This window comes from Gavia stellata, chromosome 7, assembly GCF_030936135.1.
Source record: "Gavia stellata isolate bGavSte3 chromosome 7, bGavSte3.hap2, whole genome shotgun sequence".
Classification (NCBI taxonomy): Eukaryota; Metazoa; Chordata; class Aves; order Gaviiformes; family Gaviidae; genus Gavia; species Gavia stellata.
In genome coordinates, this window is record NC_082600.1 from 5,077,623 (window position 1) to 5,139,781 (window position 62,159).

Consider the following 62,159-nt stretch of genomic DNA (forward strand, 5'->3'; position numbering starts at 1 on the left):
GTTGGTTTTAATCTAGCTATTTTGGGTATCAAACGCAGAGGGATCACAGCAGGACTGGCTGGTATAGGTATGGGGTGGGCTTGTGTGACTCCCATCAATGGTACTCGCTTGGACAGCCAGTTTGTGGTAAAACCTCGGTGTCTGCAGCGTCATTGCAATGGGTGTCAGAGGCAGATGGATTAAATATAGCTCAGGTACGCTTGAACGTGTTGCAGTTGCACCTCCTGTTACAGTGCAGAGGTGATACGAATGTTTACATAGACCACCCTCCTACACGTCGGAGGTTCAACTACATCTGACAGTGAGTTCTGCTGGGCAGCCGCGTGACTACTTGATACTGTTTTGAGAGTAAAAATATACTACAGGGGGATGCATAAATGGCTGTTAAGAGAACGTCAGCTTTTTTAAAAAATAAATATATCACGAAGAAATGGCTGACTGGTAGCTTGGGGTGCAGAAAGTGGTGTTATTTTCCATGTGATTAAAAAAAAAAAAATCCCTGCTATGTCTGCAGATCATAGCAAAGTAATGGTATTTAGGTAGCACAGAGGCTGAATTTCTGCCAGTTAAAATTTTGCTGTCCTAATGTGCCATTCTGTACCGCACTTGGAAGCGAATATACAATGTTCTTCTGCCTTGCAGCAAAACAACTAGTGATTAAAAATTCAGCAGATGTTGTGGTTCACTTAACTACTTGTTCTTGCATCATTCAGGTCATATCACACAATTAATGTTGCTAATGTTCAATCTAGCTTTTTTTGTTCTAAGAATGGAAATTATCTGAACTACCATGGGATTTACGGAACTGTTTTGGCAGGAACTGGGCTATGCAAAGTAAATTATTCAGAAATGTTTTCATCCTTCCCCTAACTTGGAGAATCTTCTTTTGATTTCTCAAATATTATTTGTTCGTGCCAGACAGGGCTTTAATTTCTGCAGCTTTTCTCACTTTAAAAATCGAAGTGTTTTCTTTTGATTGCTTTGAGATAAATGAGACTCCCTAGTTGAGAAGGGGCGGGGGGGAAGAGCACGATAGGTTTAAGTGCTTGCTTTCTTACTTAAACTCAGTATTTCCTTTGGCCACAGAAGTATTTTTCTATGAGAATTCTCGTTTTGTTTCGGGCAGGGTTTCTACTGCTTTCAGTACATCTACTTTTAATTTGCATAGTTTTGGTTAATAGTATTCAATCCAGTATGTCACTTACTTGACTTCTAAATTAGACTTAAACTTTACTTTCCCCTCCCCAATTATGTAGGTTTTGCGTTCTTTTTGTAGTGCACACACAGGTTCTGGAAACCTTTTCTGGGCTACCTGGAGCTACAAAGCAATGTTCATGTAGGAAGACTTGTGCCTTGTTTTCACTTCCTTCACCGCCTTTCGGTTCGGAAGCTGGTGCCTGTACGGCACAAGAAGAAGCCTATCCTCCCTCTTCATGTTGAGTGCCGTAGCTGTGGTTTTGGTTGACATCCCTGCACTTTCTCAAGACCTGTCTGTTGATGCTCGCAGGAGGAGGTTGGATGCTCCTAGGTGGGTGCCACCTAATCTAGATGCATGCATTGACATACATCTTTATGGATCGTGCTGCTATAAGCACGATATAAATACCAAGGTTAAGGCAGGCAAACAACTGAGAAAAGTTGCTGGGTCTTTCAACGTCTTTGAGAGTAACTTGCTATACTGGGGCAGCTCTTGGTTTGAGTGCTTACGAGAAACTAAATTCAGAATGTGGAACGCAGGTGGAGTATTTTGGTCAAGGGCACGCGCGCGGTTCAGCCATCGCTCGGCACGTTGCTGCAGGTAGCTTGAGAATAACAGGGTTTAGGAGAAGGCTGTATCTTTTTAAGAGTGAAGTGGCAAATCAGTAATAGGAATGGAAAAGGTGGATTTGCGCATTACGGTATATGATATACAGTGTATAATAGACGGCTGTAAACCAGGTTTTGGAGGAGTAATGGGCAAAAACTGGAGGCTTTCAGTTTATGCACGTTGTTTGAACTTGCAATTTGGATGACTTTTTGTGATCTGTCAATTAGCACATCAAGAAGATGGTGTCTTAGTTATAGGCAGACATTTTTCTTCGGAAAAACCTGTTTGGACTATTAACGCTAATGTACTTTGAGAGGACTTGTTTCAACTAAATTGTCGGCAAATAGTCAATCAGTTTGAAAAATGAAGTATTAAATATGTAAACCCTCCCCCAGCCTCTTCAGTGTCCTGTTTAAATGATGCAAAAAAAAAAAGGATTCAGATTGGTTTTTGCATATTCCCGGTGCTATGTATGCATGTATCCAATATGCTGTACTTACAGACTTGATGTTCAGGATAAAATCTTTAATCTCCGATTGCAAAAAAAATAACTTCATGCGCAGCTAATTCCATCTGCTGGAAAAATAAGAGCGAGGCTAACTTCATCACTTATTTGGGACCCGCTTTTTGCTGTGCTAATTACTATGTATGAACTTTGGAAATTTCCATAATTTTTTGGCAAACCTAAGCGGCAGCCATTTAATTTAGAATTTTATTAACTTTAAACATCCCTAGCAACTCCTAAGCTACTTCTAGCTCATTTTATATTTTTGGTGTTTTACAAGCTTTGATTTAGTAAGCTTCAGTAATGTTTTTTTCCTCCTTGAAATGACTTTATATATAACAGCAGCTTGCTGCCATTTCCAGTAACTTTCAGCCTGCAATCTAAAGCAAAATGCCTTGGTTCATTCACACACAAAAAAAATGTTGAAATTAAATTCTCATGAAACAAATGCTAAACCAGTAAAATTAGAAGCTAGGTTTCAGCTGCTCTCCTGCAGTGTGAGAAGAGCACTTGAAATATTTTAGGTGTAGATGGTTTTCAAAAAGTAACCTTGGGGAAACTGGGGCATGTCAAGTCTGGTCCTGATTCTGCTAAAAGCTGGTCTCATGATGTGAATTCTTATATCCGAACTCTTTAGAGCTTAAAATCATCATTGCAGATAGCTACTAAATGTTCTTACTAAAAGGCTGGATTTTGACACATTTTCAGCTTCTCAAGGTGTCTAGCAAGGCCTTTTCCACTTGGTTTACTTCTGTTCGTGTGACCTCCTCCTTTTATTGGTTTTGCTGATTGGTAGTCAGGGAGGCATATAATCTGTAAACTATTAAAATGGTTGGAATTTTATAGTAGAAAATACTGTCTGCTTTATTGGAATGCTGTTATTTACTGGCTAATTTTCTTTTGGATGCAATAGACTGGATTAATTTTAAAATTTGAACTATTCTTTCTGTCTTATGGTCTGTCTCAGTACCGTAAGAAACTTACTATTTTGCTATGTGAAGCGGCAGTCCTGTGTCTTTGTCCCTCTTTCCTCCTCCCTCTTATTCCGTTGATCACTTAAGAATGCAGTTTCTTCCTTGGGATGAACGAGGTTATATTGCTAGGCTCTTTAATTCCTCTCTAATTGGCAGAAAGCCAAGCATAAAATCTTGTTCGTAAGTCACTCTAGAGATTTCTTTGTACATGCTATTATTTTCTTTGCATGCTAACATCGCTGAAAAGACTTTTATTTTTTTTTTCCAAGTCTAGACCAGGCATAATTATGTTCGTGTGTATGTGTAGGCTTGGGTGTTGCCGCTCTGCAGCCCAGCAAGCAATTTGAAGTCCTTGGGCAGTTTAAGACCAAGATTTCTTGTAGCATCAAAGGCAGCAGCTATCCCTCTGCATCTAGGTGGGTGAAATAATTTTCTGTTGTATCTTAACTTCAAAGACTAACTCATGGCTTGTGCCTGTGGTTTGGCTTTCTGCAATGTGTCATACTGGAGGCTACATTTTAAAAAAGAGTTTGGACACTGCATTCAGACAGGACTTGTTTTGTGTTGAGTGATAGTAGATGGTGTTGAATTAGGGTTTGTGTTCCCTGGCTCACGTACTTCCAGAGGCAACCCAGTTCCCTTTTGATTTATAAAGGTCTTCATTGCGGTCTTTGTCCTGAACATCACCTCACCTATGTCTTTATTGCAAAGCGTAAAAATCCTTTCCATCATGAAGCATCCACTCCTGGCCTTGAAACTATGGTCTTAATGTATTTATATCTTCAAACCTTTTGTGCTTCCTCCTGTTCTGACTCCTGAGGTTGAGAGAAGCTCCCTGTAAACATGTACGCAGAGCTGCCGCTTATCCTCCTGCTGTTAGGCTTCTCTGGCTTTGGTATCGCTGCCTATCGCGCTGAATGAGAAAAATCACAGTCATTTGCCTTCCTGACCGCATGCACGTGTCCCCATCCTGCGGATGCTTGTGTCCTGGGCAATCCCCTGCTGAACAGTCAGGGCATGCAAGGTATGGTAGCTTGAGACAAGTATCAGGGACTTGGTAGGTAAACTCTAAAAAAAAAAACCACCTCAAAACAACAACAACAAAAAACCCCTCTAAGGAAAGCCTGTCCTCTGGAAATGGGTTTCTAGACCTTGGTTTAACCATCAGGGCATCAGAGCGTGCTGTCAAGTGTGGGACAGACTGTTGGTTTCTCACTTTTTTTTTTCTCCCCATTTAATTTCCTTTCTAAAGAAGGATGGCACTCCACCGTCGCTTTTTTAATGAGGTAGCTTTATCGTAATAAACACATGAATGAAGTGATGCAAAGAGTGCTTGTTTACGCGTCTGAAATCTAAGTAAATCTACCGCTTGTGAAATTTGGGCTGTGGGAGGATTACTGATAGCAACAAACCCATCTTCCATGGCGTTAAGAAAAAAAGTCCCTGTGTTTCTCTTAGAATGCTTATGGATTTTTTTTCAGATGCAGTAGGACTGCAGATGTAGTCATATTAAAATGTATAATAACTTTCTTTGAATTGGTCTCGCAGCAGAAGCAGTTGGAGATATGGCTTTGGTACAAGTTACTGGGAATTCTCTTTTAACGCAGCTTTATGGCCTGTGCTGCGAAAGGGAGCTCGGAGCAGTTTGAGTCACGCTCCCTCCACGGATGGTGCATGGAATGCCACGACAGTGGACTAAACCAGTTTTCCTAATGATTGCTTTGTTAGGCTTTAACAGTTTATGGGATTGTTAAAATGGTGTCCGCTGATGTGTCAGCTGTAGGCTTCGGGGTAAATTACAGGATAAATAGTAGTAGTTTACATACCTTTGTAGCAAATGTCTCTGCAGCATTCTGCATACTCTTCTTGCCTTGAAAGGGTTTTTTTTTGCCTTTTTCCTCTTTTGGATTAGTAGATGTAGCCATCGAGGAAAGGGTTGTGTGTGGGTTTTGTGAAGTTAACACAGCTTCATTCCTGGCCTGGCTGAATACAAGACAGCGAAGACACCAGTATGTCCTGTGGGGATGGCCCATTTGTCTTTGGGAAAACATTTTTAAGAAGTTGGGAAGAACTTAACTTGGAAAAAAGGCAAGGAACTTAATCTGAGTGTAAAATTGTTTCATCTGTAGTGGAGCTATACAGAGCAAGTTCACTGATGTTGCTAGCTGCATGAATATTGGTTGTAAGGTTATTGTGGGTTTTTTTTCTTGTAATTTTTAGGGCTGGGGGAATCCCCCCTGTCTCCCAGCCCTCCATTGTGTTAGTTGGCTCACAACATACCAGCAAGGAATTGCTTTTCGTCAGGTGGCTGTCCAGGTAGAACAAAGGCAGTTAAGGACCCAGGAGTCTGTCAGGCTGCTTTCCATTTGAAGAAGCCTAGAGATTTTAAAAAAAAAAAAAGTAAATGTAGAAGTCAGCGATCACAGAGAAATTTTACTGGGGTATATATGAGGCGGAGGCTGTTGGGAGAAGACAAGTCTTTAATTAGACCAACTGGTATCGCTGGGGTGGAGGGGAGGATGGCTCAGCTTTTGAGCATGAATAAATGTCAACCAATATTTTATCAGAATTGCAGTTTGGAAGCAGGGATTTACTGTGAGTTGCCATTTGCCTTTGGGGTGTTTGGGGCCTTTCTGCGTCTTCCATATATTAGCCATAGTTATGGAAGAAGCTGCGTATACCGCTTTACAAACTTAAAGCGTAACTCTTTAAGGGAAGGCAGGGTGCAAATTGCTCAGGTAAAATGAGTCAGGGTTTTCAGGCTGGAGTCGGTAAAGTTAGACCGAGTGCCAGCAAGCGATACCTGTGTCCTGAGTTTAATATATTCACGTCACAGTGGTTGTGCCCAGGAGGATTAGTCAGAGATGCTTTAACTTAAAGCTAGTAGGAACAGCAGTGCTTTTTCCTCTGAAAAGCGGTATACTTCTACTGGAACAGCTAAATGCAGGCATGTGAAGCTTAATGTATGCAAGTGTGTGGGTACTTGAGAAAACATCCCATTAAGTAAACCAGTAACTTTCTTCTGGGGAGATGCTGAGAATATCACCTTTGCTGCCAGTCTGGGCCAAGCCAGGCTTGTTAGCAGCTTGTAAGCGACAGCCCTGCTTTGCTTTGTAGGTATTTTAAGTGATGAGGGTAGCAGAGCTAGAGGGAAAGTTGATAACGTCTGTGCTGGGTTTTTTTCTTTTTGGGGGGGGAGGAGGAAGAGGAGATGGGACTAATTGCATACCTTCCAACTCCAGTTACTTCATTACTGAATAATCATTGGAGCAGCCCTGCAATCTGCTCTGATAGCAGATAAGTGGCGTGGCTTGCAGCACTTTAATCTAAACAAAACTTAAGTGCTTTTTCCTTTTTCCCTGGAGTGAAACTGTAATTTCGTTATGTGAGTGTTAGCCAGGACAAAGGTGGGTTTTTTTTTTTTTTGCAGCTGGTGTGATGCTTCCCTGGGCTTTGTGCATGTTAGAGGTGTGTGTCCCCAGTGTATGTACCAAAACCACCCTAAAATACGGCATTCCCTTACCTGGCAGCTTCAGTTGAAGGCTCTCCAAGTACTTTGCCAGTTGAAGATCTGTTGAGCTTTGATGTTAGATGTCTCAAAGGGTTTCGATATAAACCAATGAGTGTTTAGATTATATTTCCTTTCCATAATGATATCTGTTAATAAGTTTCTCTCTCTGCATTAGGCCTTGAATAGTCAAGTAGAACAGCCTGAGCATACCTCCGCTACCAAGTCTGCTGCTTCAGAAGACAAGTCCCTGCGGGGAGAGTGGTCACATTGACGAGTTTGGAGCAGAATTGCGTAGTTTTGGTTCCCTAGACATGGCCTTAGATGCAACCCATATGATGCAAAAGAGAATTATTGGGCAGAGCTTCAGAGAGGGTTTTTGTCTGTCTTTGAAAGAGGATAAAAGTGCATTTGTGCATCGGGTTGAATCCTGATAAAATACCTTCCTGGAATTGATGTTTCTGAAATACGATTTTGAGGTAACGGCTTAAGGCTGTGAGAGCACCGGAGACAAATGCCTGGATTTTGCATAGCATAGTACTGGGCAAAGCTTAAACTCTTGTCATGCTAACTTTTTCTGGACTGCCATAGAACTGTTAAATCTGACCTATTCCTAAAAAGACAGCTGACTGTGCAGTCTGAGCCACATACAATTCTTTGTCTCTGCTTTTGACTTGAATGGAAAAGTAGTTTGTTTTTGCATTAAATCGAACTCAGCTGTCGCTGCCCCAAAGGGGGTCTGTTCTTGCAGGCTCTGCTTGGACTCTAGGCTCTCGCTGCATATTGCTGCAAGCCCAGTAACTCGAATCAGGAAGATGGGAGGATGGTAACACACTAAAACAGATATTTCCTGACAGGTAAAATGTCTTGGGAAAGAAAATGTAATACACTTTTTTAATGTTGATAGTTTTTGTAAGTTTGGGCTTGGTTGTGTTGGTTGTGACTGGGCCGATGGGATTGATTGTGTAGAGCGGCTCGGTATGGATCCAACTGCAGCATTAAGCTCTTGGAATAACTTAAGGTGAAGTGATGGTGAATTTCAAAGAATTAAAGAGTACGAGGCCCCGTAGTTGGGGGGGAGTAGGGGAGTTGCCTCAGAGGGAAAGACCCAAACATGCTTTGCAAACTGGCCTGTGCATCGTGCACTGGAGCAGATCCACGCTTTGATAAGAACAATATGGGTTCTTCTAATGAGATGAACTGCATCACCTTTTTTTAAGGAGGTATTTATTCGTACGGGGGGGGGGGAAATGTTTTATTCCTGTGAAAATCTGTAGCTGATCAGAGTCTGGGTCTGCAAAGCACGGATCCTTTCTACGAGTGGGCGAAGCTCTTCCACCTGTATGCTTATGGTGAAGGTAAGCACTCTTGCTTAGAGCAAGAGCTGGGCATCTTTTCTGCTAAGGTGGACTGCTGGCTGATAAAATGGAGTCTCTCACAGCTGTCTCAAACCCACAGTGCTGGATTCTGCTGTGAGTTGTTGAACGGTTATATGCAGTTGTGTTCCCATTCTCCAGTAAAAAAGCTAATCCTGCATCTCAGAATGGTCTGTTTGCCTTCCTAGCGCTGTGCTTAGTATTTTGAAATTGCTCTTGGGTCTGTGCAAGTTGACAAGGCTCCTGTGGCCATGTGCGATGATGAAGTTGCCTCTCCCGTGCTCCGCTTCTCATCTTGAAGTTTGTTAACCAAGCTTCCACAGCAGCCACCCAGCCTTGGCTCTTCTCCGGCCTTTATTTACCTCTTAATGGTTGAAATGTGTCTCAGTACTTCCTTCCTCTTTCTTGTGTTTGGCTTGGGGGTTTGATCGCTCCTCTGAAGCAACGTATGGTTGCTTGAAACAACACACGTGACTGGGAGGGTAGATGATGAGTGTCTGCAGGTCTTTGCATTGGTGTGTTCATGAGCTGGGATGGGTGCACTGGGGCTACTTGAGTGTTTCAGTATTCAGTACTTAGTTATGATCCATCTTGACTGTATAAAATGAATTGAAGGCAAATTATCCAGTATTGGAGACTTTTCTGGGGAAAAAGTTTAATGAGCACCTGAAGGGCCACTATCCTGTAGATTGTGTGTGGAGTCATGTAGCTGTGAGCAAGTTTTCCTTATTGCAGAAGCTGGATTGATTCCTCAGGGCTGGATAGCATCTGATCTTTATGCAAGGGAGGGGAAAAAGCTGTCCGACTTTAATTTGGATTTAATGGGTAGTTAATAAGAAAGACCTCTGCCCTGAGTAGCTTGTTCAGCCTATGTTATGCTGCAGGAGCTCCATGGAGATGAAGCCCGCTGGCTTTATTTTGCTCTGAAATCCATTTGGCTTCGAGTTGCCTCTAGAATCTCAGCCCCCACAGTACTTCAGACTTGCAGCTGGGTAACCTGCTGGGTGTTTAAGGGCTGTGGTTGGGGCAAAGCCTGGATGCCTTGGTGGCTGAGAGGTGACATTGGCAAGTGGAACTTGTCATTCAGGTGTCCTCATGCTGAGAGCAGCGTGCCTCTTGCCTGTCTCTTCTTCCCTTTATAATTTGCAATTTTAATTTAAAAGTAGAGGGATTTAACTTTTGTTTTCTCTGCAGTTGTTGTGGTCCGCAGGAGCAATTAGCTGTTGTGATGTTTGGCACTGGAGCTGCCTATGGTGGCTGATTGCGTAAGCTGGTATTGCTAAAGCGAGCAGGGAGCAAGTGAAGGTATTTGCACCAGTCATTTAGAAACTGGTATAATTCAGGTCTGAATCAAGCTCAGGCTCAAACAGGTTGTGGAATTTATTTATACAACACCACTGGGGTGTGTGGCATTGCAGAGACAAACAATGGTTCCCAGCCCCGAGGCTTGTGTTTGGTATTAGATAATGCGGCATGGGGTAATTATAGCCAGGGACCTGGGTGGAGGGGTTAGGAGAGGGTGAGGGTTACATCCGTGTAGAGAACATGAAATGTTCCTTGTTGTGCCTGCAGCTTGGTAATGGCACTGTTAAGAAATTGTGGGTGCGCCTGAGGTTATGGGAAGGATGGAGGTCAGCTTTGCAGAAGGAAGTGTTGAGTGAGTTATAGGAGACGCGTGGATTAATAAGAGAAAGCGGAAGGAGGTGAACTGAAACTAGTCAAGCGTATGGGGAGTGGCTGAGTTTACACGAAGGCTGAACACACAGAAGTAGTGGCACTCAAGGGTCTTGAGGATTTTGGGTGTTAGAGCAGTGACTGGGAAATCCGCACCCAGACCCCTAAACACATGTGCTTGATGTGAATGGAGGAACAGGTAAAGAAAGGGGGTCCAGTGTGGCTGCTGAGAGCTTTGTGGTCTCTTCTCTTTGCTGTCCCTGCAGCCTGGGCTCCCACAATGCCAAAGCAGCTTCTGCCCAGCCACCCGGTGGGACTTATCCTTGTGGTAGGGCAGCCGCCTTCGACTGTAGTTGCTGGACTCTTTTTGTACTTGGTCAGTCGGCACTGAAGACCTCTTCGAATTGGTGGCGTTCCGTATGTCAGCAATGCATCGATCGTTGTTCCTGCGTGCCCTTTGCATTGGGCAAAGTGGATCTTGTGGGTTTTAAGAGCTGGTTAGTAGTTGTAACGTCGTTAACGTGTAACTAATTTCCTTTTTCCTTCCCTTTTGCTCTTCAGAAATGCCATTCTCGTGAGTGTGCAAGAAACCTACAGAACTGTAATGTCTAACCCTACATGGAATAACAACTCTTTGAAGGTACCACCCTTTTTTAACTACATGGCTTTGTTACAGGTTGGGTTAATGATGCACTGATCTTTGCTTCAAAGCTCAAAATTAAAGAACCATGTCTTATGTAATGCTCTCCCTTCTAAAAGGGTGACAGTGCTGTGACACTCTGGTCTCCTGATTTCCAGAAAAACTGCGTGCAACCCGGCACTTGATCCGGGGTGCCAAGGGGCCAGCCCTGTTTCTCTGTGAACGATCTCTTTAGGCAGGCCTGGTGTTGCCTTAGGAACAGATGGTGGTTTCTATTCAGAGAGCTGAGCTAAGCTTTCTTCATACTTGGTGGCCATCCTTGGAAACATATTGCCCTTCTTCTTAGTGACGCATGATGGCTTGCCTGTTTGTCTTCAACTTAATGACCTTCTGGATCGTCTTTCTTAACGAGAGGCTTCTAGCCATATTTATGAAGAATATCGTGATAAAGCACAGTTACAGTTTAACGTTTAGATTGAAATGTCTTAGCTGTTTGTGCTGCATTAACCAGCTCTCAGGCGTTGGCTTGCTCTGCTGTCTGATCCCGCAGTGATGCCATAATACTGAATTTTGGACTGCCCTGTACATTACCATGGCAACAGACTGATGTCACAGACTCAAGGACATGACTTCAGTGTATGATCATGCAGAGGCACGATCAGATTTGTGAAGGAGAAAGCTGACTAATGCACATCTCAAAAGCAAACAAGGGGAATGCAGGTTACAGCTGACCAAGCAAGGTGCTTCAGTATGAAAATTCCCCTCTTAGGCAGAGGAGGGGCTGATGATGTCTTTAAGACAGGAACAGTCGGCGTGATGAGCTTCTCTTTACCGTGGATAAGCAGACATCTTGCAGGTATCCTGTATCTTTTAAACAGGTGGTGTTCTGGGGTGGGGAAACTTGCTTTCTGGTTTCAGAACTTTGAAAGGGCACGTTCTTGTTTCAATTTTAAAGAACTTCTCAGTGGTCTTGTAAGCACACTGAGAACACTTTGACTTGCTTAATGTTGTTCAAACAGTTTAATTGGTTTTCCAAAGCTTTTATTTTATCCATAACATTGGAAGGTGAAAGGGGAACTCTGCATCTGCATTATGGTCACATTTTCCTATATCCTATTAGCAGATTCCAAGATTGTTTAATGTGATCTCCACCCATTTCATTTGGCTGCAACCTTTGCTCCCATGAAAACAAGGCTGATTGTTCGGAATTGCTGTGTGTATGTGCTTTGGCATGGCATGAAGGTACCTATAATAACACAACCATTGTCTGGAAAAAAAAAAAGCAGTTTGCAGTAATAACTACAAATAAAAGGGTGCAGTACTGGGGCAAGACAGATAATGTTCATTTTCCCACCCATTATGTACAGCAGATTCTCACCATAGTCACCCCTCGGCATGACAGGGAGGTGGGCTTTAGTGTAGTATGTGAATATCGGGAATAAGGGACTGAAATATTTGCATGTTGTTCCAAGTTTCTCTTTCCTGGACGCGGTTCCATTGCTCATATCTACGGATGGGGAGACTGAATGACTTTTGCACAATGCGGTATTTTATTTGCATGCTGTGAGCAGTTTAACAAGTGTGTGTGCTAAATGAAGCATTCCCCCTTTCAGTTAGCAGCTGATGCACCCTTAATATATTAAAAAAGTGCCTTTAGGTTGAACAGTGGGGTTTTGAGGGGTGACATTGTGCTGTGTGTTTTAGCGGACGGTCGGTCGTGCCAAGCCTGAATGTTAACTTGAAATGCTGTGGGATTCAGCAAATAACGAACTAAAACTCCTTCGTGCTGAAGTAATTTTTGCTCATCTCTGCACTTTGTGGAATAAGCTGTTACAGTGCAAGATTTGGAAGTAATGTAATTGTTTTAAACGTTCAGTGTCACAGGAATTGAGGATATTTAACAGAAACTGGCATTTCTTGTAGCAGTTTGGTTGCCTCCCAGGACAGGAAGCTGTAGAGTGTTAAAAAAGAGGCAGGGAAGGAGTTTAACAACCCTCTCTCTAAATCAGGATGCTTGAATTCGCTGCCGGGCCTTGAGCTGAAAGGGCTGGAAGCTCTGCAAGATTCAGTGATTCACACTGCTCTGCAGCGAACAAGAAGATAATGGTGATGGACTATCAAGGAGGCAGCCTTGCTAAAAAGAGAGGCTTTGTGATACGGTGAAGGGGAAGGAAGTCTGGAGAACTTAGAAAAGGAACAGATGTTTTTGGAGGTGGGGAAAAACTTAACTATCCATGTAGTTTGCTCTTGCAGCGGAGCCAGCAGAAGGAACTTGATACCAAACAAAAGTAGGCACACCCAGTGTTTAGCACAGGGATCCTGGAAAGCTGCTCTTCGGTGCCGCGACGCTTTTCTGTTTGACAAATACCTTGTACGGTGACATCTCGCAAAGGCAGAAGGGAATCATATAAGCACCTGTGAGTTTGTACAAAGGTGTGTGTAAAAGAGTTTGGAGGTGTTTGATGCCTCTCTTTAACGACAATAAAAAAAATTGTAATGGATGTATAAAATGATACTTAAAGCAGGAAGCCAAGAGGGATGCTGTTCCCTGAGAAGGAAATAATGACAGAAGATGCATTAAAAAAGAGGGAGAGGTTGCTTGTAGGGTGTGTTTATGGACTGTGATGACTGGAAGTGTGATAAAACAGATTGCTGATCCTGTGTATCAAAGTACTAGTGGCAATGATTTCTCAAGTTGTTGAAACTTGCATTCAAAAAAAAATATTTTGCTCTTACTAATAGGTTAATCCACTGTAATTGACTGTGAAATAAACCTGGGGGAATTTTCCCATCTGTATGTGATGCATAGCCTCTTTGCTGTCTACTTGGCAACTGTACCTTCAGATAATTAAAAGCTCTTTTTTAAATCCACTGTTCTTTCAACTGTTATTTTTTTGCGTCTTGCTACTTCTCTGAGAGCAGTCAGTCACTCTTCTGGCTAATGTTTAAAAACCAAGATACTGTAGTATTAGGAAAGGAAAGCTATGAGTGAATCTTTTTACTTTAAAAAAAACACAGATACAAAACTGGGTGAATGTGTGAAGCTTTTTAACATGCACCTCACTGCTACACTTCTAAAAATTTAGCTTTCCCAGTCCAGTATGGAAAACTGTAAGTTCCCTATGACTTTCTAAGTTCTCGTGCCACTTGCCCCTCTAAAATCGATAACCAAACCTCCGTGGCTCCCTTTGCTTAGGAAGCAGTTGTAATTACCCAGAAATTACAGGAGTTGTTCAGCACAGGGATCCTCTGGTTTCAGCACATAGTTTCATCGCTCTGTAGTGTTTTGAGAGGCTGAAGGGTGGGATGCGGCTACAATGAGTTTCCAGATTCCTAACAGTGTGAGGGACTGTTTTTAATAGTGATGATAAAAACAGCTATTCCCAGTTGGGGGTTAGTCAGTGGTACAATTATCAGAGCTATGAAATAGTGCAGGGATGGCTCAGAATGGAAAAACTAAGGCTTGAAACTTATTTTCTTGAGGGAGCTGTTTGAAAGTATTTCCTGCACGCTCATAGAGAATTAGTAAGAGATGTTAAATGGTGAGAGATCAGGCTGATGGGGTTTGGTGATTACTTCGGTAATTTATTTTGCAGGCTAGCAAACTTCAGCTGGCTTTCGGGAGAGGGATTTGGTAGTAATTTCTTGACGAAAGCCAGCGTGGTGAGTAGGAGCTCTGGAGCTGGCATGTTCGATTTGTAAGGTTATGGTCTTCTGTATGGTATGCTCACACCAGCTGCTCCGCTGGGGAGCCTAAAAATGTGCTGAGTATTTTCACAGTAAAGTAACAATCCCCAGCTCAAAATCTAGTTCACCTAAACCATCTATTTTAAAACACAGTTCTGGGCACCTTTATTTTCTGCTTAGTTTCCGGCTGATTCGGTTCTTCTCATTCATATTTTCCCTGTTTTGTCCAAGAGGAGGAAACCCTGAAAAGAAAAGGTGGGGAGCAGTGGGGAATGCTGAATTAGAAAGCAATACATGTATTTTTCCTTGTCTGTCTTGCTTATAAAGCTGTTTTTGCATTAATAAGCCTAAAAGTAGTGTGAAACAAACACTGATGTTTTCAGATGAACTGTTTAGGAAAGCTAATACTTCTAAAACGGTCATTAACCTGGAAAGAATTGCCCCAGAACTATTTCTGATGTCCTGTTGTAGGTCTGTGCTACTGAATTTTGAAGATGAAACATGGAAAGGGAAAGACTTGCAGCAGAAGTTCCCACAGTTAACGAGGCACGTGAGCGTGCAGAAGCTATCCTTTACTGAAATTTAGGTGCTATTTGGGGGCCTTTCTTTTTTCTTTAAAGAATGAATTACAGCAGAATTCGTGCTATGCTTAGAATTTATGAAAATTTAATTGTGTTAGTTGCTAGGCATATCAACTACAAAGCTCTGAAAATATAAAACTATTTTTTACTTTAAGTAATGCTGAGTTATTAATGGAAAAAAAACCTTTAAAAATGTAGCCAAAAAAAGATTAAAGAGCCACAGAATTGGTAGGTTTCAAAATTAGCTTAGATTTTGAACAGTCTTTTGAAACAATCATGCAAAAAGATACCGTATTTAATGCTGGTCTCTACTGCAGTTTACCTGCCAAAAACCTAAGCTTATCTGTAGCTGAGTTAGTTCAGCAGAAGACATTCTGTGTATGTTTTTCTTTTAAGAATTTGTATAAAACCAAGCAGATACTTTGGCTGGGAAAGATTTTTAGTGCGTACTATTGCCTGCCTTCTGTCTTCCATCTTCAGCAATTCAGCCCTAGCATGTCACTGGTCACACGCCTGTGCTTTTGCGTGTTCAAAAGCCTTTCTGGTCTCTTTGAGCAGGTTCTGTGTTTTGCAAGCTGCAAAGCCGTTCAGTGGTGAGAAGCATCCTCCGCATCCAGGTGCTGTTTGCAGGATCTTTCACCTGGATTTGGGTGGCCCCAGCTACACTTACCGGTGCACTGTCTTCTCCCTGTGCCTGCCCCTCCTGAGCTGTATCCGTGTGGACGAGCTCTGCCGTGTGATTGCTGCAAGTGCCTAGTTTTGTATGACGGATAACTAGGGGGTCCGCTTTGATTGTGGTGGTGTGCCAAGTGCTGTTGTGAGTCTCATCTGCATTGCTGTGTTATTCCTTCTGTCAGTGGTTTGGATTACATCTTTATTTTGCTGGCTTTGACACCCTGCTGTCCCGTTTCCTTGCCACGCACGTGTATGACTTCATGCTGCAGGCCTGGAGCTGTTGGAGAGATGCTAGCACAATGCACGACGGTAGGCAAAAAAATATGCTGCTGGATTGAAATGATGGGGCTTCATCCTGCCTGTAGTGATCAAATGTCTCCGGCACCGTGACAGATTAATCTTCTAATGAAGAGTGAAGATTGGCAGCCTTTGACGTGCAGTTTAATTGAAAATGTATGATTCTTGCTTGTGGTGTAAGTTAAACAGCACCAGCACTTAATGGCAGAGTCAGAATAACTTTAATTTCTTTAGATTTTGTGAAAAGTTGAGTGGTGTGTTGGCCATGGCCAACAGCCAAATGCCCACCCAGCTGCTCGCTCACTCCCCCTCCTCAGTGGCACAGGGTGGCCATAGGCTTAGAAAGCTTCTAGGTCGAGATAAAGTGAGGCTGAAACAGAAAAATTAATTTATCACCAGTTAAAGTAGATTTAGGTAGTGAGAAACAAGAAGATAAACATGAAACCAACACCTTTGCTCTCCCCTTTCGCTGCGGGGGAATACCTGCCCTGCCACGGAGCACCTCCTCTCTTTCCTTCTCTGACCTTGGCGGGTTTTTTTCCCCCTTCCTCTCTCTCTTGGGTGTTTTTTGCCCTTTTTTAAATACTTTTCCCCAGTGGTGCCAGTTGCTTGGCTGATGGGCTCAGCTGGGTCCTGTGATGGGTTGTGGTGGAACCAGCTGGAAAGGGCTGGGGCAGCCATGACCTCCTCCTGCAGAGGCCACGTTAGAACCTGACACTAATTAGTGATTATGTTGGTCTTTGATTGGAGCCTGTTCTTTGGGAGCTTTTTGATTTGTTTTATAAGATACCACTGGAAAGACCAGTGAATTCAAAGCTTCTTGAGAGGCTGTGGGGGGTGGTGTGTCTTGTTTGTTGGCGGGTGGGTTGGTTTTTGGATGCTCCTAATGAATCTGTTCTGTTGGAAGTTTTCTGTCCTCAGCAGATGTAATGATGCACTTTGTTATAAAATGTTCTGTGAAAAATAGCTTGAGCTGCCTTTTTTACATGAAATCTGTCCTGAAGTTGGGTATACTTAGTATAACTTAGGTTGCAGAGCTTAATTTTTTAGTAAACTGCTGACTTGTAAAAACGCTGTACTTGGAAATTTCAAATTTACATCGTCCTTGCAAGGTGAAAAGATTGTTTTCTGTGAAAGCATGATGTTGGGGCATCAGCAGAGTCCTAGTTCAAAAATTTGAAAGGATTTAAGATTTCGTGACAAATCATGAGACATTGTGCAAAAACTTGTGGAAGATGCCAGTATGTGAAAACAGGGTGGATTCAGGAGTATGATAGAAAAATTTGGGCATTTTGAATTACAGAAATACTTGCAACTAATGGCATAGTTACTTCTACAACTTTTTTTGAGTACTGTTATATTTAATCTAGTGTTTGTGTCGCTGAGCAAGGTTTCTGTTTGTTGAATTTGGTTTTGGAGACCCTTAGGAAAAATTTGGATGCTTTAGAGTTGCCTAGTGAATACTGTAACCTCTCAACTCTGCAATGGATTGGCGGAATGAATGCAGGTGGACAAAATAATGTTGTTCTGCTTTGAATCCTTTTTTTTTTGGGTGTGTGTTGTTTTCGTTTGGTTGTTTTTTGTTTTTTTGTTTTGTGCCTGTGTTTTGTTGAGAAGGTATCCACTGTGGTGTAGGACAGAGAAATCCACAACGTAAGCTTTTAGTTAAAGGGTAAGATTCCACAGAAGTAAACAAAAATGAATTACCCCTTATTCTGCTAAACTATTTAGGGCTGGACCTGCAGTCAGGGTATATGGGGCGGTCTCTGTGAAAGGAGGACTATCGGTCCAAAGGCTGGTCCAAACCAGTTAGAGCCATATAAACCAGTTAAAGCCATATTTAATTCAGTGAATTAAATTTCAAAGCTGATAAATTCAGTGTTTAACACTGGGTCACCTGCTGTGGGGTTTTCCTTATTGGCAAAGTTCTAAAGAAGGAACTGTATTTATTTATTTACTGGATATGTAGAAGTTAGCCGTAGGTTTGCTCTTCTACTTTAGAAGCCATTTAATACCCCATGGAGAGATGTACAGAAGCAATTATTACTGTGCGTTGTATGCCATGGTGCAGGGGGACTTCTTGCCTATATAGTGTCAGGTGTGAGCTTTTTGGTTTCCTGCTGACATTTTACTTTGTCAATATATGCCAGTAAAATAGCCAGTCCTATGCTGGAGTACGTAGTTTCAAAGATACGCTTGTCATCGGGGAGTATTGCAAACGGGTTTACTTTCACTGTGTTATGAGAGCTGCCACAGAAGAGGCAAAGGGAACTTCAGGAATTAGAGTGGGTCGTTATGCCGTGCTGTTGAATCACTAACAAACTATTACGGGCTAACTAGTGAGTAATTACTGTCAGGCAGGCCACGGGATGGTCAATTTATTAGCTGTTGCAGCAAAACCAAATCTACTGAATGTGTGCCAAAATGAGTCAAGTGGACCGCTCCAGCCAGGATCCCGAACATCCACAGGCGAAACAGGGTGATGAAATTATTGTTGACAATCCTAATCTGCCACGTCAGTGTTGTAATAATAAACAGGATCTTCTTTAGCGAGCTAACGTTGCATTCTTGAAAAAGATGGGATTCTTCTTGCTGGTTTTAACTGGCTTTCTCCAAAGTGGGACAGGTTGGCTCTCTTTTGGCATTCAAGCTGATCTCTTTCGTGTAGGCTGCCTGCATTTCTGTCTCTGGTGTTTGTCCTAAAACTCCCCTTTAACATTGATTCTGCATCTTGCAGTCGTTTCTACCGTTCTTTGCATGTACGGGAGGAATCCAGCGAGACCTCAGCCTTACAAAACGAGGGCACAACATCTCCAGAGCTCTGGGAGTGCTTCTCTACTATTTTTGGAACCAGCTCTATTGCTTCTATAATAGGAAGGCTTCTGGAAGCTTTCTCCTTCCCCTCACCCCAAGAAAGTAGCCTTTCAGCCGAGCTTTCATTAATTCAGAATCTGCATGCAAAACAAATCTAGTTTTATATGCTGAATAATTCAGACGTGCCTCGTGGATCACGTGGCCTCGAATGCGCAGCGTTACAGTGAGTATCTTTACCCATACCCCATAACCTGAGGATGCAGCAGCTGTAGCCCCGCTCAGGGGTGTTCAGCTACCCCCCGTTTGTCATTCAGGGCACACCGTAGATTATGCGGTGACAGGGAGTGCCAAAGGAGGTGGTAGCTTTCTAGAAAGTGGAGTAATGTGTGATCTGGGTGCATTTGTCACCAGCGCTGCAGCAGCATTGGCAAGTAAGGGATTTACAGTTTTTGTTTTCCTTTTGGATCAAGCAGAACAAATCTAATGAGCCAGTTCTTAACTTCTGCCCAGTTGAGCGACAGATTATGTCCTTACCCAAATCTTGCAAGACAGCTGAAACCTTTCAGGAATAGTTGAACAAGGGAAACACTGGTGATATTATTTTTTTTCCAATATTAAAATCCAGGCGTAACAAGGTGCAGCGGAGCTTTTCGTTTTCCCTTTTGAGATTTTCTTTTCGAGGGGAGAGGGCACGACTTAGTCCTTCCGACACTACCCACACCTAGAGGAGAGAAACTATGACAGCTACAAATTTGAAACTTTTCATTCTTTATTGATGTGATCTTGGAAGGAAGACAGGTCTTCCCTGTAGTGCTTCATTAGACTAAGCATTTTGTATGCTTATGGGTACAGCACGTAGCACTGTTTGATGGCAGTGAAGAGTCAAACGTTGCCTTGGAGCTCTACATGCTTGTTTCCCTGCTTCCGAAACACTTTGTGTTTTGCACACTGTGCATTCAAAAAGCGTTCCTTTCCACTGACTTGAAAGAAGCTAAAAACCGCTTTGTGGCAGACACCTTTCCTGGCACGATTCAAGGTGCGGATTTGAGATGGCTGAGTCCAGTCGGAGTTGCTGAGAACCTCATCCCGCTGGGCTTTGCTAGTGCCTGCCAGGTCCAGGGGTGAGGGGGTTCAGGGAGCCGACCTCTCCTGGGTTAGTTGTCTCCTAGTTCAGCTCCTTGAGCTGCTTCAGGTGAGAAATCAGTGCGGATACAGGGGAAGGGCTGGGAGGAAGAGAGGGATGAGACCCCGGCACGTCAGGAATCACAGTGACTGAAACAGCCGTGGGGCTGCGCAGTGTTTCAGAGCATCCGTGTGCTCCCTGCTGACGTGGGTGCCCAAGCTCAAATTTACATGGGAATCTTCAGATTTCAGTTACCTAACTGCTCCGTCTGGTGTTATCCGGGGTACAGAGTATGGATGGGAGCTTGGTGGAGCTTTGAGAAGGGCTGGAGTGAATTTGGTGGGGAAATGAGCCAAGGGCCATGGTAACAAGGTCCTGCTTCTTGGCCAGGTCTGATTCCCGGTGCCTAGAAGAAGTGGTAGCAGCAGGTTTTGGTGTGTAGTAGACCGAGGAAGTTCCCCCCCCGCCCCTTTTATTCCAGCTGGAGCTCCTGTGTCAGCTTTCTTGCTCTTTGCATAGATCTGATGTTATCTAATCTAAGTTATACCTCTTGACCATCAAACAGAGGGGAAGCTGAGCACACGAGGTTTCACAAGGCAAGCGATGTCTGTGGTGGCTCCCGTAGCCTCCTGCTGCAGGCGAAAAGGCCAGTCTGCAGTTCAGCAGGACTCGGACAATCTCCTCTCATTGTAGGTATTAATCTTTCCATCTTTTAATGCTCATAAGTTGGATACACTGTCTTTACTAAATACCTAGTTTCATGTGAGGGGTTTGTTGCCAGCTGCAGGAGGATGGAAGCACAAAGGTGAGGTCACTCTGAAACTCTTTGCAAGATAGGTTTAGTTAGAACATGCTTGTTTCCTCTTACTTTGCCTAAGACTATTCTATTAAATAAAGAAGTAAAACCTAGCTGGTGAATTTAGTGTTAAAAGGTAGTTCTTTAAGGTGTTTAAAATAGGTTGATATTACATGAAGAACAGTTAAAGACAGGGTTGTATTCCTATAGGTGTCTAAGAGGCTGACTGTGAGGACCAGGTGTATCATCTCACTGTCCAACCTGGTCTGGGAGCTGCTGCGGATCACTGGTTCTTACCATGAAATGTCAATGTTGGGACTAGGGGAAGCTTTCTGTGAAAGCCTCTCGCTCAGGAGAGCCTGGTGCTGTTATAGGTGTCCTGGGGGGGCTGTTAGGGGAGGGAGGGCTGGAGGGAAGGTGAGGCTGGGAAATAGCAGAACTGCATGTTCAGTGGAATATGCTTTTAGAGACAAGTATCGTGTAACAACCTAAACTTGAGCTGGGGGCAGGGGAATGGACAGGCAACTCTGTTCTTCCAAGAAAACAACAAAAACCCACATGGATGTCTCTATTACAAGGCCTCAGCACTGGCATTTTTTTCGTAAAAGATTGCCTGTCCTTCATAATGACTGTGTTTTGGCATTAACTCTTCTGAGTTCCCCTCTGAAATCCTTACTGTTGCTTTCTTCTGCATCCTGAGTGTGCTGCTGCTCTTTGCCCAGCTCATCCAGTGCTACAGCCGTACGGAGCGTCCTAAAGCTAGCCCTGCGTGGAGGTGGGGTGGTCAGATGTGTTTTTACCAACAGTGTGACTGCTGCTCAGGACCAGCCCTGCGGCCACGGCCTCCTTCCTAGGAAGCAAGTTTTCTGAAAGGATGCGCCCATTCTTTGAACTTGTTTGTTTATCAGTTGCTGCTGTTTAAAACACACTTGCTCTTGCAGTGAAGCTTTAGCTATCAGAATATCAAAAGCTGTAGTGTATTGCTGCACAGATGAAGAGAACTTGACCTCCCCTCCATCCACACTAGCTGAGTTAATACATTTGTTTTCCTAAACTGCAGCAGCGTTCAAAACTGATGATAAGACGGGGAGTTTTGTGGGACCATTCAGCGAACTGCTGTCCATTGCTGAGAGGACGTGATGCTTACCGCTGCCAAAATCTGAGTCCTTCCCACATCATATGCATAAAGGCATATGTTTGGGGGTGGTTTCAGAAAGGGAGAACAACAAGACTAGGTTTTTAATGTCCTCTTATGTTTTCTTTCTCTGTGCATCTGTATTCCAGTTTTGGGGCTGTACCCAACTCTCTGCAAAACTAACAAATCAGCTGAAGCATCTACTGATAAGGATCAGCCTTGGTAAAGAAACACACTGTGGTAGTTAAAAGGCAGTAAGTATCTCTGCGCTAGCTTGGATGCTGATTTTTTTTTTTCTTTTAATTCACAAGCACAGCTTTTTCCTACTTACACAGTAGGAATTTGTCAGTAGCTTGCTGGCATTAATAGTCTATTTCAGCTCTTTTCTATAGCCCAGCAGCTAGAGGAAGGGAAGAAGCATGCTTTGTATGGAGCTGTGTTTGGATCTGTGCTGCAGTGCGCATTTGAACTTGTCTGTGTCTATTCTGTCAGCTTTTGCTTTCCTCTAGTAGGTGCTAGTCCCTTCTTAAACGCATGACATCCCACCATACGATGCCTGTGCTTGGATCAGGGTTGTGGCTGCCCCCTGACCTGAATGAGTTCGCTTGATGGGTTTGCTTCTTAGGGTCTTTACTGCAAACAAGATATCCTTTGGTTTCAATTTTTTGTCTGGCTTTTTATCATTTACTCCTCAATTGATTTGCAAGGGAGTAGGACTAGGACAAAATATCTGATGTTCCTAACCACGGAATACATGGAGAGATTTTTAGCTGTTGAAAAAGTGACTGGCATTCTTGAAATGGTATGGTTGCGTTTATTTGGGTGTGGATATAATCATGTTTCTGTGATACAGTTCCTGCTGAGTCTGAAATGCTAGTGTCTGTAAAGCTAGGAGAAGCCAGACAAAAGCTTGGATAAAAGTCAGAATTTCAGTGCCTCTTAATGATGGTTCATGGGAAAGTAATGATTTTGGTTTAACTTTTGATTTTCATAACCCACTAGGCATATGCTTTTTTTTCTGAATTACTGTTTGTGAATATATATTTTACAGCCCACAAAACATCACAAATGGCTGATTTCTTTGTGCCTAGGTTTCACTCTTGCAGGTAGGTCCTTGTTATAGGCTCTGGGCAGTCTAATGAAAATGGTGTTTAACTGCAAAGCTTTGATTTCTGCTGCTGTTAACCACAGCAACCTCACTCCTTGTCTTTCTGAATTCATGGAGTAGAGGGCATACTCATCCTCCAGCTCTGCCAGTGCAATGCCTCTGTCTTCTCCATCCAACATGTTTCTTTGCTTTCTGTAGAGCTCAGCAGAGATTTCTTCATGAAGACTGGAATGTGTTTATATAATATTTTATATATTATTTTAGGCTCCTGCTTACTCAAATGTAGGCAAATCATTAACCTCTCATTCACCATCACTAGAGGAATCGTGAAATTGCTATAGCAGACATCAAGTCAGCTGGATCTAAACCAGTTTCTGTTTTCTCTGCCTGGAAAGTCATCCTTCTCGGCGAGTGCGGCTACCAAGTTAGAGCGGGCTTTCCAGGCCAGGAGTGTTTAGTGGCAGCGTTGAGTTGTAAAACCACATTGGTCAAGCACTGATTAACTGAGCCGTGCGCAGGTAGGTGCTCTTCTGCGTGGGAGTTTTTTCTCTGGCAGGTGTTGCGAAAGGGGTGATGTGAGAGGCTCCATCTCTGCGAGAGCTCTGCTGCTGGCAAGCACAAAGCTCCAGCGAATGCCTCTGCCGGGCTGCACTGTGGAGATGCTGCTGTAGGAATAGGGCAGCGGTAGGAACGCTGGGCAAAGCTGCTGAGAAGGAGAGAAGAACCTGCTGCACTAAATCACAAATCCCCTGGGGACACAGCTCCATAGTTAGCACCTTCAAATGGCATTCGTTTATTACGGCATCATTGTGCACGGTCCTCTTGAGAGGAAGCAAACGGTCTTTAAAACAATCTGCTGGCAGCTCAGGCTTGAGTATTGGAGTTTTTGCAGGGCTCTTTTGCTGTGTCACTCTTTCCTTTTATGTTCCAGCTCAAAGGTGGTTGTTCTTTCACCATTGAAGTACGTTAAAGCACTGGTAATAGTGTCTCCTCCAAGGACAAGGCGTAGAAAGCGGCAACCTAGTGCGAACGAGAGATACTGCAGAACAGTTTTGTTTTGGTGAAATCTGCTGCCTTATCTGTGTATGATGCAAAGGCAGGGCAGTTTTCACAAGGCTTGGAGGCTGCGTGGTGGCATGTTTTTTGTCCTTTATGAAATCCGCCACGTTATTTTGATTAGAACGCTAACGTAACTCCTGGCAGCGTCAAATCTTACTGCTAGCAGCGATTTCCCTCCAAAGCTTGATGCGGTGCTAACAAGCAGAAAGATCTTGTGCGTCCTGTTTGCACGGAGCTTGCAGGACAGCGTGTTCCACGGGAGGTGCCAAGGTAGTGCTGCAGTCGTATATAAGGGGAAGAAGCATTGTATGAGCAGACAGGCTGTTATGCAGGATGTTAATTAGTGGTTTAACGGTGTTCAGAAACTCTAGCTGCAATAATGGCATAATGATGTTAAGTTCTTTTATATTTTTATATATATATCTTTTATATATGTGTATGCATATATATGTGTGTGTATATATATATATTTTTTTTTCTCTTGGGAAAGTGTCCTTGTCCTGATGATCTGTGCTTCAATCGCCGCTGTACTCCAACGTGATCTTCTTACGAACATCTTGTTTGTTCAGTTTCTAGGTGGCAGAGACAGGGTGAAGCTCTGTGTGGGGCAGGGAAAGCCGATGGGGGAGCCTCGCGCGTAACCCAGGATGGACTGGCTGTGACGGCGTGCCTTAGCTGGAGAGGTAGCTACGATGAAGAGTTCCTGCAGAGCTGGCCTCCACAGGGAACCGCTGAACTCCACATCCTCTACCTTCCATCAAGTCAAACGGTATGAACAGGCCGGCTGGTCTGCCTGTAGTTAAGTATTTTGCACCGATTTAGCCTTCTCCTTACTTTCTAATTGTCTTGCGTGTCACTCAAATGTTCAGTCAAAATTCTTAATTTCGGATAGTATTTAAGTGAATGTTGTAATGGCTTAAGGGCAGAAATGTTCTTTGACGTTTTTATTTGATAATGACAACTACAGATTCACTACAGCTGGTACTGTACTTCTAGAAATCTTCGGGTTTTTTAGCAACAGCTGTAAATTAATCTGGGAACATGGCTTTGAAGTAAAACTTAATTGGAGAACGGCTTGTCATAGTAGGCTTTAAAACATGCAGTCAGCTTAAAGCAAGTGGAAATACTGGCAAGCATTGTTGCAGTTTGTCTTACTATGGAGTAAGTAATTAGATTAGTTTAAGCTCAGATTTTGTATTGCTCACTCTCCTGTGTCTCTTATTAAGAAGAAATGCACGATTGATTTCAAACACTTGCGCTTATGTGACAATTAAGTGAACGCCTCTCACTGTGTCTCGTTATAGGAACACCGTACAGAACAACTTGTCCTTATGCAAATGCAAGAACATGCCAGTTTGTTTGAGTTCAAGCTACTTGAAAATATATGTATCTTTTTTTTTCTTTTTCTGAAACCAAGACTCTTAAACTTCCTCAATCTGGAGGAAGAGAGCCAGCTTTCTGGTTTCTAAAAGCTGTGTGGGTTTAAAGCAAACTTCAACCTTTGTTCTTTGTGGTTACGTAGACAGCGTATACTTGCTATGTTAGTCTCATGGTAATTTAGTGCTGGAAAAGACTTCCTGGGTCACCCAGCTCCTTGCTTTCCCAAGCAGTATCTCATAATCCCTCTTGTAAACTTAAAAGTCCAGCCTAAAAACAATTACATCTTTTCTTCTCTCCTCCTGTAGATTAAGTCATTACTGAAGATGACAGATCTAGCTGTGCGATTAGGAGCCTTCTTTTGATTCCCAGACTGAACATTTATGCCAGCTTATATACTTGTTTGAGCTTGTGCTCCTTTTATTCTTTTGTGTAAGGACCGCTTCTTATTTTCAGTGGTTTACCTCTTCTGCTGTGTTCTGTAAAATGTGGTTGTACACCCTCAGCTGTGGTTTTGCTGTGCTAAATGACCCAAGTGTTATCTAGTAGCTTCTTCAATAACAACTGTCGTCGTCATTCTCCATGTGGATGAATCTCCTCTGAGTCATGTCAAAAAGCGTATGCTGCGCTCCAGAGCAGATCTGGCAGGAGGGTTTTTCACTGCTGCCTCGCGTGTATCACAGAATCGCCTCCACTTACCTCTGTTCCATGGACGTGTCTATGGTGGCCAATGCACCTTTCTCAGTTACCTCTAAAACTTCTTGGTCTTCAGCTTGCTGGTGCATCACCATCTGTATTTCAAAACTCTCCTCCGTTTTTGTTACTTGGTGCTTTGTGCCTCTGCTGTTTTGGAAATGCCTTCGTTTCTGTGGGTGGACCTGTAGTAGTTGTGCTGAGGTCATTCCTAACAAAATCAGATGTTTCCAAGGCTGATTCTTGAGGCATGTCTTTGGTTTCCAGGCTGGTATTTTCTTATTCAGCATCACCTGGGGCTGTCTGCTGCTAAGCCAGCTCCTTTGTCTGTTCTCCCATTCCTCTGCCAATCTGTCTTAACCAGTAAATCTCCTTGTGCCTTCTGACGTCCATGTGAGTAAGATGTAGTACATTTGTCTAAAAAGATCACTTTTTTTGAGAACCTTCAGGTTAGTCTGGCATATTGAACTATACCCTCTTCCCCCCTTTTTCTCTGTGTCCTCTTAATCCTCTTTGCTTGCAAAGCAACTTTATATTGGAGTCAGACTCCCAGGCCTGGGGAGGCTGCGATCTCTCTTCCTCCTTTCTCCCCTGCAGTGCCACCTCCAATGTGCCACATGTTTTATTAACTCATATTGTTGCCTTTCAAGAGGCTTATAAATCTTGCCTCTTGGCTTGCAGTTCATGAGCCTATCTAGTTTGGATTCTAAAACAGAGATGAGCCAATCCTCGCAATTTTTGTGAAGCTTTTTAATCCTCCTCCTGCCAATGTTCTTGTTCAAATTAACCCCTGGGCTTTTGCCCTCACGATCACCCTTACCACCCCTCTTTGAAAACGATGCAAAGTCAAATTTGGTATTTTGTGCTGTACGTAGAGTACTCTTAATCTCTGCCCTGACCTTGCTTGCAGCCCTGTTTCTCTCTCTGTCCGTTCTCACACACTGAAGAACCTTTTACTATTTCTTTGTTTTTAAATATCTTTGCAGTGACTTAACGCGGCACCAGTTCTCAGGTTTATTCCTAGGCTTTTTGATCTCTAAGATACAAGTTTCCAAGTGATGTGACCTGGTGACTTGAAACCTGTGTCTGCTTCTTGTAGCTTTCCTGAAGAAGGAACGTGTTCAGTTGGAGTTTCTTCTGTTCTTGTTTGGGATGTGTTCTTAATAATGAAAACACCTTTTGACTCCTGGAGAATGCCTGCTGGGTTGCGCTGTCTGCAGTGAAAGCCTCTCCACCGCAGTGCAGCTGACTTCATGAACTAGTTCCTTTCGGTCTTGAGTTTCAAAAGAACAACCTGGTGACTTGCCTTCAGATCTACTTTTGCTTATTCTTTCTTTTGAACTCTGAGTCTCTTAACGATAGTGCGGTCCAAGGTTAATTTCTACAACCTTTCATGTGTTCTCACTATGTATGCACAAAACAAGACTAAATAGCATCACTTTGTGCTGGTTTGTTAACTGTTTGAAGAAATCTGTTGCGCCATGATATTAAGAAAGGTCTTGGTCCTCTTGCAATTAATAAATTGGAAAACAAATATTAAATCAAGAAAGATAAAACATTTCCAGAAGGAAACACGTCACTTATCTGTGCTACTCTGGGCAGCTTTCAGCAGAAGCCCTATAAAACCACCACGTTTTTTTCTCACTGTCCTTCTGTGATTTCTTCTGATCTCAGCCTGTTCCACCACAGGCATGTGTGCTATCCCATCACCTTTGAGCTACATATTTCTGGAGCGGCTTACAACCTTGAACACCAAATCTTTCAGTTGATTTTGTTCCCCTCTGCTTTGTCACGCCTGTGTCATCTGTAGTATGGTTGGGAAGCAGGGAACATGGGTTTGAGCTTCCTCAGGCTCGACAAAGAATTGCTTCTACGTCACCTGCTTCACGGTAAGTGCTTTTATACAAAAGACTGGCAAAGGAATGGCACTTCTCCCTGTGCAAAATTTAGAAAGTGGCTGAGGCTACTCTGCTTTATGCAGAAGGGTGTGTATGTGTGTGCGTTTAATTTAAAATGTGTTCAAAACTTTTTAATGGGTGGGAGCCCTCAAGCTGGAGTAGTCTGTGCGTTGGGCTTGGATGTGCAATCTGTCACCTGAAACCTCTGCTTGGTGACGATGATGGATTTATGCATGACGGATTTTATAGCTGCTCCTATATTTGGGTGTTGTCTCCTCCAAAGTCAGGTTATTTGAACACCTGACGTGGGTGAACAAGCAGCGGGGGATCCAACGTTAAGAGTTAGGCGCCTACTTTGTGTTCAGCTCTTTTGGGCCAGCTCTGCCCCACGTGTTCGGCTTGCTCCCGCTTGCCCCCAGGCTGGCCGCTCAAGCGGAGAGTGCTGCTTCAGCAGTCAGATACCTTCTGTTTACCTTCAAAGCCCACAATAATCCTCGTTTGCTCTCCGATGGATGCAAGAGGCAGTTTCGCAGGCGTTGGGAGGTGGGTCAGGAGCAGTTGCTTTAATATGAAGTTATTGCTGCAAGGGAGTGGGTTTTCTAGAAATTGGATGCCTCCGCAGCTGCTGAAGTCGAACCCACCCCTGGTCTGGAGCATCGTGCTTCCCAACCCGCCTTTCTCCGAGCTTGGCCACCTGCCACGCGCCAGAACAAGCTCCAGTGAGTAGCAGAGCGTCGTCCATCCCGGCTGCTCGGCTGGGACTTTCCCGCCCCGGCAGAATCCATGGAATGCCTTTGAAGCAGCTCTCTGTCTGCTTTGCCTTGCCCTGGCAGTGCAAAGGGGATGGAAATGGTACTGGAGATTGAGCCCAAAGGACCCACCAAGTCCTTCCAGAAATAACAAGTGGTTGACCATAGTTTAACTTGCATTCTGTACTCAATCCTTCATAATTGTCAGTGTCCTTTACAGAGGAGCTAAGCTTTATAGATGGAGAAATGGGATGCCAGGGAAGAGAAATGTGTTGCCAGAGGTTATGCTTGGTGTGGGTTTTTATTGTTGTTGGGTTTTCTCTTCCCCCCCCTTTTTTTTTGGCTTCTGCCTTGTGTTAGTATGTCCTGAGGGTTTTTTCAGAGTTGTAGTTGGCACTGGGCGTACAGTCAGCAACGCTAGGAACTTTTGTCGACTGGAGTTAGTGTTTACAAAAAGAAATCCACAGGAAACTTTGGGGTTTTGATTGAAATTTTCGCCTTAATAAAGCCTTCCGGTGCTTTGCCCAGAAAACTTGCAGTGTGAATGTGCTGTTTGAGCAGATCACACTTTTTTTTTTTGCTGTTGTTTTTGCTGGTCAGAGGAAATCTTTTGGCTTCATAGGGCATCATGAGAGTCCCTGACCCACGTGCAGCGAGGGGCATGTAGGCTCTCTGTGGACCCTAGAAAGGAGTTGTGAAAATTGAGCCTTTTCTACTCGTTTTCCCTCCAACTTTGGAACTTCCACTAAAGCAAATACATATATATTTTTTTAGGCTGCTGTGATTTAGAAGACACATAAATACAAAAGGATGCAGAAAGATTCTGGCCAGCTTGGCATAGTGGCTTATGGGCCTTCCCTTCAGTAGGGAGAGGAGGGGTCCGTGCGTGTCTGTGCATGTATAAAGGCATATATTTCTATATCAACCCCGGGTAGTAACTCACTTGATGATAAAACTGTAGTGGAAACAAGCTGTAGTTACGACTTGTAAAAACAGCAGTGTCATTCCAGAAGTGTAAGTATCCTGTTTCTCAGACATCACTAATTAAAATAGAAAAACTGGCCCTTTTATTTCATCAGCTTAGGGGTGGAATAACAGTTTAAAGGCAGCACTGCTGGTTGTTTCAGTGCTGATCATTCCTGGCACAACTATCTCTTATCAGCAATTCAAAACTGCATGTTTGGGACTGAAAACCTTTTATGCTTATTCCATGCACTTCTGAGTTATTGTCTCTAAAGATAAAATTAGAAAGCTTGATAACTTAAAGGGTGGAGGAAAGCAAACAGAATTACTCTGGAATTAAGTATCATAGGCAATTGTCAGTGACTTCACCTTTTAACACTATTTTTGGTGTTTTTAAATATTTTCAAAACTTAACCTGCAGCTGCCACAATCCTCTGCTTGCCAGCACTGAAATGTTGCAGAAATAAGGTAGTCTGTGGGTGGGGACTGGGCTCTGGTTCATCTTCAAAGCAATTTCTGCTGGGAAGCCTTGTTCTCAGTCTAGGAGGTAGGAGTGAAATGCACTGCTGAGGTGCAGGGAAGAAGCTATGTTTGTCTAAAAGTTCTTATTTCTTAACGTTCACAGCAAAGCGTGTGTGGGGTGGGGGCTTTTTTTTCCTCCATTTCAGGGAAGGTCCATTACTAACATCCCTTTTAAAATGGAAATTCTCTTCTCCACTGCCCAAAAACTGGGAGGCAGGTGGCACTGCGATTCAGCTGGTCAGGTGGAGTTAGCAGGGCTCTTTTATAGCTGTCTGAAGTTACTAAATGAAAGGTTTTTTTCTTTGAATCTGGATCCATTAAAACAGTGCAATGAACTGAATGCTGAATTCAAATGAGGCAATTATTCTGGCAGTAAAACTTCTGACTAAGGCATAATTTTGTTATGTAAATTATAACTTTTCAACCTTAAATGGTATTGTTGGCTGAGCCGGAGACTAACTGAAACATAGGAGGAAATATAACCTTAAACGAGAAATCCGTAATAGGTGAGGCATAACTCTACCCTTTGTCTTTCTCCAGAGACCAGAAATAGCTGGGAGCAGCTGAACCAACTTTGCTGGCTAAACATGTCCTCTAAGCATGTTGGGGTAACCAGTTTGGTCCTGTTTTCCTCCATATAATACCCCGTCTCACCTTCATTTGTAGCTTCTTGTAATGAAGGGTGTTGAACTGATTGTCCTGCTGGATTTCTGAAAACTGCTTGAAGAAAGCCTTTTAAAAACACGTTCAGCTCATCTTTCAAACACCCTGGCATGAAAACTCATGAATGAAATTTGAGCTGCTGCTCCTAGCTCCTGAGATTTCAACATGCGAAGCTGTGTATTTAATTGTATTCACCTCTTCCCCACCGTACCCCGGGGACGGCAGCCGTCGGAGCTTTTCCCTCTCTAGTCTGAAGAGCACAGCTCCAGAATGCCCTCCTGGATGGGGAAGGGAGGGCTGCAGGCGCCGTTCTCCGCAGCAGCTTGCTGCGGTGGTTTGCCTGCTGTTCTTCTGGGCTGGGCTTGGGCCCGAGCACGTTGTGGTGGCCTGACCCTACTTAGCTATAAAGTGCAACTGAGATGAGGCAGACCCCGTGGAAAACGGGGCTGAAACAAACTACAGCAGCTTTGATTTCCCGTTCTCTCTTTGTTCATCTATTTCAGCACCCTGAAGTTTTATTCTTATCAGATTATTTTAGTTTTTAGCATCCAACTGAGAAGGCAAACAAAACAGCTCAGTTGCATTTTGCAGAGGAGACTAAATTGGGAAGTGACCCAGTTCCAACAAGAGCTGGAATTAGCACACAGAAGGCATGGGGTGAGAATTAACCCAGGGACTAGGCAGGCGTATCTGCGGTAATGGGAGGTCTCTCATCCCCGCAGTCTGTAGGTGAAGTGCAGATGGTTTTAGCACTGTTCGGTTGCAAGAGCGAGGTGATGCTCTTCCTATAAAATCAGGAGGGGGGAGAACATAACAGCATCCTTTGCAGTGTCTGCCTCCTGGCCTTCAAAGCACCGCATGGGACCAGAGAGGTCCCCTGGGTTTTATGCACACTTGTAGGAAGATGAACTAAGCCCTTCCTCTTGATGTACCTCCCCAAAACCTCTGCCTCCACGTGTCACCCATCCCCTCACTGCTTATCACTAGGAGGAACCAAAACCCGAGGGGACAGCAATGGTTAAGCAGTATGGCTGCTTCTAGTGCAGGAGCCTTCCTCTGCTTGGACAGGCGCAGGTGGTGCCCGGCTGAGTTGTTGGCCTTGTGTACTTGTGTGTGTTGTGTTAGCAGCTGGAAGGGGAGCATCTTGCATTCAAAGCCTTCCCTCAGCTGCCTCCGGTGCTCTCCGGCTGGGCTCTCCGTTCTGCCATGGGTTACTTTGGAGGGTCTACAGCCCTGGCTAATCCGTGGGGCAGGGCTGCCCGGAAGGTCCCTAAGCTGTCCTCGTACGGCACGTCCATGTGCGTCCTCGGTCAGCATCTGCTGGTATGACTTCCCTCTTACAGCCATCCTGTGCGCTCTGGCGGGTCTGCTCGAGGGGTGGGTGAGCTGGGTTCCCTCCTCCTCGTGTGCCGACCCCACGGGTACCCTGCGTAGCGTCAGCCAGCGCGTCTGGAGGTAGGCGTGTGTCCTGATGGCACCGCGGCACGGCAGGGGAGAGGCCAGCTGGACTCCGGACATGTCTGTCTGATACAAACCTATCGTGTGTGCGAACTGCAGGTGTTAAAGCTATAAATTTGTCTGACTTTATAGATGTTATGGCTTGAGATTTTTAATTAAAAGCTGTTTTTTAGGCTAGAAACGCAATACTGAAGCAGCTGTTTTGGTGGTGGCTGTCAAGGGAGACATGTTCAGTGTCTGAATGTGTCCCTATCAGCTCATGATAAATGTGGCATTGAACCTGCTGTTCTTAAACTAGCAAGCACGGATTATCCCCGTTTCAAAAAGGAGGCCTTTTAATGTAACAATTCAAAGATTACCATGGAAACATAATCTATAGTTAGTTCTGTAATATGCTTATGCGATACTCCTGGGAGAAGAGCCTGAAGTCTCCCGATAATTGCATCTTACGTGGCAGTGCCCTGGGCTTTTGCGTTTTTGAGCTTTGAATTGAAGATTACTGCGAAGGTGTAACAGAAAGGAGTCGTCGAGTGCCTGGGACTGTCGCAGGAGTGGTGCTGCTGCTGTCATGTCAGCAGCACCCAAGTGTCTCCTTCACAGCTCTTCAATTCTTAGCCATAAAACACATCCTTGAAAGTGGTTCTTTTCAGCTGTACGTGATGCTTGTGTCACTTTTGGGGGAGGCATCTGGTGTATAGCATAAGGACCCTTATGGGGAAAGTACATCAAATTTGCCATGACTGATAGACTGAAGGATAGGTTTCATTTTGGGTGGTATTAGGAGATTAGATATCTTCTGGGATCTCTGAATATAATTACACTTGCTAATTTCCCCTTTCAGCTTTAACTGTACTTTTATCTACTGAAAAGAATATATATACATATCTATCTGGTAGCTAATGTCAAGGTAAACCCTTGGACCCACATGTACCTTACAACTGGATTAAGAAACGAACGGACAGAATATCTGTAGACTGAACCTCTACCTCTGTTTGCACAACAGATAAATGTTAGGATTTCTCCTTGCAACTCCCTGGAAACAGATTTCTCTAATGGGAAGATCTCTGCTATCCATAAGATCATAATCCTATTGCAAGAAGTTCTGCAAGGGTGGATGTTGCAGCCTGGTTGCTGCTTTTCCTTTCTCAGAGGTTCCTTTTGAGGTGTGGGCTGCTTGATGTAGAGTAGGAGGCATGTTGGTGCCTACTCTGGGCCACCTTCTCCAATTCCAGGCAGGCATATTTTGCAACTATAACTTCTTCCCTTTCTGTTTTTCCAGGGTTTCTGGTATGCACTTAAAGCCATATCTCAAGCTACAGAAGAAAGAGCGATCTCCAGAAATAAGCCAGGATTCCCTGAGAGGCCCACCTATGAGCCATCAGAGATCAGCACAAGAAGAAAAATACGCCAACAACTGCACCAAACTGAGCGTTTTCCCAAAACCCTCCCTCGTGACTCCATCTCGAAAACTTCTGGGGATTATTTATCCAAATACTATGTGCAATATGAATGGGAAAGGTCCAGCAGATGGTCCAAGTGCAAGGGAAAAGAAGAACGCCCTGTCTGCAACAATCCACCAGGGAGAAGAAGGGGAAGGACCTCTGGATGTCTGGGCTGTAGTGAAACCTGGCAATACAAAGGAGAAGATCGCGTTCTTTGCAGCCCAGCAATGCAGCAGCAACAACCGGCTAGGCTCCATGAAAATTAAAAGCACGTGGGATATCGACGGAAGAACAGCTAAACGCAGGAAAAAATCGGTAGATCTTAAAAAAGCCAAAATTCAACTGGAAAGAATGAGGGAGGCGAACGCCAGGTGCTCCCAGCCAGAGCCTTTTGCCTGCGGCATCGAGCACTGTTCGGTGCATTACGTGAACGATGGTGAGGGTGTGTTCCCGGGCCGGTCCCTCTCGGTGATAGAGATGGTGGCCTTTCTGGAGCAACGAGCAAGCGCTTTACTGGTAGACTGTGCTAAAACCTGCACGCCTGCTTCTGCTGCGAGGCTGAGCAGTCAGCCTAAAGGTGCACTTCCCAGCTCAGACCCTTTCTCCTCGGCTGGGGCGTGCGAGGTAGATGTGGAGAGGGGACCTTGCGGCAGTAGCGAGCAGCAGCAGAGCGAGCCCGTGCGCGTGTTGGACATGGTGGCCAAGCTGGAGTCGGAGTGCCTGAGGCGCCAGAGCGAGCGGGAGGCCGGGAGCCTCTCACGGAACAACAGCTTCCGCAGAAACGTTGGGAGGGTACTCCTGGCGAATGGCACCCAGCCCGAGGGAGAGGTGGGGAAGGTCTCCTTGGGGGTCCTGGCTCCAGGGGATGGCTTAGAGGAGGCAGGGGTAGCAGAGGCTGGATACGGAGGACGGTGCGGTCCTCTGGGTGACACCGAGTTGTGGGATGGCGCTGCCTCTGCTCGGCAGCCTTTTCCTTCTGTGCTGGATACTCGGATGGGGAATGTGAATTCGGGACTTGCTCATGCAGTGTTGGCGATAACTGCTGGCAGGAGCGATTCTGAAATGCGAATTGAGCCTCCCAGACCTCTGCCGTCTGTGTGTCCAGCTGCTGCCAGGTTGCCACCGGATTCCTTGCAGAGCAAAAGCGCGACTGTTGATTTTACGTCGAAAGAGCCTGTAATTTTCCCAAAGCAGAGTCAGCACCCTGCTAGGAAGGAGCCCTTATGCATCAGTATATCGGTCACAAAGACCGAGAAGGGATGCAGGAAAGAGAAGCTCTCTAACTCCAGTGAAGATCCACTCCCAGGGAGGCTGTTTTTTCTCCAGGCTGACCAGCCTGCCGCTCACGAGCAACAGCCGCTACGGGAAGGTACCCAAGGAAAGCCAGGAGGAGTAGCCCAAAATGAGGATGAGGATGCTTTGGCATCCGACAGATCATGTGTCAGAAACAGTGTCCCTACAGAGCCATCTGCCCTTTCTGTTCCTCCGACAGAAGGGGCTTTGCAAGTACTTGATGCTTCCTGCTTAAAAAGGCAGGTTTCGCATGACTTTCTGGAGACCAGGTTTAAAATCCAGCAGCTTTTGGAGCCTCAGCAGTATATGGCCTTCCTGCCCCACCACATCATAGTGAAGATCTTTGGATTGCTTCCTACTAGGAGTCTGGTTGCCCTAAAATGCACTTGCTACTACTTCAAGTTCATCATTGAATACTACAACATCAGGCCAGCAGACTCCCGCTGGGTCCGCGATCCCCGCTACAGAGAAGACCCTTGCAAGCAGTGCAAGAAGAAGTACGTGAAAGGGGACGTATCGCTGTGCCGGTGGCATCCCAAACCATACTGTCAAGCTTTACCCTACGGGCCTGGGTACTGGATGTGCTGTCACCGGTCTCAGAAGGGCATCCCGGGCTGTAAGTTAGGTCTTCATGACAATCATTGGGTTCCTGCCTGCCACAGCTTTAACCGTGCTATTCATAAGAAAACCAGAGGAGCGGGAGCCGAAGTGGAAGAGGAATATTAGTGCACATACACTTTCCTGCGAGATTGTTTGGGGTAGGAGGAGATTCTCATGCCTTGTGCTGTTTACAGTGTATATAATTGTCGTGTTTTTTTTCACAGGGCTATGAAACTGCACATACTTAAACACAAGAGCCTTTACCTTTTAGATTAAAGATAGCTTTTAGTCCATCTATGTAAATAACACTATAAAAACTAATTGTACATACAGAGTCTACAGCTGGCTGAACAACGTAATCACTACAATGCAGCTATGATAGTGTTGCGGCTATAGTTGTGTGTGTTTTTAAGTGTCTTGTTTCAAAAATCTGTATATCCTGTATAATATATGAATGTTTCTGAGAAGAAACTCTAAATAGGTAAAGGTCAACTTGTTTAAAGAATCTTCAGACAACTTAACTGGACAACCTTAAAATTAGACTAGAACAGATCCATTATAGTAGTGTGGCAGTGGATAAAAAGAGAGGAATATTATTGTATAGTCAGAATATAAAAAGTTCTTGTCTACCTTACCCATGTTGTCTGGTTGGTTTTTTTTTACTTAAATAAAATGTGCATTCTAGATCTGCCTTACCTGACTTTCTCTTGTAAAACTTTTGCCCCAAAATAAAAATACTGTAAAACACGTGGCAGAAACTTGGTACTGTGATGTAAATCAGACTTGCAGTGTGCTTCCTGTAGAAAACTAGCCCTCCTGCTAAAAAAAAAACCCAAACAAAACCCCAAACCTGTATTGCTTTGCAAAATCCCTGCTGTAACATTCACAAATCCCAGCTTTTCCTTTCCCTCCCATCAGCCCTGCGTGCAGCAGAGGCTCCTGTTGTTTGCAGAGCTGGTGCTGGGTGTGTAAGACTTGCAAAAACTGGGCTTCTCTGCTTTGAGTCCTGCTTCTTGACTCTGCTGTTGGCCCCTCGGCTGTGCCCTTGGATGCCTGAGGATGGAGCGTGGATCCAGCAGGAATGAAAGCGGAGTTGCTTTGGCTCAGTGATGTCCTAGAAGCGTTGCTGTCTGTGGAGTTTTTCCCTTGCAGGAGGGATCCTTGCATTGCTTCGCCCTCCTCCGCTTCAGCCTCTGGCATCTTGTTTCTGAGGTGTGGGTCAGCGCTTTCAAAGGGGAGTTGTGAATGTTTGTGTCGGAAGTGCAGCTGAAGGGCAATTCTTCGAACTCTGAAGGGGAGCTGAGCGTGGCAGCTATTCCAGGATTTCCTCGAACGCATTCCTCTCCTGCAGTGCTGTCTTCCAGCCTCCAGTTACAGCCCTCCTTGCGCCCAGGTCGCTGCCCCAGGGCGAACAGTTTGGAAGTCTGGGAATGCACCCTGGACAACCCAGCAGCTGCGCTCAGTTCCTGGGAGCAGAGTACGTGGAGCGGCAGGCTCTGGGAGCCAAGCGGAGAGCAGCGCTTGTGCCTTTGCGTTGTCCGAGTCCCTCCTCTCCCCGCACTTTGGGCTGCGGCTGTTTTTCTGCCCCTTCTCAGAAGAAGGATGGACCTCTGGCAACCATCATCGCAGCTGGAGCGGGTGAAACCTCTGACCCTGTGCAAGAGGAGCTGGTGCCACCTTCCCCATGGCTCACCCTGGGCCGTCCTCTGCCCTGCAGACCCAAGGGAGCACCTGGAACAGGGTAGGGCTCTCCATGGGAGCTGCATCTGGATGGGGGGGCCGTGCCCCCGGCTCGTCCCGCTCTCCTCCCTTCGGCGCAGGACGCGGATGGGTGAGGAACGCTGCGGTGGCCAGGCTCACCCGTCTGCCTGTCTGTGCCTAAAACCATGCTGGGATCGCACGGAGTGCCTCACAGTGGTTTAGAGCGTGAGGACAGAGAGGGTTTGAGGGTGGATGCTTTTATTCTCCCCATTAACAGTGAGAAAAAGAAAACTGAGCCCTTGCAGCGTGAAATTGGGTTTGGTAAGCTCAGGACGTTCATGGTAGATTTAAAAAAGATGCTATTTTTTTTTTTTCCCCAGTCGCCGCTTTACCTGGTGCCTGACACCCTGGGCGTCAGCCATCTCTGCAATGCAGCAGACATTATGACAACCAGGAGGAATGAAATTAGAAAGCTAAAAGGAGGGTGCGGCTGCCTTGTAATCAGCTGTGAAGAGGGAGAGGAAAAGCAGGATCCCTCGTTAATTCGTGACTTCATTCTCTAAGGGGGCGCAGGCTTCCCCCAAGCTTCGATCCGCTCCGTCGGCTGCGCTGGGATGAGCAGCAAAACAACTTTCTGGCAGGAGTTGTCTTGACAAAACCATCATCAGCATGAAAGGCCTTCAGTTTAATTTCAATTAAGGAAGAGGGAGAAGAAACTGCTTTCCTGCCCCCCACCCAAGCCTCTGGAAAAACTTGCAATAACCTGCGCCAGGCTGACAGCGGCGAGGAAAGTCCCCGCGAGGCTGAAATAGAAGCGGCGGAGGAAAATATTTTGTAACTAGATAAGGGGCCAGTGAGGTCATTTTTTTTTTGGAACAGGGTGTGAGATTTTGGTCACCCTCCTTGAGCAAGGGGAAAAAGGAGACTAAAATAATAGCATTGGGCTCGTTTGTTCCTTGGTGCAGTTAAATTCAGAGGACGCTTTGCTTTACCCTACCCCATCCCTGCCCTCTCCCCAAGCTGGCTGAGGAACGTGGGCTGTTTTATACGCCATTTATTACGCTTTTTTTTGCTGGAACTATCCCTGTTGCACAGCATTGCTGTTAAAAACGGTTTTACGGAACAAACTTTTGCATCCAGAAGCGGGTTGGTTCTGAATGTAGCCATGCTGAGCTGCCTGCAAGTTTTTTGGTTTTCCCCATTAAGTAGCAAAGTGCAGATTTCTGTTTCTTTAAGGGCCAGTTCAGGGAGAAGCCAAGGTCTGATGAACTTTTTTTTCTAAGCAGCAATTAAAAAAAAAATAAAAGTCCAGTGTTGGATTTAGAAAATTCGGTGCTCAGAAGATCTGAGGGCTAAAGACTGCGCTGTGTGCTTGACTTCCCTGCCTGGGAGCGGTTGGAGTGTCTGGACTGAATTTCCAGATATGCCTGTGAAGAAATTGTAATAACATTTCCATTGTTCGTAAGCTTCCAGTTTTCATCGGGCTCTGGGGGTCTCCTGGCATGGACACCACTGAAAAAGCCACCCGTGCCTGAGGCTTGTGGTTGGGCTCTCGCTCCATCCCGCCTGTTTCTACAGCAGCTTTTCCCCTTTGCTGCGTCTCCGCTCCCTGTAACGGGGCTCTGCAATGCTTTATCGGCCTTCAGCTCCCTTGCCTTGGCCCCCCCTCGCTTTCTGCAGCGTCTGTCCCCGTACCAGCCCCTGGAACCGTCATTTCGCACTGGCACAAAACTGCATGGATGCATTCAACCCCCAGCTTGAGTCCCACTTCTTGCAAGGTGGGAATGGGCTGTTTCTCCTCCCCAGCCTGCGCTGGGCTGGTCCTGGCAACCCTGGAGTAGGGATGGGACTGGGGGCGTTACAGGGCTGCTCTCCTGCCACAAAGCAGTGTTGGCGGAGGATGAAACCTCCCGCTGATGGCACTGCTTAAGCAGAAGTGACCTAACCAACCCGTAGGCACAAGCTGAGCTCAGAGCCAGGCTTGGCTTTGCGCACAGGCTGCTTTTCTGCGTGGCCGTGACTGACTGTGCTGCGACCGAGGCAGCAAAGGGCTCCGGCTCCACTTGCGGGACCCCTGGGCTGCTGCTGCTCCGGCTCGAGTGCGCAGCGGGCAGGAATCACGGGGCATTGGTCCTCCCCCTCAGGTAGCTGCCACAAAACATGACATGGGATGGGTTGTTTCTCCTCCATCATTCAGCAGCCTGTAAACCACAGCCTGCCAGGGCACCAGGTCCGGCGGGCAGAGCCTGCCTCTGGCTGACCAAGACAGCCCTTTCCCATCCCTGTCGCTCAGACACACAGCCCTTCGCTTTAATGGTTACTAACTTCAAAAGACACGCGCTTGCATCCTTCGGAAATGACCTTGTGAAGAGGAGCGTCTTCCCTTGCACGCAGAAGTGATTCAGGCTCATCCCCTGCAGAAACAGACTGTCACCCAGCAGAGGAGCAGTTCAGAGCCAGGCTTAACACGAGAGATTTACCCATTCACACGTATGCATAGGGACGTGTGCGTTCATGTGTGTTTTCCAGGGCTCCTCCACCTGCTCCACTGGAGATGTAGTTATTTTATGTAAGAGTATTTTTTTAGAATGGGTATTGCTTATTCGCCCGCTGTACGACTGCACTGTAACAGGTCTGGTCCCTGTGATGCTTCAAAGGCTGGAAATTCTCCTGTACTTCCCCAGCACGGTTAAAACCAAACCCCACAGAAGTAACAATTATAAATATACAACTTTAAAGAATTACTGTTAAAGATTTATTGCAATAATACAATAAAATTTAGAAAAAAAAAACCCCAAACATTTGTGTTTAGTTACATCTAGTTTCGGAAGTTGCAGAGAGAGGCCCCGAGTTTTTGCAGGTGCCAATCAACCCATGGGTGTCCCACCCGAGACCCTTCAAAGGCACCCGATTTTCAGCGGAGGGCTGGGCTCTCGAAATCAAGTGCTTCCTCGGCAGCTCAGATTGGCCACCCCAGAGAGGCCAAAAGTCATGGCCTAAACTGAAATTCCCACATTGGGGCTACGCAAAGTGTTTCGTAAACTCTCAGCTGGCTGTCTTCAAATATCTATAATTACAGATATTCCTGCCCTCCCTCCCTCGCCCCCAAAACAACCTGGAAAACGAATCCTGGCGATTGCACTCAAGGTTTGGACACACACAATTCTTCCTTAGCTACACATGTGCAAAACACTTTAAAAAAAAAAAAAAACAACAACCCCCAATCTGTATTCTGTTACAAAAACATTTCGTGGAAAGACCTATCCCAATGCATTTTAACACCCTCGCGGTGCCGTTGTGCACTTTCAGAATATGACACGGTTGCAAATAAATTATTTGGAAAACATGATGGTTATAAAGTATATGGCTTAAAAAGGTTTTTTGTGTTGGTTTTTCTTTCCCTAAGTGAGTAAATGACAGTGTACAAAGCTGAATCGTGGCCTGACCTTTAGGGGTTCAAAGTAGCACAAAGGCAGCAATGAAAGAGTGACTGAAATACGTATTAAAAACAAACAAAAACCAAAGAAGAGACGGTATTTATATAGCGGGGTCCAGTGCAAAATAAACAGGGAACGAGAAGGGGCTGTGCGACGCTAAGAGCCCAATATACAGTACTGGTATGTGCTGGTTGCTCAGAACTGCAAAGGATACGATAGCTGCAAGCGAGTAAAGTGCTGTGAACGGAACGGTGACCGAACCCACCCGGCCCTGGCCGGGGCAGCGCTCGCCGCTGGGGGGGCCGGGGGGCACCGTCCCCGTTCAGGCTGCAGTAGTCAAGGGAGTCTTGGCTGGTCTCTTAAAACGAACCCAACTGTTGGATTTAAACCAAAAGAATGGTAGGACTGAGGGCGTCTTCATCTAACAATGTGCGTGCTGTTAGTGCGGAGTTAAGGGTCTTTGGTTTAAAAAAAAAAAAAAAAATTGAAAGATACTACTGACAACCGCTGCCCATCCCCAAAAGAGAAAGAGCTGCTGTACCAGAGGGGCGAGGGGCTAGGAGACACGATACTCGGCCGGTACCCCTGGCGCGGAGCTCGCTTGGGTACGCAGGCATCAGCACCAACACTGCTTCCCCACCCACAACTCGGTGGAGACAGGAGGCAGCGCTGGCTGGCCTCAACAGAGCAAAACCACCACAAAACACTCCGTGAGATGCCCGGGTAAGCCAGCCCCAGAGCTGGGACTTCAAACACACAGGACACTGCCTGATGGCAGGGACGTGGCTTGTGCATCGCTCCCTGCAGCCTTGCCGTGCCCCCGTCGCGAGCTGTGTCGCCACAGGGAAGCTACAGGGAAGAGTGGCAGAAATCTTCCCTCCCGGAGGGATGGGAGGATGCTTTTACGTTAGTTCACCCCGTGGAGAAGCACAATGTCCCAACCATATAAAATGTAAACCATACGTTGGAAGCCTCACTGAGCAAACCCATCTTTAAGTAATACATACCGCAAGGCAGAGGAAGCGGAGGAGCACTTGTTAACGCACGCATCTGTCAGTATTGCACCTCCTGTAGTTTTACAAGCGAGCCAGCTGCGCTGTGAGCGTTTCTGCAGTGAAATGAAATCAACTTCTTGGCATTCAGTAAACAAGAAAAAAAAAAAGCCCCACCATAAACATAAAATAGAATAGGGTATAAAACGCATGTAGTGTGGAGACCGTGTGACTTCATTACATTAAACTAGCTGGAAATGAGGTTTTTCTAATATTAAAAAGTGGCAACGTGGTGTTGTAACTGATGAATATTATTGCAACAACGCAATCCTGTATCGGCGTCAAATATGGGTCTAGCTAAGAGAACGTCCAGTGTTTCTTTGGTGTATGATATTAAGAGTAAAGAGCCTGTGTGCTTTGGACAGCACAACACGAAACTTCTAGACTACCTACCGGTGGAAACAGCATGAAACAAGCCAGTTTTCTATGGCAAAACTGGGTAAAGACTCACAACCAAATATAAAATAAGAGCAATTTGCTGTGTGAATTCCTGTCCATGCTGATTCTTTGTATTAAAAAATATGGCAACAGAGATTAGAAAACAAGTTAAAAATGCGTAATTTTCATGTCCTGAATGAAAAAAATTTAGAAATATGCATTTTTGCATTACGCAAGACAGATTTAAAACACACACAAACGAAAACCCTGTAAGGAGTTAAGAAAATGTGAATTGCATTTGCACCACTGTCCAGACTGCACACTGAGCAGCCTTCTCTCTGTACTCATCTCGATCCAAATACTCCAAAATCTGTTTCTTCTTTAGAAAGTAGAGCTGGAGGCTGCCGGGTCCTTTTTCTTCAATACTCAACAATGCAGACAGAACCAAGACACAAAGTGCCATCACAGAATCCGTCAGAAGTATGTAGCTAGCTAATTTACAAAATGGTACCATCACAGTCATCTTGGGTAAATAAAAAGGTTTTTCTGGTTTACAAAATGAAAGTCTGACCTTTTCTTTGTTCCAGGCACTACTTAACTGAATATGTAAGGTTTACTACAGCATTGTCGGGGAGGGATTCCTTCCACAAATCCTATCATCCTTTTCCCATGCTTGTTAGCGATGTCCAGTGTACGCCTTCAACCACGAGGTCACCGAGGCCGCAGCGGACGAGATCATTCCACCAGCGCTGCTGCTGGCAATGGGCTGAGATACCTGCGTGCTCTGGCTCTGCAGCATCTCCACCTGCTGAGAGGGGATATCGCAGAACCTGGGGCTCGGCAGATTCTCCCAGTCTGTCCCTAGGTCTGTCTCTTCATCGCTGACGTGCTCATCTCCACTCTCATCTGTTTCACCAGTAGCACTGGGATCCACGAACTCCATGGAGTCTTCGAGATCAGCGCTGATTTCGAAAGGCCCAGACCTGTGAACATGGACACAATGTCGTCAGCCCGATTGGTACCATGCAGGAGAGGGACTGTCACTTCGCTGGTGTGAGTCCTAGGCATGCCGAAGCACCCTGCTCTGTCATGTGTATAGCAGAGAAATTAAAACACCTCTGTGTTTATCAGCTGGCAGAGAGAAACTCGCTGGCTACAGAGATAACTATATTATGACAATGGTGGAACAAAAACAGTTGGCCAAGGAAGCGATAGCTGGGTTCCAATCCACGGAGCAGGCGCGGCGGAAGAGCTGTTCTGCTTTGGCAGTGGAGAGTGAAACATGCAGAGACAAAAGAAGCAGCTATTGATAATAACTCACAGCTCCACTGGTGGAAAACTCAGCTTGAGGTGGAACAGCTTTTATTTTGAACACTAGCCCTGGCCAGGCCAAGACGGCTGCAGCTCTGTCAGCGAGGGGAAGGGTGTAGTTTACAGCTTACAGACCTGGGTTGGCACAACTCACCAGCGGGGACTTCCCACCGCAGCACTTCACCCTGAGCAACATCTCAAGACCTTTTCCGCTATGAGGCTGGACAAACACTGGAACAAGTTGCCCAGAGAGGCTGTGGAGTCTCCATCACTGGAGATACTCAAAACACCACTGGCCACGGTCCTGAGTAACTTGCTCTAGCTGGCTCTGCTTTGAGTGGGGCGATGGGCTGAATCTCCCGAGGTCCCATCCAAACCCACCTGCACTGTGACTCCGAGTTCCCTGCTGCCACTGCCTGGTGGGAGAAACAACTGCATCCCACCCCATCCCACTGCTGTGCACCGGAGTCCGGGCAGCCAAAACCTGAAACAGCTTTACTGAGCCAAAGCAGGCAGTTTCAGAGACCTGTGACCCATGGTCAGAGAGCGTGAGGTTTTCACGGAGGCGATGAAACATGGAGGATTCCCCACGGCAAGCAGAGTCCCTGTCAAAGTTCGCTGCAAAGCACAAAGCTGCTCAGAGAAACAGGAGCAAGAATTTAACATGGGTAAGAGCGTTTCTCCAGCCTTAGTGGGAGAAGGAGCCTGCAGCAGTGATTTAGCACGGAAAATTTTATTCCAGACAATTAAAGCTTGTTAAAATTATATGTATCTGAAAACAGTAGCTTATAAAGGAGACTATGGGGCAACTATAGGCCTAGATATCTAAAGGAAAATAAAGAGCGCTGGTTGCTGCAAACTTTGTGGACAGCTGGGAAATTAAAGGTAAACACTCCTCTTTCATAATCCGGAAAGGAATGGGAGCACTGCCTTCTGGCAAAGCATTCTGTTTAACAAAGCAACATAAGAATAGAGTCATCAGGTTTAAGGCCAGATGGGACCATTAGATCATCTTGAGTGACCTCCTCTATAACAAAGGCCATTAAAAAATAGCTGAGTGGGGCGGTTGACACACCTGAGGGACGGGATGCCATCCAGAGGGACCTGGACAAGCTCAAGAAGTGGGCCCACGTGAACCTCATGACATTTAACAAGGCCAAGTGCAAGGTCCTGCACCGGGGTTGGGGCAACCCCCGGTATCAGTACAGGCTGGGGGCTGAAGGGATGGAGAGCAGCCCTGCGGAGAAGGACTTGGGGGAACTGGGGGATGAAAAGCTGGACATGAGCCGGCAATGTGCGCTCACAGCCCGGAAAGCCTGGGCTGCATCCACAGCAGCGTGGCCAGCAGGTCGAGGGAGGGGATTCTGCCCCTCTACTCCGCTCTGGTGAGACACCCCAGAGCACTGCGTCCAGCTCGGGGGTCCTCAGCACAGGAAAGACATGGACCTGTTGGAGCGGGTCCAGAGGAGGGCCACGAAGATGATCAGAGGGCTGGAGCACCTCTCCGATGGGGACAGGCTGAGAGAGTTGGGGTTGTTCAGCCTGGAGAAGAGAAGGCTCCGGGGAGACCTTATTGCTGCCTTTCAATACTTAAAGGGGGCTTATGAGAAAGATGGGGATAGACTCAGGGCCTGTAGCAATAGGACAAGAGGTCATGGTTTTAAACTAAAAGAGGGGAGATTCAGGCTAGATATAAGGAAGAAATTCACCGCTGAGGGTGGTGAAACCCTGGCCCAGGTTGCCCAGAGAGGTGGGAGATGCCCCATCCCTGGAAACCTTCAAGGTCAGGTCGGATGGGGCTCTGAGCAACCTGGTCTGGTTGAAGATGTCCCTGCTCACTCCAGGGGGCTTGGACTAGATGGACTTTAAAGGTCCCTGCCGACACAAACTATTCTATGATTACATTTGACCCATTCCCTGCGTCCTGAGCCCAGTAACTTCTGCCTGATGAAAACATCCATTCCAGAAACTCATCCAGCCTTGACAGGACGACATAAGGAAACAGAGAATCCCCACCTTCATTCTTGCAGGAAATTAATCTCTGTGTCAAACTCATGTGCCTCATTTCAGCCTAGCTCAGACTCTTTGCTTCCAGTGGTGTCTATAACACCATTCAGTAGCCTGTATTTTCTTCCCATGACGGTGTGGAAATCAAGTCATCTCTCAATGTCATCTCTAACGAGCTAAGAGTTTTGTACAGACTAAACTATGCCACTCACTGGTAGGTATTTTCTCCGACTCTTTCCTGTAACCTCTTCTTTTACTACGTGGACCTGACTGACAGGTGTGGAGCTCTGTAACGTTTGCACAGAGAAGTGAGACCCACTGTGGCACTTGAGCCTTTTACAGCAGCTGCTTTCCAGGACACAGTTCTTCATTCTCTGGGCATTTCCTGCACTCTCCTTGTTTTCAGACAAGCAGCAGCAAACACATAACTTTTTCCAAACTGAGCTATGTTACAAAGATTCAGCTCCCCATATCTTTGGGCTGAATCAGTAAGGATATACCCAAAGACCGTAAGATAAGTGGTTAGAGGCATGCTTTCAATTCCTCTTAGTGGCACTGCAGGTTTTAAAATAAAACTAGATATGTACACAAGGACAAAGTGGAAAAGTAGATTTCAGAACATTACTGTGTTTAAGAGGGAATAAAGCAGTTGTCAGATTAAACAAATATTTGTAGACTGTCTCAGGCACAAGTGACTTGTGACTGGATTATCCCAACAGGAAATCAATGCTGTGGGCTTTCTTCTATTTAAGTTGTAAAAAAAAAAAAAAATTATTAAACCTGGTGCGTGCAGCCCACAGGAACTGACGTTCTTTTCATCACATACTAAGTTAACAGAAAAGTTGCCTTTAATCTTAATTTACATAGAAATTAATATTATTTAAAGTGTCGACTTTGGTCTAGGGTGTTCACTGACTGGAAGTATTTTGGGAAAGCCTTACCTAGCATTCGTTTTAGGGTTTACATTGCTGGATGCTCTTGGGTATTAACATGTTGACAAGATGTGGGTAGGGTCATATTTGGAGCACACTGAGACCGCCTGGCATCTATGCTGCTGTCCCCTGGAGGGAAGGCGTTCCTGCTTCTGGGTGTAGGGGAAACAAGTCCATAATCAGCTACAAAGCCTCCAACTGAGTCTGCCATACGCAGAAGCACAGCATACGCACATCTCTGAAATCTAATTTCCTACCCAGGACGCCCTTTTTCTGTCCTCTCCTGTCTCCTCCTTGTAACTACCCTGATTTCTGATGTGCTGAGGACTGATCCATAGGAACAGCAGAAGAGAAGAATTTCCCTCAAAAGTAACAAGGCAAATGCATAACTTCAAAAGGGATTCAGTCACAGGTGAGTTGAGATACCGCTTTTCTTACCTGCCCAAGTTCTCAGTGTCTGGGCTGACCAGGTACATAAGGTTCCTGAGCGTATGCAGTGGGTGCAACAGATCTAAATTTACGTGCTACCATGGGGAAGGTAAGAAAAAGACATGATCAGTTACTGGAGGAAACCTGCAGGCACAGTTGATATTTTAAAAGCTATTGAAAGAATCCAAATGTGCATTCCCCCTACCTGAGAGAAGCAAAGGTGAAGGATATTAGCATTCAGCTTCTTCACTGCCCGTGTGAACCTGTGTCTGCTGAGATTCTCTCCACAGAACTCGCTGTTGAAACACCACACACACACATATATACACAAAGCAAAATGCTGTGAAAATACACCTACTGGAGACATCAGCATTCTGTGCCCTGGCTTCCTAACAAATCCCGGAGTAAATATCCTCGCAGGAGCACTTGTTTAAACTGTACAGCCACTTTAAGTGCTCAGGAGATTAATTTTTCACCTTGCAAGACTGTTAGCATTTCATCAACAAGCACTGCTTGCCCTAGTCTCACCGGTTTCAGCAGGACAGGTGATGTAAACTGCATGAAACTCGAAGATGCACTGTAGCCAAGCTAATTCGGCTCTCCTTTTAAATCTTGCATCATTTCCTGTTCCCAACCTTTTCCTTCTGTGAAGACTGAGCACCCACATAATAGCATAAAAAAAATACACAACTTTTGCACCCTCACTTCGGCAACCACTATTTTAAACACGTGAAAGAATCTCAGCAGCGTATTTGAGACCTCTGGAAGACTGACCTCAGCTTCCTCAGTACTTCTCCCGTACAGATCCCATCCACTCCGCATAGACATTAAAAACCTAACAGTGCTTTTCATCACGAACGGGGTTTACGCAATACGCTCCCGAACGTCTGGCAGCCAGGTACGTTCCCTATTGGTGTTTTATCCTAACGAGAATTACCTTGCTTTCATGCCGTATTATAAGGCCTTGTTCTGCAGCACTTAATGTAGCAGAGCTATTCAAGATGACTAAGAGTTGCTGAATTGGGCTGGGATTTTGTAAAGCACAGTAGGGTCTCATAAAATGAGAAGTGCTATTCATGGACTGTCATATTTAATTTCTAATTTGAGGATGCTGAATACGTCAATTAGAAAGCCCTTATTTTCAACTATGACGGTTGGTCTACACTCTCAGGAGGTAAAAAGGGAGGGAGGGACTATTAACTGTAGCCTAAAATCCTACTAGCCCTCCATCCAAAATTAAACAGCACAAGAATCCACGAGCCATCAACCGTTACCATAAAAGCTGTTCCAAGTAATGACTTCGTTCACAAAACCAAACTGAATTAAGATCAGTCAAAACTGGTCACTGATTCACCTCCTCAGAGGCTTGCATTTACTTGCCTGTTGCAGAGCTTCTTGGGCAGATTTACGTCAAGCATGAGAGACAAAGTGTTAACAAGCTGAGTTGCATAGCACAATGCAGCACTGATGGTATAAGCAGGGTTATTATGTTCCATATCTAAAAGAAATAAAAACATCGTGAAAGTTTCATTTTAAATGAAGCCTCAGTGGGTGTGTTAATGTGTTACTGAAGTCTGCTCTGGAAAATGTAATTTGTAAGTATTGAGAACAGCCTGAATCCAGCAATCATTTACAGTGAAATCTGTCAGAAGTTGGTAGAAAATAGTAATTCTTGGAATTCCTGTTAAAATGACGGCATGTGAACCATGTCAAAACTGTGAATAATTAACTTTATCTCTCTATTACATTGTGCTATGTCCCAGTGAACATTTCCTGCAAAAGAGGATTTCAGTGGACTAATCCCTACATTGGTATTTATTTCTGACTCAGGTTTGTCTGGGTGAGAACAAACGGACCGGGCTACTGCTCCTCGGCGCCTTCTGTTGGCATCCAAGGCTGCAAGTTCTATGGCTTCTGGAGTATTCCAGATGCCTAATCAGACCTTGCTCCTTACCTGGTCCTTGTGTAGTCTTCTTCTCTTCCACCCAATTGTAATACGCCGAATAGTCTCCATTATTAGGAAGGGTTATCCAAGGCCCTGTGATACTGATGCTGGTGTCCCCATTATGATCATCACACACCCATCTCCCAGAGAGATACGTGGTTCTCCTGGCTTCCGCGAGCTTGCTCACAGTGCTAGAGGTCATAGCATTGTCACTCTCAGAAGACACGTCTGCAGGATCTCTGTAGCACCCAAAGAGGAACAGAGCGTTTTTAAAGAGGTTTTAAAAATATAATCAGTGGTGTACTTGGCAGGCAGTACTTGCCAGATTTCACAGAGAACAAAATGCCTGTAGAAACACTGCTGCAAAACTCCTTATTCCCAAAACTACTTTCCTTTGTTCTGGGACTTTTAATTATCTATTTGAAGGAAGTTTAACATTGGACACGTACCTTGGATCTCTCAGAGGGGAGATGCTAGCACCTCCAGATTCTTCTATTCTGGACCTCTATCTTTGGGTCAGATGCTTTGCCTTTGGGAACCACCACCTCCTCCCCACAGATGCTAAGGGAGCCAGAGCGTCTAGCTTAGACTTATATGACTCACTTCTGGGTGTCTGAAGCTAAGCAAAATGAGTCCAAAGGGATAAGCCTTCTGTACCTCATGTTTGTCTTTACTTCTTCAATGGGAAATATGACTGATGTTAGCTCCAGGATATGCGTCCGACGAAGATTTGCCAGATGCTCATACTGGGTTTTCAAGTCATAGGTTTTTTTCTCTACCAAGTCTCCCAGCTTGCGGTTATGCCTCTGGATCTTCTCTTTCTTCTCCTGGTGCCGCTGAGCCCTGCGATAATGCTTCTGGTTCTCCTCTTTAATTCTCAGAAGCCCCTCCGCATCTGTGAAAACAGCAGCAGATGTTAGCCTTGGAAAACGAGCTGTGAGGTACTTGTAAGCTTGAGAAAAGCGTTATTAATATTTACAGAAAACAAGATCTATAGCAGCTTAAAACAGAAAACCCTGCTTCACTATTAACATTTTCCAGCTGCTAAGTGGCACAACTTTTTAGTCTTTTCTGAAGATCTCCAAAGAGATTGAAATTGGGATTAATCTTTCCCTATCTTTTACCCAGCTGTTTTTGGATTTGGAGCAGAAAAGCCAAGATTTCACAGTTTAATTAAACTTCTGAGGTAACCATCATGACAGAAATAGCTTGACTGTACATGTTTGCATGGTGCTGGCCAAAAAGACACATGTTGCTTGCAGCCAAAATCAAGCGCAGATAGCATCTTCATTCACTATTTCTGGCACCACTGCTTCTATTAGCGTATGTTATCTGGGCTTCGCACCCATGTATGTGCTCTTAAAGCACTTGGATCCCAACGGTGCAGACTTCTTGTTACCACAAGGGAACACTGACTATCTCCCTTTCCAGTCACAAAATGAGAAATGCGCTTATGTACCGAAGTGCTGCAACTGCCTCAATTTACTCCACCCGTCAGGCACACTGAGGCTTGGAAAAATATCCTTCAAGAGCATCTGCTGATTCTCCTATAAAATAATTGACTGCAGTAATGCTTCCACAGACATATGGTGCTAAAGAGAGTGAGTTAACCACCTCTGTCTTTCAAAAGCATAGGAAAATATTTCTTGAACACAGTCTCCAAATACATGTCTAAAAATCTTAACGTACCCTAGTTTGAACAAGAGCCTCCGTCTACTAGTCACTCACTTTCTGGTTTTATGGCTGAAAAGAAACAATCAGGTTCTCTTACAGCAAGGCATCACTTTCCTGTAATCAAGAAGCAGGATAACTGCCCCATGCACAGAAGGGAAGCGCTAAGCCCTAACTTTGTTTTACTGATATATTTTCATTATAAGGCACAGATGAGACCAGAGCTACAGTAAGAATGCTCCACGGCATCTGCTACTCAAAGCAGCTGCATTATATACTACTAACATCAAGATGACTTCTAAGCAGCTATAGCTACCTCAAACAACACATTCAGACTGTCAGTATTCCCAACAGGGGAGCACAAAAATTACAGGCTACATCTTAAGAATGGGACCCAATACCGATTCCCGTCCACGGGTCTGTGCCCAGCCATGCCTGGCCAGCACACAACACCCCTCCTGCTAGTCCTGGCTTACATCTGCAGAGCTGGAACTGCACAGACCTCTGGCTGGCCCCTGGTCTGGCAGGATGGGAGACCAGGACTGCTGGTACCCCTCAGAGTGCACCGGCCCCCGCAGACACAGAGCGTGCTTTCTCTGAACGTCAGGAATTACGTGTAGTCATCTAACTGATCCGTTGCGATCCATGATGCGTTTGGTAGGAAGGAAGATCTGATACATGGGGGATGCAAAGTCCCAAATTAAAGAAGGTGAGAATAGTTTCCCCATGCAGAGAAGAACTAATAATCCGCAGGTTTATAAAATAAGTGACCCCCTTGTTAGAGGAACAGCAGAAAAATCAACTTTCTCTGAACAATACCAAGAATCCCTATGTCAGCTAGTAATTCAGTTTCCTTTCAGCATTCCTGTAACATTAACAGAAAATCAATTAATGCTTGCATTCATATTCTCAAACTCTCCCTTTGCATGAAGAATAAGAAACAGAGGAGGAGTAAAATGTCCATCTGTTCAATTTTCACATTCATGTTGTACTTGAAAGGCTACTTTTTCACAGAGTGAACTCCCTTTTCTGCAGGTCCGACAGCAATTATTTGAGAAGCAGGCGAGAATACTGCATACACATTTCCTCTTTAGCAGTCTTGGTGCAGAAACAACTGTCCTTTTTTTGGCATGGCACCTCTGCTTTATGACCCAAGTTTATGAGGCGATTAAAATTTGTCCCCAGAAGTATTTCAGGACACCACTATGTCCCACACATCTACATTGCCTGATAAATGCAAGCGCAGGCACAACAGAAAGCTATGCCAGACATTTGCAAGATTTTCTCCTTGAACTGTTCTCCATAGACAGAAGGCAAACACACATATTTTAAAGCCTTATTTTAAGAAGCACCAATTATTGAGGTATCCAAGAGAGTCAACTGCAAATGCAGGAGTCCAACATTCTAGAAATTGTTCTTATTTCACAAAACTAAACTATGCCATATCCAAGAGAAGATAAACAACCTATTTACGTTTTCTAATGTGGTCCAAGAGTGAACCAAGTTGAGTTCCTGTATCTATTGGCTACTTGTTGCAAGAGTTCATTTTGGGTCTCTCTGTAATAACAATTTTGGGGTAACTGAGCGAACACAACAGGTTGGTTGGGCAATAGTTAGGTCAGTTCATGGGTTAAATCTCATCAACTTCACTGTGAATCAGAGCAGCTGCAAATGCTGCAGGTAATATGCTTCACAGAATAGCAGAAAAGTGGAGGAACTCCCCTCCCCAGTTGGCCCCAACATTTTGCCACCTTCAGAGCTGCATTTTGAGAAAAGGTGACTAAGCTCCTCAAAGTTACCTTGACTTCCTCTTCTCCTTTCTTCCCAGGCTAAAAAGAAAAAGCAGTTATCACCTCCTTCAGAATAATCTTCTACCTACTAAAAAACTGCTTTTCTTCACCTTCCTCTTCTCTAAACCAAACCAAACATCAATTTTCTCAGTCATTCCTTGTGCTTGATTGCTAATATTCTCTTCCAGACTTTCTCCGGTTGATTTGTGTCTTTTTTAAATCGCTCAAATTGGACACCAGACTCCCACTGAGGCAACACCAATGCTGGGCACAGCAGGGTAATTGCTTCCATCTTAAATACAATGCTTATACTAGTATAACCCAGAATGAGGTCTGAACCTTTCTGGAGCAACATTAGACTGATAATTTTTATTTGATTTGCAGTTTCCCTGATCCTTTCCTATCAAATCTCACCACCATCCCCCACTTTGGGTTTATAAGTTTCTCTTTCCTAAACAACGTGCACTCGACTTTGTCCTTTTCAGATGATACTGTCAATTTATCTGCATGATTTTTAATCTGATCCTGTTCTCCACAGAAGTCATACCATCATCCACCTTGGCTTCCTCCACTCCACCTCCTATTCTACCATGCAAGCTATTATGGAAAATACTGAACAAAACTGGGCCAGGAACCAGTTCCTGCTGAGCTCCACCTGTCTCACCTCCTCGGTTTGACAAGTATTGCCACTTTTTGAATGCAGCCCTTCTAGCCTTTTGTGTCAACCTTGCAGTGATTACACCCAGAGCAAACGTCTTTGCTTGCTCGTGAGACAGTTTGGGGTAGTGCCCAATGACAAGGTATGTTGCATCTTCTGCTTCACCCTTCACTAGACCACTTGACCCCCCAGAGAACAGGTTGATTTGGTATGGCCTATTCTTGACAAAGTAATGCCTATTTTTAATTTCCTTATCTTCTAACTACCTACAAAGTGGTCAGAGGTTTACAACAGGATGACTGCGTCATCAGTTCTTTCTCCACCCTTTGAAAAAAGATGCTGTTTTCACTCAGTTGCCTGGAACATCCTCTCTCCCTCATGTGTTGTTCTCAAGTGCTCCACAGACCACTTCAGCTTGTTCCTTAAGTTCCCTAAGGTGAATCTCGCAGGGCTTGCTGACATAATCAAAATAATATTTAGCTGGCCATTTTCTTCCCGTAGCCTGCAGCCGTCTCACGATGTAAGATTTCATCTGGCTAAGCAGCTGATCGTATTTTCTTTGCGAGAAGACGAAGCAAAGGCAGCACCGAGTGCCTCAGACTTCCCTGCACTGTTATTTGCTCTCTTTCCTGTTAACTAACAGGCTTGCCTACTCCTTCATCTTTTTCTTATTATACATTCCTTATTGCTACTAATCATCCTCCCTATTAATTGAAAATCATTTTGCATCTCAGCCTTTTTGATGTTATCACTGCAAGCTTGTGCTATCCCTTTATAACTGTTCTCAGGTATATGCCTCTACTTCCACCCTCTGCATGGCTCCTCTTGAATTTCAAGTCATAAAAACGTTCCTGATTCAATCAATATGCTTCTGAATATGCTTCCTATCTTTCCTTTGCATGTAGGTTGTAAGGAGTGCTGCATATTCTCTTCTGAAAGATGACCCTACAAATCTCTCATGGGTAAAATATTTAATGAGGTTCAAAACTGAAGCTGCTGACTGGTAGCAACTCACCAGCCTATGCTGTATTTCAGTGAGTCTTGCTCAAGAAGGATTTTAGGATTTCTAGACAGGTGTGGGTTAAAATTCATCAGTTACATGAAATTCCTAACAGCTGCAGAGCTGTTTGCTCCTCTTTATCAAGAGGAAGTGATCAGAAACGCTACACTGAATAAAGCCATCTCTAGGGACAAAGCCGAAGTCATAGGCTGCTAAGCATTCACTTTGAAAGCTGTTGCAAAATGATCTCCATCCAGCTGAAGAATGTCTACTGTTTGCTAATTAAAACCCAAGCATAAAAAGGCTAAAATCCACTCACCGATTTGCATTCAAGTTGATTTAAGAAGTGACGGTTTGGAAATTCACCATTTTTGAAAACTAACACTCAAATTCACATCAGTTGATTTTTCACTCTAAGGCACAGAGTTTTACACATCACAAAAGCACAGGCATTACTCACGTCTTGTCATTTCATCATTTTCTTTGCAAATGGTCTGTTTCAGCTGCTCAATCCTCATCTTGCAAGACATTATTTTCCATCTCTGAAAAAGAACATTCAGCAACTCTAGGGCACAAACGACTTCAAACACACTGACTAATGATTAACAACAAAGCCAACAGCTTTAGTGCAAAAGTAGCAGGATGTTCTTAATTGGATCAGATGAACAAATAAATATTTCGTATACTGTTTTGTGCACAGAAGAAAGCCACAAACAAACCCAACGCTTAGTATAAAGTCAATCAGTATAATAAGTTATTGAACAAATACCTAGTAAGAAATGAAAAATATTGACAGTTTGGAGCACGCTGCTTGCAGAGCCAATTTCAGGTTTGCTTACAACAGGCTTTTTGGGGAAGCAATACAATGCCTTCAAGGTAAATTGTAACTTCAAACTACAAGATCTAGGAATTCAGAGAGTTTGAAAACTATGGGACGCTTTGAACAACTCACCAGCTGATCAGTTATCTCTTTCCCTTCCATGGCCTTCAAAACACTAGAGGAAAAAACATGATTGAAAGTTTTATGACTATCTGGACTACGTCTGTCTCCAGCAACAAGGCATTCAAGAGACTGTTTTGTTTTTCTGAGAGTTCTTATAGTTTATTTTCATTTAATAACTACAACTTACTGTTTTTGGAATTCTCTCTGTTTGGTTTTAAGATGCATCAGCCTTTCTTTCTTGTCTGAAAACCTGGAAGAGAGGAAATGTTTTTATTGATATTTTGCACAATATGGCATTGTAAGTTGCCTGAAACAATAAAAAGACTGCAGCTTGTGGGAGTCTTTAAACCTCAACTATCTGTCTTAATCTTTGGAAGTAACAGCTAAATGTATAAAGCTCTTGCAGAATTCTAGAGCATCTGTCTCACAGGAATTGCAACAGAACCTCTAAGCTGAGGAAACATCAGCTTGTTGTATTATCAAACTTGTAAGCAAATTACTTGCTATTTTAAGAAGATTTATAGCTTAGCAATATCAACATCTTGTGTATTAAGAAAAACATACAGTACTCTAAAAACCTTTAGTCACTAGAGAAATCAACAGTACCGTCTCAGATACCGTAGGAATCTGAACTGCGTTATTTCACAAGCTGCGATGGTATTAGCGGAGTCCACTCTGGTAGCGGGAAATGCAGGTTTTCATACACTATGCACTGCATTTTCTCCCTTCTAACGTGGAAGTGTCTCACACTTTACTCATTAATGTGTCCAAATAGGACAGCACTCTCTCAAGACTTTTACATGACATCCAAATCTTCCTTCTATTAGTAACAGCAGTAAGTTGCATTGCCTTCTACTTATTTCTACTAGGCACTTGTAGCCGTCACGAGTCCGTGACCCAAACGTCCGCTTGAGTTCAGCAGCACCAGATGTCTGAGGTATGGGAACTGCAAAGAACTGATCAGAAGGGAATTTTTTTAGGCTTCATCATCCCATGTTTTCACCCTTTGAATATGCAGCAGCCATGTTCCGCTCCCCTCCATGGTCCACAATATATTGCGAAATACATTTAAAGAAAATAGCATATGAACGATGCTTATTGAGAAATTACAGTGAACCACGAAGTGACAAAGCTAACAGTAAGAGCAAACATCAAGAGAGACAGCCAAGAGATTTAGATGGCATGAAAAACAGCAAATGTGCTTTGTCTTCTGCCAGCATACCGCTTCCCAACTTTTCTTTGTGCTTGCCATGTTACAGCACCATCCTGATCCACGCCTCAAAAGAGTGTCTTGGGTTACGTCCATGTACGGAAAACCAATTCATTAATTTCCCTCTGGAACATGCAGAATTGATGATTTCATCCTAACAGAGGTCTAACATTTTGTGTAAAACCCACCAAGTCCTTTATTTCAGGGATATCTAAGCTTTATTTAGAAAGAATTATACAGCAAGCCTCGACAGGATGGCATCTTGGGCCTCTCTCTGCTCAACTCTGTGGGTTTGATTTCAGGTAAAACTTCAAAATGCTTCACTTTTTTCCTTGAAGTGCTGAAATCTGAAAGCTTGGAGACCAACTTTGGGTTCAGAAAGTGTGTAATCACCCTTCCAGGTGACATTAGCATTAAAACAACAACAAAACTACTGGCTGCTGCCTTTGTCCTCAACCAAAAATACCTGTTTTCCTTCCAAAACCAACCAAAACCAAATGCAGGTGCTTGGCATAAAAGCCAGAGGCCACGCGTGAGCCGGAGGAATGTGGTGCAACCGGAGCTCGGCTGCTCAACCCGGCGTCTTCGTTCTTCCCGTGTGTCCTCACCCCACCAGTCATCACGGAAATTACAAAAGTGCCCTGTACAAGACTCCTGTTTACCACAGAGCAATGCACACCTACTGTACCCCCGACCTTTGGCTGCAACTAAAAATAACTTGGCCCAGAAACACACCGCTCGGCAGTCACACAGGGAGAGCGAGCTGCGGTAATTTGGCAATTCTTGTTTTCAAAGCTGGATTAATGGGCACGGAGTCTGACTAAACGCAATTACCCAAATCACGTCCATCACACCAGCAAAAAGTTGAATGATCTGTCAAGAATCTGGGACTAAATTAAGTTCTTACTGAGGAGGGAAGATAGGAATATTTGTGAAAGCCTGCAAAAATTACAGCTCACCACGCACTTCAGCAACTATGTCAAACAGCTCCTACAAACTTCTTCGGCAGGTTTCTCCTAAGCAAACATTTCCATTTCTTTATATAGCCCTGATTTTAATTGCATCGCATAACTAATTTTTCTCTATCTATCTACAGCCTTTCAATTTGGCAAAGAAACAAAACTTTGGATGAACTATTATAGGAACTCCCATAAAATGTAAACTGAGACAAGCAGAGAACTCAACATCTCAAATTATCCATTAAATGTTTCTCTTTCCTCAAGTCTCATCACATTAAGCTGAGATTTTCTATGGTTACCTGGCTTATTTCCACATGTTCATAATTAGAGAGAAGCAGCCAGAAAGGAGGACTTCCCAATCTATAGGAATTGATTAACGCTGAAGGAGTTGAGGACAGCAATAGGTGCATCCATTACTGTACCTATTCACTATCGTAGAACTCCATGGCTGCAAAAAGTCACTATTCCTAATCATACCCCACAGCTTAGAGAAGTCAGACAGGCTTAGACGTCACAATTATATTGTCTTTGGCTTTTGCCATCTGCAGACATATAAAGCAAAGCAATTCGGTACGCTTGTAAAATACACGCTGCAAATTTACGCGTATGACAGGCTGGAGTAAACTCCCAGGAGCAAGAAGAGTCTCTGAGCTGAAACCATCATCAAGATGCTAGCTTAGCTTTTGAATATACAACACGTTACTAATGAAAAGAAGAATGTCAGTGATTATTTTACTGGAGGACTTCCGGACTACTCATCCTTAATTGTAGCCGTACTTCAATAATTAATCTTAACAGCTCCTCAATCTCTCCCCCGCACAGATACAGGGTGTGATTTTTGCCAGACATATGAACAACTTCAATCTTACTGTAGCTTTTATAAAAATCAGCACACAAAACAGTCCAATGAAAAGAAATCTGAAATATTTCCTACTGTTCGAACGTGAAATCATTTATCTTCTTGCAAGGCAAAATCACAAGAAAATTCTAAAAATAAAACACCATTGGATACAAGGAGTAACGCTTTCTTCGCTTTTCACAAGAGAGAGAACAACCCTTTTCCCCAATCCGTAACACTTCAAAAAGACAAATGGGAGGCCCAAGTGACCCCATACGCTTCCACATTCTGCATTTCTCACACCCCGCCTATAACCCAGTCACACAGAAAAGCCCTTGGCATGACCCTGTCGGCCTCCTCCAGCGCCGGCCATAAAGCTCATCTAAAATTAACCCGGGTACTACTAGAAGGCATAAAATAAACAAATAAATAAAGATGACGGCAAACACAACCTGAAATCCAGCCAGTTAACTGCACCTGTCCCAGCATGACTTTGCCATGGTGTGTGGTCACCGTTTAAAAAGTCGCTTCCTCTCTCTGCTCACATCGCAAGAAATTCATAGAAATCCGCCGGCTGCTTACAAAGAGGAAACAAAGAAAACCAACCTCTGAAGTGACAGGCTCTTTCTCTCTCACTTTTATATCAGTCATTCCAAGTATTAACTATAGAATGCAGACAAAACATTTCAAGCACGGTTTTAAAAATAAGTAATTCCATTATCTTCAAAAGGACAAGAAGAAACCCAAACTTTCCAGGGCTTTGTCACTACACTGAGCATTCCTGCTGCAATCAAGCACGCTTACATTATTCACCTTCTGTTATTCGCTTATGTTATGTTGTTCCTTTAATTCATTAATACGAAGTTGCTGTTTTCAACGGATTGCACTTCTGCTCGGGAAAGTTTTGAGCAGCAGGAGAAACAAAGCCTGGGGAAATTGAGCGTACAGGGAGGCCCCCCGGAATGGAGGCTCTAGGAGAACAGAACAGCAGTGATCCCCACAGATGGAACCATGATGTCCAGGCAGAGGGGGGAAAAAAGCAAAAAAAAAAAAAAAGAGAGAGACTAATTCCTGCAGTTAAGAAACACAGTGTAAATATACAGAATATTTTCTAGTCACAGATGAATGGGACAGTTAAAGCATCTTAGGAGGATGAAGTGAAAACCGTCAGACAGAAAAGCTCATCTTGTCTCACGTGAGAAGATACGAGGAAGATAAAGAGGGTTTTTTTCCAACAGGTTGTTGCTTCTGTTACTTTGGTTAAGGCTGCTTCCTTCTGGTTTCATTTTTCAGATGGGTAGAGAAACTTCTTAAGCCTTGGTTAACACAGAACAACAGTGGCTCCACTATAACAACGGCTACAATTGACTTTCTATAAAGCCAGATGTTTAACCAAAATCTTAAGGCTACAAAAGGGCAGGAAAAAATAGTTGGTTTATGTTCCCAATTCCAAACCCAATTTTTTCATGGAAGCTGCAGATAACCCCGAGCAGTCTCATAAAAACACAAGTTTTCCATCTATTTTAAAAAGACTAGATACAGTTTGTGGTTCTATGACACAGTTTTTCATGCAAAAAAAGAAAAAAAACCATCCAGTGGCAGACTAAGGTCTCAATTTTGCAAGCTGACTCGTGCCAGCTGACACCCTGCGCCCACTCCCACCAACGTTAATGGAAGAAAGACACCGCCGTCCCCTTGGCCGTTCTTGCGCTGGGCAGAAGGACGCGAAGAGCCTTTGGTGCGAGGACCATACCGCACCACACACTGCTTACCACCTTCCCAAAATAGTTCAAGAAATCACTCTCAACAGCTGCTAACGAAGCTACAAATGAAGGACCAAGAACACACCACCAGCCAAAAATCAGAGCTATTCCAGAGACAGCGCTGGGCAGACTTTTGAAGAATCTGGAATGGACGTGCTGCGAACGACAGCAATGGAAGGGCAATCTGCATCTGAGTCATGTAATGAGAATATTTGCTTATTGACGTAACGCTCATTCAGCTGCCCTCCCGTAGAGCCAACGCTTTGCGAAAAGGAGCAGGAAGGTGCGCGATTAACTCAAGTGAAGTATTTTTTGTAATTCTGAAAGGGGACCCGTGGTTAGGGCTATTTATATAGACAGGAAAACAAAAAAAAAGGTGCCTTTTTCTTGCACACCTTCCTGATTTTGTTTAATGATTTAGAAGACTACCGGTTTAAGGCACGCTGCCGAAAATAGATAACGCATTTCAAATATCCTACCGCATGGCTCTCTTCTTGCCCTGAACTGTCTGGAGCTTCTGCCGGCTGCATCACCCGGGGCACGCCTGCTGACAGCGGCACCTGACTACGCGAAAGTCGGGCCGCTATGTTATTATTATTGATTTTATTATTATTTTTTAAGCAACACGCTGTAGGTCCTGCTCTGCCTGTCCGTGAGGGACAACCCCCCCCAGCAGACAGCCCCACCGTGGGCCCGGCAGCGGCAGGACCGTTCCCCCGCCCCACAGCCAGAGCCCCCCCGAGCCCCGTTCACCGCTCCCCGCCCCGAGGCAGCGGCTGAACGGGGGGGGGGGGGGGGGGGGGGGAGGGAGACAAACCGCCCCCCCCCACACCCCCGGCCCTGAGAGGAGCGGGGGAGGGGCAGCCCAACAGCCGCTGCGCGAGGCGGGGCGGCCCCCCGCCGAGGGGGCAGGGGAGGAAGAGAGTGTCGTGTGTCGTGTCCCGTCCCGTCCCGTCCCCCCCCCCCCCCCCCCCCACGTCGCCTCAGGGCCGCCGGTACCTCTCGGAGTCGCGGCCGTCGAAGAAAACGAAGTCGCCGCTCTGGACGCACTTGGCGCAGGTGAGGCGGCGGCGCGTGGTGTTGCAGAGCGGGCACCGCTCCACCGCCACGTACAGCCCCTCGGCGTCCTCCTCGGCGCCCCGCAGAGCCGCCGGCCCGGCCCCGGCCCCGCCGCCGCCGCCCTGCCCGCCGGGCTGCGGCCGGCAGCCGCTGGGAGACGCCATGATGGGCTCCCCGCGCCGCCGGTCACGTGGGACTTTGTTTTCGGGCAGGGGCATTGTGGGAAGCGGGCGCTGAGGCGGCGGAGGGAGGCCCCGGGCTGAGGGCTCGGCCTGCCCTGCCCGGCCCTGAGGGTGGGGGACACCGCCCCCCCAGGGCAGGAAGAGGCAGAGTAATCACGGCCTTAAAAATAAACATTCCGCTTGTCCTTCTTTCAGCCTCGGAGTCTGGCTGCGTGCAGCACCTGCTGAAGGAAGGAGGGCTGCCCCTTCTCTCCTCCCAGAGGAGGATATGGTGGGTGAACAGCGGTACAGGCCCTGCCCCACTGGGTCTGGTAAGGAAACGGCAGGTTTTTCTTCGCCAAAGCTGAAGTGGAAAAAAATGTAGACAGCATCCACTGCAGATCTGCTATCATGCTTAAAGCCCGCAGCCAGCGGTGTGGTTGTATGCTGGTTCTTGGGGGGGCTAGGTGAACCTCGTCGAGGTACTGCTGGTCTGTAACCCAGGAAAAACATCATTTAACTTCCCAGGGTGGGACACCCTGACCAGTAGCAGGGCAGTGGTGGAGCTCCAGCTGTAGTTATCCTCACTGCAGTCCAAGGTGGCCATCTGCACCAAGTCAGCCAATGACACTGCTGGATGGACTATATACACACACCAAAGTCAGTCCCTTGCAGTTACACTTACAATAATATCAAGAACAATTTGTATAAGAAGTGGCAAATACTGCTTAACACATCCTCAAAAGTGGCAGGCTAGTAGGTTTCCTCACCCCAGCCTCAAGGTTGGAGCCAGAATCAAGAGTTAAATGGGTATGATCAACTAGTTAGAAGCCAGTCCTCTGTGTGAGGATAGAGTAGGAAACACCAGGCAATTAGAAGAGACAGAGTCCACACAAGGCAGAATAACTTAAAGCAATACCCCCTAAAAAACCACCAAAATATCCCAGTTTAAAAAAAAGAGAATCCCAGCCTATATTGTTTCCCCTTCATAGTATACTTAAGTGCTACAGAACACTAGCATGAACAGCACTACGTGGGTAGAACCAAGATAGTTGTTTTTTAAGACAAGAGTTACCATAGCAAACATTAAGTTATCAGTAGCTCAGGGAAAAGGCACAGAGACCATTTCTTATCTCTAAGACTTTATCCACTCTTTTAAAGAGCATTAACTTTACTGGTGAAATTATGTGGCAAGCTGTTAATTAAAATGCAATTTCTTGAAGAGGGCTCATATTAGATAAACTTTTTTCAGCATCCTAATAAGAGCAGGTTGTTTTTCACTTGCAAAAGATTATTGTAACTGAAGGTTATCAGCTTTTACAGCTACAGTGCAAATAGAAGTCCAGCCCATAGCTGTGGAAAGTTTACAGTGTTAGAAAACAAACAGAAAAGTAAGCCTCTGTTTAGAATAGATTTGAGGGTGGAAATCCACAGTTTGACTGTGACAAAGAAGCTGATAACATAGTTAAGACCAGTTTATCATAAGGAAGTGCATGAA

The 62,159-nt window shown here is 45.0% G+C and overlaps 2 protein-coding genes across 2 annotated transcripts; one reads left to right on the forward strand and one right to left on the reverse strand.

The window, feature by feature from the left end:
• Nucleotides 1–24,278: 24,278 nt before the first annotated feature.
• FBXO34 (F-box protein 34) lies at nucleotides 24,279–36,051 on the forward strand. Its single transcript, XM_009811043.2, has 2 exons — nucleotides 24,279–24,528; nucleotides 33,362–36,051. Exons 1-2 carry the CDS (start codon nucleotides 24,452–24,454, stop codon nucleotides 35,541–35,543), a joined length of 2,259 nt encoding a protein of 752 aa, XP_009809345.2. The 5' UTR covers nucleotides 24,279–24,451; the 3' UTR covers nucleotides 35,544–36,051.
• Nucleotides 36,052–42,402: 6,351 nt separating this feature from the next.
• Nucleotides 42,403–60,664, reverse strand: ATG14 (autophagy related 14). Its single transcript, XM_059819822.1, has 10 exons — nucleotides 60,441–60,664; nucleotides 54,859–54,921; nucleotides 54,681–54,723; nucleotides 54,189–54,270; nucleotides 49,267–49,504; nucleotides 48,619–48,848; nucleotides 48,045–48,162; nucleotides 46,870–46,960; nucleotides 46,674–46,759; nucleotides 42,403–42,968 (listed from the first exon to the last, which is right to left on the reverse strand). The coding sequence occupies exons 1-10, from the start codon at nucleotides 60,662–60,664 to the stop codon at nucleotides 42,662–42,664; spliced, it is 1,482 nt and encodes a 493-aa protein (XP_059675805.1). The 3' UTR covers nucleotides 42,403–42,661.
• Nucleotides 60,665–62,159: the final 1,495 nt, after the last annotated feature.

Excerpts from the sequence above, each read along its gene's own strand:
- FBXO34 (XM_009811043.2), top strand. The coding sequence starts at position 24,452 with ATGAAGAGTTCCTGCAGAGCTGGCCTCCACAGGGAACCGCTGAACTCC. Across the intron at positions 24,529-33,361 it reads ACCTTCCATCAAGTCAAACG|GGTTTCTGGTATGCACTTAA; the intron begins GTATGAACAGGC and ends CTGTTTTTCCAG.
- ATG14 (XM_059819822.1), bottom strand. The coding sequence starts at position 60,664 with ATGGCGTCTCCCAGCGGCTGCCGGCCGCAGCCCGGCGGGCAGGGCGGC. Across the intron at positions 54,922-60,440 it reads GACGGCCGCGACTCCGAGAG|GTTTTCAGACAAGAAAGAAA; the intron begins GTACCGGCGGCC and ends CCTCTCTTCCAG. Across the intron at positions 54,271-54,680 it reads AAGAGATAACTGATCAGCTG|AGATGGAAAATAATGTCTTG; the intron begins GTGAGTTGTTCA and ends GTTCTTTTTCAG.